The sequence below is a fragment of the Choristoneura fumiferana genome, chromosome 10 (assembly GCF_025370935.1).
Source record: "Choristoneura fumiferana chromosome 10, NRCan_CFum_1, whole genome shotgun sequence".
Classification (NCBI taxonomy): domain Eukaryota; kingdom Metazoa; phylum Arthropoda; class Insecta; order Lepidoptera; family Tortricidae; genus Choristoneura; species Choristoneura fumiferana.
The window spans coordinates 15178334-15250422 of record NC_133481.1 but is presented as its reverse complement, the minus strand read 5'-3'; the positions used below and the strand labels follow the sequence as shown (position 1 = coordinate 15250422).

General features: G+C 35.7%; 1 protein-coding gene across 1 annotated transcript; it reads left to right on the top strand.

Moving 5' to 3' along the window:
* The first annotated feature begins 55691 nt into the window (after positions 1 to 55691).
* On the top strand, positions 55692 to 59334 carry LOC141431635 (uncharacterized). Its single transcript, XM_074092813.1, has 2 exons — positions 55692 to 56150; positions 56268 to 59334. The coding sequence occupies exons 1-2, from the start codon at positions 55731 to 55733 to the stop codon at positions 56421 to 56423; spliced, it is 576 nt and encodes a 191-aa protein (XP_073948914.1). The 5' UTR covers positions 55692 to 55730; the 3' UTR covers positions 56424 to 59334.
* The last annotated feature ends 12755 nt before the right edge of the window (positions 59335 to 72089 follow it).

Genomic DNA, 72089 nt, shown 5'->3' with positions numbered 1-72089 from the left:
AGAATACTCATAGAATACCTACCAACAAACACATTTTTTTATTTTTCCGAGAAGCGATATCACGGTAAGAAGCTGTCAAACCAGCAAGCGGGTCACCTGATGGTAAGTGATCAACGCCGCTCATGGACACCTACAGCATTATTAGGACTGCGGATGCGTTCACTCAATCTACAAAATACTAAGACCTTAAAGTAAAATCCAATTGCGGCGCGGAATCAATCTCATTATTCCCCATTCCATTGTAGAGGAGCGTCAAAAGCTTATAATGAGAATAGGGGCAAGTACCTAAAATTTTAATACGACATCCGTTCCTTAGAAACCTGAAGTCTAAAAGAATTTAGGCATACAATGCACACGCGATTACTTATTCTGCCGTCCACACCTCTCCGCAGACACGATACGTCTTAAATCGCTAAAATTACTCACTCTAAAGTCAATCGTGTTCGCACTGCTTAAGAACGAAGTTCCTGTAAGTGCCCCACTAAGTGGGACACTTTATTTTTAAATTGTGACAAAACGCCGACGATGCCTCCCCCACGAGACTGCGATGGCCGAACGAAGTTTTTTTAAAAATCTTGCCATCGTTGGATGCCCGTTATGAATTTATAATACTAATGCTGTCATCGTATATTTCAGGCCAGCACGTAATTACCACGGTTATAAAATGGTTAATTCTACGTCAGAATGTTCTAATGTATCATCCATCCCTGGCTTATACCCGTCCCATTCCTGGGTGTAGACCTCGTCTCAGAATAATAAGTCTTGCGCCCTTCCTACACGAATCTTCCTCTCCACACGAATTCCACTCGAACTTGCCCGATTTCCATACATATAAGACCAAGCCAGAGCTACCTACGGTGCAAAAATGACAACTATCAAAAATGAGAAAAGTTCATTATTGACTTCATCATCATCATCATCATCCCAGCCTATATACGTCCCACTGCAGGGCACAGGCCTTCCCTCAGAATGAGAGGGCTTGGGCCATAGTTCCCACGCGGGCCCAGTGCGGATTGGGAACTTCACACACACCATTGATTTGCTTCGCAGGTTTGTGCAGGTTTCCTCACGATGTTTTCCTTCACCGCAAAGCTCGTGGTAAATTTCAAATGTAACTCCGCACATGAATTTCGAAAAACTCAGAGGTGCGAGCCGGGGTTTGAACCCACGACCCTCTGCTTGAGAGGCGATGGGTCAAACCACTAGGCCACCGCGGCTTTATACCAAATTGAGTCATCAAGGTCCAAACGGCGGCCAGATTCAGAGCCTCAAAGTCCTACGAATGCGTGATATTGTATCAACAAATCTGATGGATTCTTTGTGCTTATTGCATTCTTGTACTCTACTTCAACGAACAATTCTCTCGTTTTCGCCAGATCGTAAAGACCTGGGGTTGGGTTTGGCCGTCGAGAAGCTGCAAATATTTACAACAGTCAAGATTTGTATATGTTTGTATATGTTTAGGTGGTAGAACTTTGTGCAATATCCGCCCGGATTGCTACCACCATCTTTCTCGCTAATCCTGCCGTGAAGCAGCAGTGCTTGCACTATTGTGTTTCGGCGTGGAGAGTAAGACAGCCAGTGAAATTACTGGCACTTGAGGTATCCCATCAGGCTTCTAGGTTGGCAACGCATCTGCAATACCCCTGGTGTTGCAGATGTTTATGGTTGGTGGTGGTCTCTTACCATCAGGAGACACACTTGCTCGTTTTCCATCAGTCGAATAAAAAAAATGTGTCTGAACGGTAAAAGACTTTAATTCATCCCTATCGTACCATGAACGTAATAATAACGTGTCAGGCTAATAGTACATTGTGTCTTTAGGGCGGTAAATAAGAAATTACAAACGAGAGTCTATTTAATGAGCAGCGCGCGCATGGAGCAGCAGCACGCCACGCAGTAACAAACTCATTTACCGACCTTGGGCTTCATGACAAGAAAATTATTACGGGCAATGACTCATTTACCGACCACGGGTTTGATGACAAGCACATTAAGGTCGAGGGTTTTATTTGGGGGGTTGCAACCAAGGTAGCCTGCATGTTACGACACTGTTTACGAGCAAGTGTGATGAAAAATATATTCTTTGTATTGAAAAGTATGAGGCTATGTCCACTAGCACGTTTCCTAACCAACCGTCGCCGTCGCGTGTCATGTATGCGCCTATACGAGTAGATGTGAAACTGGTTACTAATAGTACATTGTGTCTTAAGGGCGGTAAATAAGGAATTACGAATGAGAGTCTATTAGAAGCCCGAAGTCGAAGACTGAGGGCTTTAATGAGTCGATGTTCGTAATTCTAGTACCGCCCGTGCGACATACAATGTTTTTCATCACATTTTCGAGTAAAATTTTATATTTGTAAAAGAAAAAATATAATTGTTCCAAATATTGGCGATACCTTAGGCTGCGCTCTTGGCAGCGCCGCCCTCCCCCTACCTCAGCATGTGCCTGAGCCGCGTGTGCATGTGGTCCTGCAGCAGCGCGCGCAGCAGCATCAGTACGGACATTTACTCATTTACCGACCTTGGGCTTCATGACAAGAAAATTTGTACGCGCAATGACTCATTTACCGACCACGGGTTTCATGACAAGCACATTAAGGTCGAGGGTTTTATTTGGGGCGTTGCAATCAAGGTAGCCTTCATGTTTTGACACTGTTTACGAACAAGTGTGATGAAAAATTTCTAGCCTAGAGGCTATAAACGGCTGCTTACATTTTATTGATGTATTCACATGATTTAGTTTTTTGTTTTTGTTGTTTTTCTTTTGATTTATATACTAAAGAATACATTTAACATAAATAGACATAAACAATGACATTTGTATGAGATACAGATGAATACAGATGTATTAATTACACAGCAGTGGAATAGTACTATTTTAATAATTTATTGTGAGTGATGTTTTAGAAATAGGTATTTAACCATGAAATTAGTGTGGACAGATTCCTTGGAATAGTATCATTTTAGCGTTTAGTTGTATTTCTTTAATGAACCAAAAGCCTGTGCGCCTGATTTACCGCGACGCTTAGGTATTCTTATAATTTTCATACACCACCACCTAAACACAAACGATGATTCATAGTTTCCTGTTCGTCTCTGAATTGAGTAAATTAAACGTCATAGTGACATCACATTAATTAACAAGGAAAACCGTAATGACTTTTTCTTTGAAAATATTGCACGGTAGCTCATGACATGAATTAAAGTCTTTGACCGTACCTATGTCTGGCGGAAGTATCTATGTAGAAAATTTTCACGTGTGTGTGTGTGTGTGTGTGTGTGTGTGTGCGCGTGTGCGCGTGCGTGTGCGTGTGCGTGTGCGTGTGCGTGTGTGTGTGTGTGTGTGTGCGTGCGTGTGCGTGTTTGTTTAGTTTTAAATGGGTCCCGATGAAAAATTGCGTTACGACTTGTCACAAAATTATGCTAAGGAGGCCCAAATATATGCTTATGTATTTTTTCTTGTGTATCGGATATATGTAACAAAGTACCTCTCTCTCTCTCTCTGTCTCTACCCATGATATTTCAGTAAAATTCCAGAACCTTTACTACTTGACTGTTCATACAAGTAAAGCCGCTTATAAAAGCTAGTTCATAACACAGCGACAAGTTGAGTTATTTTTTTTTATTTTTTTTTTATTATTTTAGGGGTACTTTCAGCACAATAACACTTAATAGTAGTATAAACATATAACAGGTGGCTATTAACAAGTTCCCACTAGTAGTTATTTTCGAAACATTACCCAAAAATCACACCGCTACGCAAACAAAGTTCATATCCCTAAGAGAAATCACCGTAATAATTTAGGAAACTCAATCAATTACGTGAGACAAAGACAATCTCGAGATATCCCATTTGGGTTGCTAGCCACCTTGCCACGATATTGTGCGTTGCCTCAACAGTATTATCCCTCAAGACACGATGAATAATGTAGCGGAAAAATAATGAGGTTACTCGTACCTATTTCAAGTAGACAGCTGTCTCAGAGGATGAAATTGGTGCGTTAATGGATGAAGCAAGTACCCGCTAAGGATTAGTCAGTCTAAATTAATTCGGTCAATTTACAGCGCTTCGTGCTTGTAGTGTTGGATTTGATGATTAAAATCACAATCTGTCGCACTATTGTCAAGGAGCACAACTATCTTGATTGATTTTAGAAAAATTGGCGTAGGTTCTTCTTCAGCGCTGTTTTACTTTTGTTGAAATGAATTTATTTAATGAAATTAACTAAAAGAGTTTCTGTGCTCAACCGCGACCTTACGATAGCTAAGTTTATGCAAGATATGCGTATTCATGCAGATCCTCCACCTCCACACTTTAAAAACACACAAATCACAGAAACCCATCTATCACCACCACCACACTACACTGCCGCGTTTCCAACTCAACCAGAGCTCATCTTCAGAGCAACACAACCGTACACCCTGCTACCAGATGTTAGACCACTATTAGACAAACAAACCACAACAAACATTTTAATTTGTCACTGTAACTTAGGGAAGTACCCACCTATATTTTTTCTCAAATAAAACAAAACGACCCACAAAATATTAATAAATCTTAATCGTCATGTAAAACTACCTTGAATTTTTATTAAGGCGTGTTTTATTAACCATTATTGCTGAAATTAGACCCAAGCCGTAGCTTAGCGTAGGGTGATGATACTAAATTTAACTGTTCATTAATAATATGATAATAGACCCCATACTCTTGTACCTATCTAATTATTACCATGCATTCCAGAACATCGAGACGAAACCCTTTGCCGCAATAATGTAACACTTAATATCAATCCAAGTCTAATAAAGAATGATTCGACTCAAACAGATGTTTGGCTGCTCATTCCTTTATGTCGAAACATGCTCTATAAATTTAGCATTAAAATTGCGACCTGTCTGACCTACAATTATATATTATTACAGTCATTACAAGTAAGTTTGCATACACCCGATCTAGTTCTTTTATCCACCTTATCTTTGTGGTTACAAAGCCCAGAGTACAAAGAGTTGTTAGTCTTAAAGGCAACATTAACATTGTTTGACTTTAAAATATCATAGTAAATCCAATCAGACAAACCGCCAACGTAAGAAATGCTTGATTTATATTTGTTAGTACCTAGACTGAGAAGGCAACGTGGCGTAAAGCATGCTATTCACTATTCGTGCTTGCTTCTCTTGAACCAAACTATTTACCATTGATTTAGTATAACCATTTTCGACATCGCTATCTGATAAATAGTATTTAACTCTAAATAAAAATGCTCCTTAGAAAGAGGTACAGTTAACAATCTATGTACATAACAGTGAAAAGCAGCTAATTTATGCTGCCACGGGTGAGTAGAAGATGCTGGTATTAAAGCATCTGTGTACGTGGGCTTACGGTAAATTTTGAATTGTTTATTATTATTAACATGTAATTGTCAAATCCAAAAAGTTTTACGAGTAATTTAACACATACACACACACACACACACACACACACACATACATTAATAAAATTTAAATAGAAGAAAATTATTCGTTGAACTTTTTGGATTTCACAATTACAAGAGTTAATATTAAACACTAATTCTAAATTTACCGTAAGCCCACGTACACAGACTGTAATACCGGCATCTTCTAAACATCCGTGGCAGCATAAATTAGCTGCTTTAAAGTCAAACAATGCTTTAAGACTAACAACTCTTTGTACTCAAGGCTTTGTAACCGCAAAAACAAGGTAGAAAAATACCAAAACATAATGACATACAAATAAACGAAAAAATAAACTTCAATCTTTTCAACCAAAAACAGAAAAACGAAATCTCGAAGCCTCCCCTGTTTATTACAAACAGAAATTCAAAAGACGTTTTAATTAAATGAAAACGTTTGTCAACATTGTCGTTCGCGAGAGCAAACACATGCTTAATTAATAGCAATTTATCAAACGGGACCTTTTATCTTTAAACACCGCGAAATATTTATAGAGTCTCTATAATACATAATGTTTTGTGTAATGAGAACACGAGTTAAGTTTCAAGCCAACACGGTTGATTGAAAGTGTGTTGATTTAGAAAGAAAGACAGGGATTAAATTTTGATTCCATCAGTAGGTACCACCATCTGACACTAATAAGACTAAAACACAAACTAACAATAAAACTAAGTTACGTGGTGAAATGACAGGACACCAAAAAGGGCCTTTACTCAGCATGTGTGTTGCCATACGTGTATGGCACCGTACAAACCGACCAACTTACCGTTAAAATTGGATTTTTGCTTTTTTTAACCAAAATAAACTGTATCGATCTCTTATAATATAAAGCGTCTTATCGGTACATATCCTTATGTTCAAAATAAAACAGACCACATCAAAATGTGTGTTTTTATTTCTGTAACATTTATCTTACACCTCAAATAATTACCCACGTTATGTGCGGCAACGCTGATTTTCTGTGGAGCCAAAAAAATTAAATGTCCATATTTATTTTGTAGTGCTTGAAGAAGTAATGGTTGTTAAAGTTAATTGTCTCTTAAGTGGCCATTAAGTAACCCTTTATGACGTCACAGTATGAATGGGGCCTTCTACAAGTTGAGAATGGTGAGAGTCGCAGGAGTCCGATGAATGCAGGCGGCGTAGGCTCGGTCAATATTCATATTATAGGTTTCTTTGAGCCTATCCGCAACAGTGAATGTAGTTCAGCTGAGACGATGATGATGAAATTAAACTAATCTAACTTGTCCTCATTTTGATACAAGTTTTGTACAATTAAACTGTGGCCGTATTGTCCAATGTACAACCGCATTCACCATCTCTTTCCGCTCTCATCATATACCGTATGACAGGAAAAAGAGGTGAAAACGATTGTGATTCCGAGTGCTTCATACAATAAGGCCTCTGGTTTGCTAATGTCGGAACTCGAAACAGAAAATTGATTTTCCTTTTGATTGACAACTGGGAGTACTCTATAGGTTTTCAGTGCACGGCAATTTGTATGGAATCACGTTGTTTAATGACTGTAACTTTTGATTGCGTTGACTCAAAAGTGTTTTTTTCAAGGCTTCAAGGGACCGCAGATATGAGTATTCGATATCAATTTCAGCTTGATACCTCCACGCGTTCTTGAGAAAAAAGGTCTTGACAGACGGACGGACGGACGGACAACAAAGTGATCCTATAAGGGATCCGTTTTTTCCTTTCGAGGTACGGAACCCTAAAAATACGCTGAGTAGAATACAGAAGGACACTGCGACAGACAGTTGACTCGCTATTTTCATTGTCGTATTTTGCTAGCGCTTCTCACTCTTCTAAATTACGAATTGTACAGGAAAAGTGTCTCTTTGAGAAAATACAAGCGTGCCAACCATTTCAAATTTTTACTTTAAATCTAGTGTTCGTACGTTGCTAAGTAAATGGTGGTCGAAAAATTCAGTTTAATTACACGGTAGATACCCTTTGGTTGTGTGCCAAGCGGCTTGTGTTCCTCTTTGTACCAAAGATTAATTATTATAAATACCTATCAATAAATATGTTTATTTCTTTTTCTTCTTATAAATTCTATTAAGGAGTTTCAATATTTTTTCAAACATCTCATTGTCACATTGCGCAGTCGAAATGAACCAGCAAATATAAATTTTAACTGTTTATTTCTCTGAAAACTACCTAATAAAAATATAAATACTATCTAACATCCAAGACTAAAACTATTTATAAACTAAACTATGTTACAAAATAAAAACGTCATCCAAATTTTCTGCCCCAGGCATTGACCCCAAGACACTGGCAGCATTACCTCTCTGAACTGTTATTCCTAGCAAATATTATTCAGTAGAAAATTTCATTAGAAATGACGTGACGCTTTTGGCACGTTACACTTTGACATAATATGTTCCTCAATTAAATCTGTGCTATTAAGGAAAAACGAGATGAATCAAAAAATAATTTATTGACTCATCTCCTTATTGCTGTGACACATAATAATGTTTATAACCGATGAGTGCAAAAAAACTATTTTTTTTACTCATCTCCTTTTTCCTTAATACCACAGAAATATTCTTGAAAAACTTTAACAGTTTTGAAATAATTTTTATGATACCTATACCTTGTATTAAGGAATTTAAATTATTATAAGCACCAAGAATCTTGGTAGTTTTTTGTCATAAAACATATTCACACAAACGAGATTACGGCAATAGAGATTAGATTATTAATTATTTGCAGGCGTTACATTCGTTACGTCAAATGTTTTATTGATAGAGTGATCTCGAAACGCAAGCGAAGCGTCTCCGTTTCTGCTTGAACAAAAATGCTTTCGTATGGTTGTACAGATATCGGGTCGTCTGGGTGTTCTAGGTTGCCTTTTTCAACCAATTTTCGTAGAATTTTGAGAGCAGGCGTCCGATAGTTTAATGGATTTTTGGTTAATGCAGTTGTACAAAAATTTTCGAAATGGCCATGAAATCGCAAAAGATAGACTTGTGAGTTCTACAGCTCACAGGGCCACTAGTAATAACTATATGGATCTGAAATAAAAGAAAAGTTCTCTTGTCATTTTTTCTAATATTTTACAGTAGGTACTGTCGTAGCCCAAGCAGCACGCAAGCGTTGCCGACATCAAATATACAGCACTATTAGAACTTAGAGTTCTACTGGTGATCCATAAAGGTGTCAAGAAAAGATTATTTACTTATAAAAGTGATTAAACCGTTATTATACAGCTAAAGCTGTACTAAGTTTTTATAAAATACTCCGTGTAAACTTAAAGCTTTAAAACAGAATATTTGAACTCCACTTTAAAACCCTATGCATTTTTTGACACTTCAATCTAATGTTATCCTTCAAGCTGCATAGAGGCTGTATTTTGCATGTGATCACTTACTTACTACAGCTATAAGTTATAAAATGGTATCACTTTATACTTGTTTCTGTATAATGGTATATTAAAACTACTTTCTAAAGCTTATTATTAATGCGTAACTGTACACTCTTGTCAGTGTAATAGTTTCATAACTTCTGTCAAATATGATTTTATAGAACTATAATAATAAATGAATTCTGTAATACAGCTTTAATCTGTATTACTGACATGCTGTATAATTTATTTGCTGAAAACTGATGTACAGCCTATATAATAAAAATATTATATTATAACGGCTATTAAAGGGTAAAAGCTGTGGGTAAAGCGTAAATGGAATCCAGAAAGTGCGTAGTAAAAGCACGGAATCTATAATACTCTCCAGATATCTTTTACGCTGTATAAAATCTGTCGCCATTTTCGAACAAATAACAATAAAAGAAAATATGACTTCTTACATTATTTTGAGTATTGCTGAAGTTATAGTTATGATTTTCAGATAAATAAACCATAAGTGATACCTGTTGTACAGTATTATTTATCAATCTTATGATTCTAACCTCAAAACCATAAACTTACTTACTTGTTTTGGTAATATTCCTCGTGAATTCTTCAGTATTTCGCGGGCGCGTGAATATTTTTCCACAAAACTATGCACTATTTCCCAGTAAAAATAAATCGGCACGTTGAATCTACAATTATCACTACCTAAAGTCCAACATTTATTCTTGACTTATAACTTCACAGTAAATTGGCGGCCCACCATTATCATAACTAAAAAGAATAAGCGGTTGTTATTTCATAAATTTCACATTGTAATTCTCATAAAAAACCAATGAAGAACTATTATCTTTTTAAGAAACTTATAAGAGAATAACTATATGCCTATGGTTTTCTTCAACATCATACTACAGCTCTTCTACAGCTATAGTACAGCCTATTTTTTAGCTATACAGCAACTATACAGCTATAATAACGCATAAGGCTGTATAACAAGGGGCCCAATTTTTACTTATAGAGGTTGTATAAGCGCTTATACAGCCCTTGTACAGCCTCACTATATAGCCTGTGGAATACAATAAAACTAAAATACAGCTTCTATACAGCCTGTCGTGCTGCTTGGGAGTCTATCAAGTTAACGAAAATACTTTCAAATCCTCTATACTAAACCCGAACTAAAACACGACCAACAAGTTTGAGCACTGTAAAAAACGAATCAGATTTTAAAGAGGAGTTATAGGTATATGGGGCAAACTCAAATAAAACTATTGCTATCAAATATTATGGTACCAAGTAGAACAAACTTCTTACTGCGCTTGGTAGCTATAATATAGCTACATATTATGTACCTTCAAAGGCTGCGGCCAACCTACCCAACGTGCTTTGCTGAGTAAAGGGGAGTATACATTGTTAATGTAAAGTCACGTCTTCACTTTGATGCAGGTGTCAGATTCCTAAAATTATCTTAAAGGTTATTGCATAATTTCATGTTTTATGCACGTGAGACATAAAATTATGCGCGGGTGTTCTTTATACAACATAAATGAAGACCGCGGTGTACTTTTTGGAAATTACCATAGGAGTTTAGTAAAATCCCGGAGTTTACATTTAATCGCCAGATATTTATTTATTTATTCATTTAATTCATAAAAAACATATAAATATTATATAAATCGTTTTTTTGTCTCTGGGTCAATCAATCTTTAAGTGAATTTTATTCTGTCCCGTAACTAAGGAAACATCAGTGATGATACACTTTCTTAGAAAATTTTTTGCAATGCTATTTGCATGCTTAGGAGATGAGCCATGAAGGACTTGCCTTAAAACTGTCACAACTCCTAACTTTTAGTGGATATGTATCCCATAAAATAGCCATAAAATCAAACTTTTAATGCGTAGCTCGGGAGACATTCCCATGGCTACAAGCCACGCTAAAAACTTGATTGAGCCCTCTCTTGAAAATTTGCTAAACTGCACGTAGCGGAATCGAAAATTTCACCGATAATGTGCAAAGAATTATTCGTATGAAAGTATCACTCATCGCATCGCACCTCCAACGTAATTGAGCGCCTGTATCAATCAATTATTTCAACGTTAAAGAATCAAACTTTTCGTACACTAAATAATTTTACCTTCAAAACAATACGGTCTACAGTCCCTGAGAGATGGCGCCCACATTTGTAGGAAAACCATGAGAAAACGTTGTGGTGGTAACCCGGGTCAGCAACTAATAGCTCCTGACCTACGTACTGATTGTGTGGTCACCCTTGTGAGAACTCGGGTGATAAAGGATACAGGCCGCTTGTATAGGGTGAATTTTTAAACGACCTGTTGATTATGCTTCAAAGGATGAAGAATGTATTTAATACGATTCGGATAATATTTGGTTAAAAGTTAAGTCTTTTTTTAAGTCAAGTTTATTAAATTATTTTTGAAAATTGTAGTATCTGTGCTGTTAAACTCGCTAGTAAAATAATTTACCTGCTTGGTAAAAGATGGAGTCACCAACATTTTGACATTCAAATAAAAATATCTAACTAAATTTTTTTTGGAATGCATCATTGCATTGATAGATAGATTTCTAAACCAACATTAGCTTTAACCCTAGATTTTTCTCGAATCACTAACGTTTCTTTTGAGTAAGGAGGCGATAAGGTCGCCTATTGCTAACGGGCGTTTTCAAAGGAAAGGGTGTGTACATTTTTTCAAACTATCGGAATCGATTGTGCTCTTGATTCTGAGTAGGATAAACCATATTTTTCCAAAAAAAAAGAATGGGAACACTTGTTTTGAAAACGCCCTAACCTTGAAAATTTTTCATGTGCCTCTGTATTTTATACCTACTGCTTACAATAATTGTAATGTAAAATAAAGAGTCATTTCATTGTATTTTATACCTAGACACAATAAATACTTATACAGTGTCTCTGACCATTTGCCTTTAAATTCAAGGTTCGGTTCTACTCACAAAACTAAGCTACTTTAGTTTTCCGTTTTCAAAAACTTGAATTTAGATAATTTATTGATCCTCAAAGATTAATTATTAAATCAGTCTATCGGACATAGCGTTGTTATCGTGTTCTCTTGGTACGGAGGCCTTGACATCTCCAAGACAAAAATTTATCAATGTGCCGTCAATATCGTATTATATAGCATACATTGAAAATAACATTTAATTTGTATGAAAAAAATAGCAGAACAAAAATAGCTCTGTTATGCGAGTAGCATCGATCCCTGGATTTAAAGTCCCATGGTCAGGGACTCCGTGTATTGCTCCTACTGCAACTTGCCTCAATACGTGTAAATCTTAGAACTGTCATCGCTACATCTTCTACATTTTTAAGTTGTTAGTCGTTGTTTAATTTGAAGACGCGTGAATCTTTAAGATCTTTTTTAAGGAAACCCTGCCGTCACTTTATGTTTTTAAATAATCATGTATGTTAGGAAGAACATATATGTGATTTTCCCACTAACGTCGATAAGCCAAAGGCTACTAGAAACACAGGGAAGCTTAAAGTACCATCTTACATACATGCTAAAACCAAAAAGCCGTTTCTGGGAAATTGCATACGTTTTTCTAAAAAAAAAATTACAAAAAATATTACAAATGAAACAGATACAAAATTCAGATCTATTGTCAAGAAGATATTAATATCTAAGGCGTATTATAAAGTTAATGATTATATTATTATCATGGACAGGGATATTTGTAAATAATTCCGATCCGCATTGGCGATCCCTTCAAATAGCGAACCTACTGTGTCAAAAATAAAGTTGTGTTATATACTTGTGATGTATAGATATCATTTAATAATCTGTTTAAAAAAAATATACTTCGTTGAGTTTCTTGCCGGATTTTTCTCAACAAAGGTTATTTCGAACCGCTGGTAGATTTTTAACAAGGTAATTGCTTGTTATAGCCTAAATTGAATAAAGATATTTTGACTTTGACTTTGAGAAGAATCGAACCCTGGATTTAAAGCCCCATATGGTCAGAGACTCCCCGTATTGCTCCTACTAACTTGCCTCAATACGTGTAAATCTTAGAACTGTAAACATCGCTATATCTTGCTTTAAAAAAACTACCTACATTTTCAGATAAAAGAGCGAGCACTTCAATACATCACTGCCATTTTTGCACAGTGCTTATACTTTGAAAGCAACAAGCTTTCTGCTCAAGTTAACCTCAGCGTGAAAAGTAGATTTTACGTCCGACCCCCATTAGTAACGAAATCTAGTTAAAGCAAGAAAGACGGAACACTAGCGCAGCTTTGAAATACAGCTATTTCACTTCGACAGACAGCCCACAATAGAGATACAGAACAGATTGCAGTAAGAGTAAGTAATTGATTGAATTAAAGGTCGATTCGATACCCAGGCAAATTAATGCGTGAGTGCTGCTGTCCAAGGTCCTTTATTCTGAGAAGAAGGCCGTGGTCAGAATTATTTCGTAACATACAGTCGAAGCATTTGATTTCTGACCCACCGTAGAACGTTCTCACATTAAGTAATAATAATAATAAATCTTTATTGTTCAAAACACATGTATAATTACAATATGAACCCTGGAGACTGTGTTAGTGTGTCCAGTAGATACCATTATCATGAACACAGATTATTAAGAACAGACTATCAATTCGGAAAAAAAAGAGAAAGTTACATAAAAAAGACCATTAGGTTAAAATAACCACCACCACCACTTGTAGGTACGTACATCATATTGTGTGCGTGTGCGCGCGCGCGCGCGTGTGTGTGTGTGTGTGTGTGTGTGTGTGTGTGTGAGTGTGAAGTGTCATAATATTTTTTCTTTTCAAGCAATGTAATGTCACTATAACTTTTGCTACGAAAAGGTTCCACAGTGGGTCACGATTCAGTTAGTTCGATAGTACAATACTAGCCTATGTTACATACACTAGTAGAGACGACTAATCCCACTAATATTGTAAATGTGAAAGTTTGTAAGCGTGTTCGTTTCACCGTTGAACCAATTTAGATGAATTCGGTATACTTACAGATAGCTTGAGTCCATAGCATAATTCCCGTGAGATAGCGATAAATAAATTCTACGCGGACGGAGTCGTGGGCAACAGCTAGTGGAAACACATATTCTTAAATATGTTATTAAGTAACTCATATTCGTTTTAAGGGTTCCGTACCTCAAAAGGAAAAACGGAACCCTTATAGGATCACTTTTTGTCCGTCAGTCTGTCTGTCTGTCTGTCAAGACCCTTTTTCTCGGGAACGCGTGGAGGTATCAAGCTGAAATTTATATCAAATACTGAGGTCTACTGTCCCTTGGAGCTGTGAAAAATCAAACTTCTAAGCCAATGCAATCAAAAGATGCAGCCGTTTATGCTGCAAATTTCCGCAAATTTTCGAAACTCACAAGGGAATCAAAACCTACAGGGTACTTCCCTTGAACTCAGAATTTCGAAATTTGGTATGAAGGTAGCTATTATAACACAACCAACTAGAAAAGTATCAAAATCTTGATTTTTTGTCTCTATGTAACCAATATAATCTGACCCCTACACTGCGTACTTTTTGCTTAAGAGTAGGGCTCTGCATACACTGGATGTATTAAATCACTCTGAAAAAGCGAAAAATATCTTCTTTCGATTTACGTTTACTTACATACCTATAAATGTGCACGGAACCCTCGGTGCGCGAGTCCGACTCGCACTTGCCCGGTTTTTTTTGCACAAATATCTGTCCCAAATGGGAATCAAACACGGGACCTCAAGCCTAATTAGGTTCTATAACGACCTGGCTATCTGGTCGTCAAATGCAAACGGCACAGATGAAGCAACATAAAAATACTCAACAAGCAACTCTTGTCTAATACCTAAGAATATAGTAGTTAAGTTAAAAATGAAGACGAAGAACTAGCTTTATTACTTTAAGCTTTAATAATCGTTCTTACTAAAGAAACGACACGAAATATACTGGCAGTAAATAAATTAAGTTTATCACATAAAGCTAGGAAAGACTGTCGGACCATTTTTATGGTCAATTAGAGTAACCTTTTTAAGGTTGAGTGCGAAAAAGGACCCATAGGAACTCTATTACTAAGCTTCTATTATCTATGTGTTAGTCTGTCTGTCTAGGTTCCTAGAAAAAATATTTTCAATGTTTTTGCAGTCGGTTCTATTTTTTGTTAATTATTTCTAGTTTTTGGTACAACTTCTATTCTGATGATGATGAAAGTTTTATGATCGTCTTTCATACTTAAGCTGTGGTTTGGTTTAAAAACTATGACCAGTTTTTCGTAAAGTTTAGGTACTATATCTCACAGTACCCTACTAGTAAAACTGGGCTGGGTGGCCCAGTTGCCCCTCTTGGAGCTATTCATCTTCCATCCCTTTGTGCCACAGTCTAATGTGTTCCTAATACACCGTGACTTGCAACGCCGCAGTTTATCCTCGTAGATTCTTATTTTATGTCGTGACATAAAAATTTCAAAGAGATTGGAATGCGGTTAGTGTGTAACCTTTTAGGATTACACGTAAAGATTTCAATATAGTTAAACATGGGCATGGGTAACTAGCACATCTGATTATGGATAGTTTATGCCCGAACAGGTGGACTGATTTATTTCTAATGTTTAAACAGCCCCAGGCCTTAGCACACAAAGGTATATCACCAACATAAAGCATTCACCCACTACCTGCATATTGACTAGAAAAGGATACATCTCGCCTATGCGACAAAATATAGAGTGCTAATTTTAAATTGGTATCGTACCGCCCCTCTCACTCTGCTAGTAAATAATATAAGTGCAAGCGAGACGGCACCATACGAAGTTCGGATTTCAAACTTCGTAGTATAAAGCCAGTTCACAGAACCCATTCATCACGTTAAACACGCAAAAAGTTACGGTTATTACGCCCACGGGGCAGAGAGTCAGCACAGCACATTCCAGTGAAATAATAGATAGGTAGCTCTAGCTCATAGTTTCGTGTAGACCCTGGTACTACAAGCTGGCCAATACTAGCCGGATTCACTCGCAAGGTATTTCGTACAGTTACCAACACCAATATCTGACACAACAAAGCGTTCATAAATTATATCTGACAGGACTGTATTTCCAAGGCCGGTAGGACGTCTCAGATATTTTTGCACGGTCCGCTGTGACAGTTATTAATGCAGGTGACTCTACGAGGGTTGGGTTTAAGTTGTGTCGTTTGAAAAAACTAAAGACAATTTAAGAGTTAAATGGTATTTATTGTTTTTCAAAGTAATCACCGTGATACGAGTATGTACACTTTTTCATTCGATCGATCCAGTTTTAGAAACATATATTCTAGTCCGAAGTCGGGGTCTCCAAAATGGCCGTTTTGTATGCTTTGACGTTTTGCTCTTTTAAAAACGCAATTGTCTTTGCGCAAACGTCTTAGGTTATTTTTTCTGAACTCGCCGATAACTTGAGGTAAACAAACAGTGGTATACCAGTCACATTAACTGTTTTACGGTCTTCGAGCACGATGGTGGCAACATGGCCATTTCTTGCTACAAACGTGGCAACCATTTTTTTCGAAGTGCTCCGTGAGCGTATTACGTTGGTCGGTTTTGACTCATCTTGGAACACCCAAACAATCGACTGCTGTTTAGAATCCGGATCGTACGCATATATCCAAGATTCGTCACCACTGATAATGTCACAAACGTGTTTAGAGTCTCCTCGGTTGAGTTGCCGCAGTTTTGCGACACCATCTAACGCGAGCCATTTTTTGGTCTTCGCTAAGTAAATGTGGTATCCAGCGTGAGATCAATTTTTTTACGCCTAAGTGATCATGCAAAATATTTTGAACACTGGTCCCTGAAATGCTTAAGGAAGAAGAAAGAAAGAAAGAAAGAAAGAAAGAAGACATTTATTCACTTACACAGAAGACACACATATACAGCAAAATTAACACAAATAAAATAAAAAATTACAGAAAAACACATGAAAACATTAAATACAATATACACAATGTTGAAGCTTACGCAATGCATACGCAATGTTGTTGTTGTGGAAGCTTCTATCTCACGGTATGTTGCATGGCGATCTTCAAGGATCAGTTGCCGTAGAGCATCAATGTTCTCCTGGGTTACGGCTGTTTCTGGTCGGCCTTCACGGTGCCTATCACTAAGACTAGAGCAACCACGTAGAAATTCTAAATACCAGCGTTCCACAGTACGGATGGTGCTTTATTATTAAAAACCGTAGTCAGCTCTTCAAAGCACTGAAGACGCGTTAAACCCCTTTTGAAGTTGTAAAAAATAATCGCACGTAAATTTTCTTTCGTAATTTCCATTTTCACAACTGACTCGTCAACTTTGAACCGACGCTGTACTAAAACAGTTCGGTCGATCTCGAGTCATTCTTTTGTTTTCGAATTCTAAATTCAAATATTTTAAGACCATACTAGTTTTTTTTTTAATAATCACGGGAGGTTTGCAAATGACAGAACTTAAAAGGCAACCCTCGTACCACAATGTCCAATATTTTATGATTATACAAAAAATGAACAAAAATGGTTGTTAAAAAATAATGAAGAGGCGTTCAAGTATGAATTAGGTAAACACCAAAGAGGAGTGGACATCTCTACATAGGTATGCTTTGCTTATTTATGGCATGGGGGAGGGTCTAATTGGTGGCTAAATCAGAAGTGTTTTCCTGTTCAAAAATTAAACTAACCTTGGTTACTTTCGATGGCAATAGAGTCAAAAATAACCAAAAAAATAATCTTAGCGGCTCCATAGTCTTTATGAACGTTAACAAAAATTACCTACTTGCTGTCTCATCGGACTCAATACGGAGGAACGGTTGGATTCAGAATCAGTTGATCAGATGTTTTTGACAACCCATATAACTCCAACGATCAATCTAAGTTTTAAAATATTTGAACATGATTGGCAATACGGTTCAGATTTTTATGAGAACTGAGACAACTCCGATGCGTAGGTACCTACTTTTTATCGTGACTACATTTTACTAATATTGTAAATGCGTGTAGGTATATGTGTTTTTGTTACTCATTCACGTTATAACGGTTAGACGGATGAGATTTTTTTTATTTTGAGAGCTAAGCCTCTGGAATAATAATAATAATATATGCTATTTATACCTCGATATTTCCACGGAATTTTCTTATTTAAAATCCCCAGAAAACGTAACTGCTGTCTTAATTTTCTTTAGAGGAATTTCTAGAAGTTTATGTAGTTAGTTGTAGTGACAGTTTAAAATGAATTCAAGTTAATTCATTTCGCGTTCTCAGTCCCCCAATCGTTCCTCATTTGTTCGGACTCACGCGTCCGTGACATGCTGTTACACTTCCCGGTACAGCGCCTTAGTACCAGAGCATGGCACCTTTCCAAACCGACACCCAAAGCTCCTAAAGGCAGGATAATGCGCGTCGGAATTATGCAAAAGTCTCACGTATTTCGTATACTAGTGCCGGCTTAGCATTTTATGGAGTACTACGTAAATACTTGGAGGGAAAAATACTTGCTTGTTGTTAGCGTGTTTGCGCTTGCTGATTTTTGTCTGCAAAATTTTATTCTCTTTAAGGGTGAGTTTACGAAGTGGATATACGAATAAAAAGGTTTGAACAGCGGAGGATCCGCGGCGATAACTCCTATAATTATGCACCTTCAGATAAGTGATGAGTACCTAATAATAATATTGCGAGAAAATACTATTACCTAGGTATTTATTATTAAAATACATTCACACAATATAGTTACATGTAGCCACGCACCGCGAATCAAAAGAAAACGTACATACCTAAGGTTAGTCGGGGCAAGCGCGCCAGCAGGGGGTAAGCGCGCCTACCATTAAAATATCGAAGGTCTTAGGTCAGGTCTTAGGTGCGTGATTGTAAGATGTCGTTATTAGTGCTTATGATACTTTTTAATATTTTAATGATGGGCGCGTTTACCCCCTGCTGGCGCGCTTGCCCGACCTACCTTATTCATGAAAAAAAACATTTAGCACAGCGTTATAGAAACTGATAAAAATTTATGCATTTACTGGGCATATTTCATTTGTCGTAATTTTCTAGTCTAATAATTCAAGTCGAATTTCACCCACTTCTGGTCGGTTGAATTGTTATTTTTTTTTCATTCAAGATTTATTTTTCGAATCTTACTCTTAAGATACCTACTTAAACAACCACAAAAAGAAAATAATCAGTCTGAATGGTGTATTAGCAACCCTATCACGATGTCATTTAATAATATTGTAAATCTGTTTTACAAAATATATATATACCTCGTTGAGTTTCTTGCCGGATTCTTCTCAGCAGAGGTTTTTCCGAACCGGTGGTAGATTTTTTCTGACATTCATAAGTGCTTGTTATAGCCTAAATTGAAAAAAGATATTTTGACTTTGACTTTGACTTTGACTTTGTAGGTTCAATCACCTTAACGAGCTTCATTTTTCTGTGTTCACAAATAAAAAAATGCAACAAAATAACGTAATATTTCCAACCTAGTATTTAAACAGGTTCGTCGGAGCCAAGATACAAGTCGGAATCCCTAATTTCGCTTACTTCAGCAAAGTGAGCAGCCTCACTTAAACGACGTTCATATTTTTAAAGGTGACGCCCTCTCCCTGATCGCATTGCTCTGAAAGAGGCATTTTTCATATCGCACTCGGGTGTGAACTATAGGGGCAACCCAGTTGTGACATAAATTGTTATGACGTTACATTATAGTGGGTTTTGAGCGATTTTCCCTTAGTTTTTTATTCGAAGCTAGTTTGTTACCCGAGAACACGGCTTTTGGTTTATGTTACATGTAAATAGTTAACCTTTACGTAGTCGGGTAGTTAATACTGAGCTTATTTAGAGGTTTTTGTGTATTTGTTTGAAGACTTAGCTACTGAATTTATTAAAAAACTAGTGTTTACCCGCGGCTTCGCACACGTAAATCAATAGGTCCAGCAGCTGATTGAAATTTCGGGATTTTTAAAAATCCCCGTGGGAATTCCCAAAAATTAAATCGTGATTTTCATTGACGTAACATAAAAAAAAATCATGTCTAATTTCATGAGTCTAAGCCCAGCGGTTGTTATTTCGAGATTTTTATCCCTATGCCGTGGGAATATCGGAATCAAAAGTAGCATATGTTTTATTCTAGATATCCAGCTTAGGATATATAACTGATAGAAAGGTTTATTGATATTAACTAACAAAGCCTATTTTTTATTTAGTGGCAATGAGCAGGCCATATAGCACGGCCCTCACAAACCCTCTAATATTAATAAATGCGAAAGATTGTAAGTCTGTTTGTTTGTTTGTTCTCTTATCACGTCAAAACGGCTGAACCGATATAGATGAAATTCAGTATACAGATAGTTTTAGTCCCGGATAAGGACATAGAATAGTTTTTATTCCGGAAAATCGCATAATTCCCGCGGGATAGTGAAACAAATTCTACGTGGGCAAAAGGCTATTAAAACAATAAAATACATAAAATCACCCCGCATTCTTAATAACGTGAACTCTGGACCAGTGCTGTAAAATCGGACATGCACAGAAAGAGAAAGTTGTTGGTGCTGCCACTCATCCTATTCATGGCCGACGCTATTCAGTTGCGCAAGATGGCACCAAAACCTGTCTGCACATCATCATCATCATCAGCCTTTAGCAGTCCACTGTTGGACAAAGGAATACCCCAATGAGCGCCATTGCGCCCTGTCCTCGGCTCGACGCATCCAGCTTCTACCAGCAGCCTTTACTGTCTGTGTATTCGCCTCGGAAAACGGAGGGGTTTTAAAGGTAGGGTAGATGTGGTTTTAAGGATTTGAGGTTTTAGTACATTTACCTAGTATTCAAAGTGCAACGTGTTAATCTTGAATGAAAAATACAAAGGGAAATAGTTTGCAGGTGTATGGATTTGGACTTGCTGAACTAAACAAAATATTTACGACATTATCTGTGGTACCTTGCAGTGAATTTTCATGATAAAGCAGAGGATTGTACTTCAATTCTTCATCATCATCATGTCAGCCGAAAGACGTCCACTGCTGGACATAGGCCTCCCCCAAGGCTCTCCACTCAGACCGGTCTTGTGCTTTCCGCATCCACCGCGATCCCGCGATCTTAACCAAGTCGTCGCTCCATCTCCATCTCCATCTTCTTCTTGTCTTTTCGTCCAAATTACCGCAGTGTTTAAAGTCAAAAGTCTTTGACCAGTGTGTGTTGCCAGTGATGACATACGGATCTGAGACGTGGGCGCTAACGATGGGCCTCATGAGAAAACTCAAAGTCACTCAAGAGGGCTATGGAGAGGGCTATGCTCGGGGTTTCTCTGCGGGATAGAATTAGAAATGATGATATCCGCAGTAGAACTAAGGTTACCGACATAGCCCGAAGAATTGCGAAACTAAAGTGGCAGTGGGCGGGGCACATTGCTCGCAGGACTGATGGCCGATGGGGTCAGAAGGTTCTCGAATGGCGTCCGCGGACCGGGAGACGAGCTGTCGGTAGGCCTCCAACAAGATGGAGCGACGACTTCAATTCTTAATATCAATTAAATCCTGCGAATAAAGCAGAAGATTTAAATAAATAATATGTGCACTAGACATTTCAGCTTGGAATGGCATCTAGGGTATTTTCGGCACTTCATATTGGTTTTCGTCTCCCGGCGGGATTTGGAACGTGACGTCTGAGAATACAGAAAATCTCGTTTACATATAAAAGAAACATTTCATTTTCTTTCAGTGTCTTTTACTATTCGTATTTCAAGGTCAGCGATTACGTTTTTAATGATTGGCTGGAGTGAATATTAAAGGATTAACGTGATAGCTGGCTGGTATTCACGACCGTCCAATTTTCTCGATCAACATTTTACAATGTACCAAATCCTAGTATTACTATGCATGTGTGCTTACGTGTGTGCGTGTTTGTATCTCTGGTGATGCTTATATGTATAAGCGTGCCAAAAATGAAAATTTCTTCATCTACTTAAATACGGTGGTGAACAAATTGTGTTTATCTACTGAGTTTTTAGAATTACACTATATTTTCAACCGACGAAAAAAACCGGAGGAGGTTCTCAAATCGACGCGTTTATTTTACTTTTAAAGCTTAAATTACTCACTTAGTATATGAAACAGAGATAGCTAAAATGTACTTCAAAGACTTCCCCAAATAAGCCGGTCGAGACCGTTTCAACTTCTAAATTCACTCGCTTATTGAATCGGACACTAAATTAGATTCATCGAGGCAATTAGGCAGAAGCGATGAGTTCTTTTGTTACAACGAGAATCCAGAATGTTCTACTGTGATTTGTTTTGAGTTAATTGTGAATTCGGATGTAAATGAAGCCATCTATTATGTGGTGGAAGAACTCGAGCAAGTTCAAGGTACCCGTACTATACAAAAATAATATCTTCATCATGAACTTGTCATCTGGTCGTTTAGTTTTCTTTCCAAAATTGAAAGCATTTATTAGTTTTTTAGGTTTTGCATTTCAAAGAGAAAATAATAAAATAATGGTTTTAATAGACCTATCCAACGATACCCCACACTACAAAGTTGGATGAGAAAAAAAATCACCCCCACTTTACGTCTATGGGAGGTACTCTTAAAAAAAATTTGTATTTTTTTATTGTACCATTTTGTCGGCATAGTTTACATATATATTCGTGCAAACTTATAGCTTACTAGCATTGATAGTCCCTGAGCAACGCGGACGGACAGACAGAGAAACAGACATGGCGAAACTATAAGGGTTCCGTTTTTGCCATTTTGGCTAGGGAACCCTGAAAATCAATGAACCAATTAAAGCTGATGTCCGACTCAACAGCTATCGTAGACCCAAGTTTCTTTATAATTTTAGTTTCAAAGTTTTAAGTGCTCCAAATTTCAATTGATCTTGCCGACCTCAAATTTACTTAGGTAACTCTACCGAAGTGCCAAGTAAGACAACACAGAAAAGTTTATTTTAGCCTCTGATGCTGGAAAACCTAGATTTACAGGCAAACCAATAGGTATAAAACAGGGCGTGAAAGTCAATTTTTTCCATAATCTAACTGACGGACTAAATAGAATGATATATATTTTTAACCCAGTCGTCATCCCTATACAAATACTGATACGAGCACATATTTAATAAATTATTGCCTACTAGTCAGTAAATTTTTCGCATCATTGTCACAATAGTAGATTATACAACGAGAGCATTAAACGAGCCATTTTACCTGAGCCGTTCATATAGCCGACATAGATATAGACCTTCAGATAGACACGTCGAGGGGGAAATGGGTTTAATACTCGAGTTTTATGTCGCCAAGATCCACCATGAATACCAACTTTACGACCATGAGAAGTGAAAAAGTATTTTTACAAAAAGCGAAAAATTTTAAACCGTATATATTATTATAGCAATATCTAACCCAACAAAGCGTGCATAAATATCAAATACGACTCTATTTCTAGGTCTAGTCGGCCATGTCAGATATTTTCCCACGCTCCGCTGTGGCAGATATTAATGCAGATGACTTTACTTTCATGTGATAAACCTCACAAAAATAATTATTTAGAAGCATACAAAAATAACAGCCAGAAAGGAATATAATTTGCACTTATACCCGCAATCTTGTCAATACTTTTCCAGGGTATAACTACAGCCGACGTATTTACAGCCTCGCAAAAAGAAAACAATTTGACATTCCCTTCCTTCTTTATGTCTCGAACAAACAAACATTTGAGTGCTCACATGTTTCCCAAAGCTGGAATAAAACCCTTTAGGTGGCTCGTGAACACGGAGAGCTGTACTTTGTACCGTTTCGAATAGGTTGAGTTACGTGACTCGAATGGAGCGATGGGGATGTGTTTGAGTCACTGGAAGAGATCGTTTTGATTTCGATTTTCATACTCTGTACCATGGCCTACCTATCCCTACAAGCTATATTTAATACAAAAAAACAGCAATAGATGGCACTACTATTAACATTTGTAAATTATAAAATGTGAATAAGCCGAATTAAGCAGAAATATTGAGATTAAAATAAAGACTAGCATATTTTATAAACACAACTTTACATCAACCTTATATAACTCAACTTCATTCCAAGGGATGAAAATATTTTTTTACCAGTCTGAAGTCGGTGCCTCAGCACGAACCAGCAGTAGTGGACCTATAGTCGTCTACCTCACCTACATACTACATACATACATAGGGCTTCAATCACTCCTGCTGGCTCGTGCTGGGACACCGACTTCAGACTGGTAAAAAAATATTTTCATGGTTTTTTGTACTCGTTTCAATTTTTTGTAATATTTTTTTTCACCCTTTTTGGTGTAAATTATCTAAGATACAATAGTTTAATGTTAACTGCACGTTACCATTTACGAATTTGCTTTTCCCGATGCAGAGACGTTCGTTATTGAGAAATTCTGGTGCTTCATTCACTACCCGTTCCATTTCACCATAGACTTTACGAGGAACATAAATTGCTTAGCAATGTGTTAAAGTAATTAAAATTCAACCGTGAAGTACTGTTATTGAGTAGTAGCTCCGGTGGTCAAATGTGGTCTTCATAATCTGGGATCTAATTGAAAGCATTCCTAGACGAACGAAAATTTTTTTTTGAAATGGTTCATAAATGACGGAGTTCTGAGGTAACAAACATAAAAAAAATACAACCGAATTGATAATCTCCTCCTTTTTTGAAGTCAGTTGAAAAATCGACGGGTTTTTTTTATCTTCAAATGAAACACAATTTCTTCACCATGTCCACCATTTTTACTTAAATAAAATATCCCGTAGCGTATCAATAAATTATATAACCAAGTTTCATATTTCTTTAATGGCGAAGTCCTGATGTACACTTAGCCAATTTGATTCCTAGGCCATCGCAGAACCGTGTCGCAATGACATTTAATGTCATTTGGTGAACATTGTTATAGACAAATAAAATTATTCACAATGATAAGGTTCCATGGTGGCCCAGAAATCAAATTCGTTCTTCATGGTTTTTACGCGTGATGTGAAGTACTCTAGCTTATACTTGTGTCTACGTTTTTGTTGCAGAACTCCTTATTCTGTAGAAATTTTGCAAAATACTTCTTTAGCTATCGCTTAAATACGTGATAAAGTGAAGCCCGTGCAAAACTATAATACCCCAATAGTAGGATAAGCTTAAGTTTATGTCAACAGAATGATTCTTTCATGTAACTTGTTCTTTAAACAAGGTGTCTTCAAAACCAACGCTACAATTGAGAAGGTTGATGAACTGCTGTTTATAAACAAGGTGTCATCAATTACTCTGATATTTCAGCAGATGGTTAAGTTAGTTTGACTGAACACCCCTATAAATGTTTTACAGGATAGGCATCGTCCTCGAAGAATTTCAGATTTATGGTGTGGTTCTTCATCTCTTTCATCCAATAAAGCATTAAGAGGATTCCATGCCCCAATGACCTTCGATCTGAATTCCTTAGTTTTCTGATGTTTTTTGTAGCTTATTATATTAACAACAACAGTTTTAAGCAATATGGTATCCCATATTTACTTCAAAGTTCATTGTCTTCGAGATATTTGGCATCAAATTTGAACAACTTTAGGCCAAAAAACTGGTTTTCTGGCCATAACTTTTGTATTAATTAGTTTCAAATGAAAACTCTCCATACGTTTTTAGAGATGTCAAAGACGAACCCAAATATGTAAATTTCGTTATATGTTAGATCTTTCACGTCAATAGAGATACGAATTAAGTGTTTTTTTAGACAATGTTTAAAAAAATCATACAAAATTAAGGATTTTTTTTTTTTTCAAAATCTGGTAGACAAAAATGGAGATCAAAGATTAAAGAACCGGTAACCGTTTGACTCTATCTGTAGTGCAAAAGTAGGAGATACGATTCAAAACTTGTCAAAAATCAATGAAAACCTCGGGTAGCCCCATAAACTAAGCAATGGCTCACATGAAAGTACTAAAAAACTTTCACCCCTATTTCATCCTTTTAGAGGTTGATTTTGAATTGCTGATACACTTAATTCTTTTTTTTACTCGCGATCACGATACTGTTACAAAAAAAAAAAATTATACCTAATAGAAGTACTTAAATTGCCACATAGGTAGTATTTGGTAAAATTTTACGGCTCCATTTTACAACTTTATATCCGTGGCTAATAAAATCCGACACACTGTGTTTTAGTCGCCAAGCTAGTAAATTCACTAAATACTGCTTTGATGTACTCTCCTGAAAGAACAGTTTGTTAATCACAGAAAAATAAGTTCAACGTAAACAGAATATTTTATAACAATATTACAAACGAAATATGACTCTAATACTTTGAAAAGTTACCGTCAGAACAAGTTGGAAACAATGCTGAGTTTCTAAGTTCTAAATTTGAGAACATTCAAAATATTCAAATGCTTGAGCCAAATTGAGCTGGGCATTCCTGAAATGAAGCCAAATAAAACAGATCACTTCGAATTCGTTGAAGTTAGCATACGTGCGGGAACGGACTCTCTTCGATTTTCAAGTTATGTGCTGCCGCAATGAAGTACTAAGAGGGATGTTGAAGTCTAAACTACTTTATTCGATACTTTTATTCAGACGCGTTTTTGGATAAACATTCTTATATCAAAAAAGCCATCCCAGTGCGAGTGGGACTCGCGCACTGAGGATGCTGTACAAAAATGTAGGTGTCTATAAATATCCATTATTAGCAAAGCCCCAAAGCAGTAGTTTTAGATGGTTACTGATACAGTTAAAAATACATAAGTAAAAAAAATAGATTTTCAGATTGTTTGTATTATAAGAGCTTACCTTTACACCAATTTTCTAGTTTCTAGGAGAACTGGGCAACACCACCCTATATTTCTATATTATCCCATTATATTATTTTAAATGGGAAAGCTTGTAAGTCTGTTTGTTTTTTGTTGGTTATATACCTTATTACGTCAAGCCGCTAGAAGCAATTTAGATAAAATTCGATATACAGATAGTTTGAATCCCGGGGAAGGACATAGGATAGTTTTTATCCCGCAAAATTGTACAGCTCCCGCGGGATAGTGATAAACGAATTCTAAGCGGTCGGAGTCGCCGCAACAACTACAAAAAAACCGTAACAGGATTCACCAATCTCAGCTTCACCCACATGTCACAATACCTATGCTTTATTCCTGCCCGCCACTTACGTCAGCGTCATAAATAAGTGATCAGATCACTTTTGTACTTTGTCACTTTAAAGTCATGTTTGAAAAGCCATACGAAATTGTGTAACGACTGAAAGCGACAAGGTACAGAAATGATCACTTATTTACGACGTTGACTGTACCTTCTCCAAATATTCCATAGATTATCCGTGGCATACGAACAGATACCGTTTGCGATATTTCACAAATAGCATTTTATCTCGAAATATTCGCTCGCCAATAGAATTTATCTGATTCCCGACAAATAAGCATGTACGTTATTTTCCCGAGCGTCGGTGCAATCGGGGCGAAATCTTTTATTTATTTCGTAGTCGTTTAGCTGCCTTGCTGCCGTCTTGGTACAGTCACCAGCATTAACATCTGCCACAGCGGAGCGTGCAAAAATATCTGACACGTCCTTCCGGCCCTGGAAATAGAGTCGTATCAGATATTTATGCACGCTTGTTGTGTCAGATATTGGTGCTGTTGACTGTACTGAAGGTTTTCCAGAAATTCTATAACCCGGACAAGGTGGAAAACGTTTACTACATTTGAAAATAATTAATACTTAGTATGGATTCATTTTATTTTACAATTAAACTAAATGCATTAATTTTCTCAGGATAAAAATATTTAAAAACTTATTATCCTTGATACTTGTATTATTTATGTATTGTATTATATTATGGTGGCATCATTCTACACTTCCGCTGAACGTAAACATAGTTAGTTAAGATGTTTAGTTTTAGTTTTGTAACTAAGGGACGCCGTACAACTCTGTAATTTTTTTCTTTAATTATATATAATAGTATATATACTGCAGTTTATATGTATTTTATTTGTAATTATTTTTTTTATAAAAAACTGTCAAGTTTATTGCGGCACATTCTTATAGATTCTTAGTTAATTCTTAAATGAACCCATTGCGGCCGATTTACAAAATAAACCATTTGAACTTGAATATTGATTTATGTAATAATGTTTATTTATTTTATATTAAGTTACATGTATATTAATGTTTCATATAATTGTACTTAAACTAGGTGTTAATTAAATAACTGAAAACCAGAAAGTAGTTTGCTCAGAATCGAGAGTAGAATCCATTATACCTAGTATCATCCACGAAAGCGCTTGATTTTGTCAAAATTACCCATTAATGACATTGTAATATGAACCACGGCACGAGTCATCGTGAATGACTCTACCTATACACTATGTTTAAAGTTAGGTTGTGTTTGTATTTTTAAATCACGTTTTTATTGTGCCCAGTCTAAAAGTCACGAGCACATAACAGGCGCCAATTAAATATTTTAGCGAGGTTGCATACCTACTATTTCGATAATTTAATACTGGCCGTTTTGCTGTCAATGTGTGATTTTCGGTTGTACGTTGTTTCGCAGACAGTATTTGAATAGAATTACGTTTAACAGATTTTTTTTTCTCGTATTATTGTTTCAATAGAATAATCAATACATGGAACACTTACTTTGAAGAAATTTGTATAATTGATTTTTGTTACAAATAAATTCATATTTAGTTGATATAAATTAATTACTTACAAACAAAAACATTTCATGTGGTGGTAGTTTTATACGTTTTAATTCATATCTGCGACAAAATGCATACCCTCCTATAACGGTATCGATTCACTTTCTGGTGTGATCACAGTTCTCACCTAACCTAACCTTCTTTTCTGATAGCGATTCGCTTAATAGTGAGGTCACAGCTCTAATCTAACCAAATCTAACCTACATAAAATTACTTTATTAAAATGTGTTAATTTTTATTAAATTATGGACAACATAACGTCTATTACACCGAATAAAAAATATCCTTTAAAAAATAATTCTATGGTTTGACACAATTGTTAAATAAAACAATTTCACTATAAAATTTATTGAATTATTTTTCTATTTAATATGTTTAATTCAAGTAATTAGTATTTGAAACAATATTATTCGAAGTAAAAATACAAGGACCAAATATTACATGAAACATTTTCTGCGAAACGAAATTCTGTGAAATTTTCTTCTAAAAACGTCAATGCGCAACTGACAAATACTAATTATGAGTGTAGATTTAGAAATCAAGTAGAATTACTGACTTGGCAAAACACACGAATAACTTTTGAAATAAGTTTGAAATAATGAAGGTATTCAAAAATAAAAGCAATCAACTAATTTAAAATGAAAAAATATTTTTGGGGTATCTGAGGTTTTCAGTTATTTAATTAGCACCTTGTATATATTTAGGTATTTAGGGTTTACATATGTACATAATAATATATTTATTTAAATGTTTTGGCCTATTTGCTTTTTTTCCTATTTGCAGAGTATACTCGTACACAAACAATTATGAGAAAAACCAAAAAGAGATAACCTAAGATCGTCATCATCATATTAGCCGTAGGACGTCCACTTTTTGACATCGGTTTCCCCTCATGAGCCTCCACTTGCTTCGGCTGGAAGCGGCCTGCATCCACCGTGAACCCGCGGCTTTAAGCGGCTCTAACCAGGTCATTTATCCATCTTGTTGGTGGACGTCTCACGCTGCACTTGCCGCTCCGCGATCTCCATTTGAGAAATTTTCGACCCCAACGCCCATCAATATGCCCTGCCCATTGCCACAAACGAGCTAATTCGCTTGGCTATATTAATGACCCTCGTTACTCCCTCACGCAATAGGCGTAGATGAGTCAGAGTCAGTCAGCCATTTTATTTTTTTTGTAATTTATTACTCTCATCAATCTATTCCCATTGATCAAACTAAAATTTAACTGCCAATACATTCAATCGACAGAACAGAATTAAAAATCGATCGGACAACAGAAGCGGCTAAAATTTCAGTTACTAAATTATTTGACCCACACAGCAAGGTGACCCAATGAAACCATTGAAAATCGATATATTTTAACGTATACTCTATTTGGTTGAGTGACAACATAATTATTATTAAACCGTTAAGGAGCAAACTATTACCGTCGTTTATTTGAAAAGGCAAAATTTTCTCTTTTGCGTCATAATCCTCTTAAAACACAAGTGGCACTTTGTCATCAACGTTTTTCTCCGCTCGGCCACAAATTGATAGAAAAATTTCTAACAGTAACTCGCAACGCTCCAAAAATTTTCCACTGGCGAGCTGCGGCGGGGGTAAAAGTTTTATAAGCTTTTAAGCGCATGATTGCTTTCATGAGCTTTGTAAATAAGAACTGAATTTTCTCATTTTAAAATATAACGGTAATAGGAAAAAAAATTATACCTGGATTGGGTTGGACAATGGACGGGAATCACCGATGGACGAGAATGGACGGTGAACGATGGACAATGGACCAGAATGGACGATGGACGAAGGACGATGGAGAACGATGGACGGTGGACGAATGACGATGGACGAAGATGGACGATGGACGAGAATGGACAATGTACGAGAATAAACGCTTTACGAGAATGGACGATGGATGATTAACAAGGAAGTACGATGGGCGATGGACGGTGAACGATGGACGAGAATGGATGATGGAGAAGAATGGACGATGGACGATGAACGATGGATAAGGATAGGTGATGGACGATGGACGAGAATGGACGATGGGCGATGGGCTAGAATGGACAATGGACGAGGAAGGGCGAAAGACAATGGATGAGGATGGACGACGGACGGTAGACTATGGACAAGGATCTACAATGGACGATGAAGTGGGGACGATGGGCGAGAATAAACTCTGGACGAGAATGGACGATGGACGATGAACGATGGAGGATGGACAAAAATGGACAATGAACGATGGACGAGAATGGACGATGGACTATGGACGATGGGCGAGAACGGAGGACTATTGACGAGGAAGGACGAAAGACAGACGATAGACGGTAGACGATGGACAAGGGTGGACGATAGACGATGATAGTAAATGGATGATGGACGAGAATGGACGATGAACGTTGGACGATAGACAGTAGACTATGGAAGATGGACTAGAATGGTCGATAGACGATGGACGACGGACAAGGATAGACGATGGACGATGGACGATGAACGAGATTGGACGATAGATGATGGACGATGGATGATGAAAGATGGACTAGAATGGATGATGGACGATGGATGATAGACAAGGATGGACGACGGACGAGAATGGACGATGGACGATGGAAGATGGACTAGAATGGATAATGAAAGATGGACAAGGATGGACGATGGACGAGAATGGACGATGGACGATGGACAAGGATGGACGATGGACGAGAATGACGATGGACGATGGACAAGGATGGACGATGGACAATGAACGATGAACAAGGATGGATGATGAACGAGGGACGAGAATGGACGATGCATGGACAACGGACGATAGACGATAGACGATGGACGAGGATGGAAGATGAACGTTGGACGATGAACGAATGACGATGGATGAAGATAGACGATGGCCGAGGATGGACGATGAATGATGAACGATGGACGATGGGCAAGAATGGACAATAGACAAGGATGTACGATGGACGATGGACGAATGACGATGGACGAAGATGGCCGATGGCTGAGGATGGACGATGGATGATGAACGATGGAAGATGGGCGAGAATGGACAATAGACAAGGATGGATGATGGGCGATGGATGATGGACGAGAATGGACGATGGACGATGGACGATGAATGATAGACGATGGAAGATGGAAGATAGACGATGGATGATGAACGAGAATGGATGATGGACGAGGATGTATATACGATGGACGAGGATGAACGATGGACGAGAATGGACGATAGACGTTGCACGATGAACAATGGACATGGATAGGCGATGAACGGTAGATGATGGACAATGATGGACGTGGATGGACGATGGGCGATAATAAATAATGAGGACGTACCTACAAGAAGTAGTGCCCGTAAAGAAAAAAGAAGGACTGCCTACAAAAAGTGATGAGATCCCATCAAAAACATTACATTTAAAAAGCTGCAAGTCGCGCAACGCAGTTCTTATATTACTAAAAAGTTTTGAGATGCAACTTTATACTAAGTCGGTTACATTTGTCAGTACCGGGGGATGTCCGTAGAACTCGATTCTCACCAGCTTGCTTCTTTTAAAACCGTGGAAAATATATTTTATAGTTCTCAAATAAAGATTAAGCAAAATTTTTGTTAATACACATACTGACTTGCATCGCACTTAACGCTTAGGCACTCATACCTACTCACTCATAATTCATAATGTGTATCGCTCGCTCGCACATGGCATTAGGGCTGGCGGTATGTTCAATTAGAATTACTTTAAATAGTTGTCATTGACGATTATTCTTATATTATATCTTGATTATATCATTATGCGATGGCTGTTGGTACGGCGCAACCTCTATGGTTGTAACAGAGCTGTTCGTTCTTCTGTCAAGCTTGTCTTGTCACGAATTTACTAAAGGAAATACGTTATTATAATTCATGTTATGTTTTAAATAAAAGGCATTGTATTGCAAATGGTATATTTATATCCCACGCCCAACAATGGCCAAGTCAGTATGTGTATTAGAAAAAATTTTGCTTACTCTTTATTTGAGAACTATAAAATGTATTTTCCACGGTTTAAAAGGAGCAAGCTGGTGAAAATCGAGTTCTATGGACATCCCCCGGTACTGACAAAAATAACCGACTTGGTATAAAGTTGCATCTTAAAACTTTTTAACAACATAGTTAAGAACTGCGTTGCGCGACTTGCAGCGTTTTACATACCTAACCTTCTTCAACATTGATAGAAAAAGTGAGAATGAGAGAAAGGAAGCGAGAGAGAGAGAAAGACACACACATATTCGATACAAATAGATGAAAACAAGTTTTGAAGATACCATGAAAAAAAAATAACTCTTTGAACAAAAAAGCTGCCGCATTTTTTTAAACGACTGTTTTGCAGCATCTTTGCTCGACCAGCATTAACACCGACATTTTTAATAAATCTTAGCAACCAAATCAAAGTAAGTACTTAACTCACAAAAAAAATTAGATAAGTATATTTTTATGCGCCACACGTTTAAAACGTGTAACAATGCCCATGACCATGGGTTGAATTTTACTGAAATTTTAAAGTGTAAATGACTATTTAACAATTTTTTCAATGTCAACAATTTTTTGTAACGTCGACAATATACATAATTACAAAATAATTGCTTGTTTGCAGGCGAACACGAACTTGCACATTTTCCATTTATAACTCGAGCCAACCAAATGGATTACATACTTAAACTTTCATTTCTGCAGTACTTTTTTGAATTGTGTGTAAGCAGCCAGCGATACAAAACAACTTTGACGGACCTTAAAGATTGCCGGACGCCCGACTTACCTTACGCAGCATATTCACCATTTGAAGTCCATTTTGACCTGTATAACAGCACCAAAAGAAATAACTTGCTAAGAGGCAACCTGACAATCAAGGAAAATATAAACCAAGGCGATAAAAACGCCAAGTTCAAATGTGGAATAGAAACAACTGACGGTCTGAGATGGAGATTCATTACCAAAGATCTTGGGTGTAAGAATTTCATAGTTAAAGCCGTCTTCGGTGCGTTCGGTATACCATATGTATCCAGCTGCTCGATCAAGAAGGGCGTGTATTATCTAAGTGATATTGACGTTGCTGCAATGGACCAGGCTTTGCAAGTTCTTACCAGAACTTCTGGCAACTGGCTTTGTGTGTTTGCCATTTATAATTCTAAGCATACTCTGGGCTGCTGGGACGCTTACATTAGAGTCGTGCCGCGAAAAACCCCAAAGTAGTTATTTTGTTTTTTCATGCTTTATGTAATTTTAAATTTCAATCAGAGTTTATGCTCAAAGCTACACTATGCTTGGCACTATAATCTATTCATCCTTCCCTGTCTTATCATGTAAACAAACGTGACGTCACAGGTGATAATAGACAATGACTAGTGATTGGAAAAGTCGATAAAATATACATAAAACGTGACCGATTATTTTGCTATTAACATAAATAAATCCGTAAACAAGCCAAGTCGTCAGAAATATCGCAAAAAGAACACACGTAACGTACGACATCAAGCGAAGTAGCGAAACGAATGACATTTCTAGATTCAACTCTTTTTATTTTATTTAATATTATTTCCTCTAGTGGAAAAGGCAAAGGTTGAACACCATTACAGCCAAGTTTTCATTATATATTTTTTTCTTTTTTTAAATTCAACTTAATATGAAATGACGTTTAGCGTAATCATAGACACATACGCACTGTCCGTGTCCCGTCCTGGTTTAAAATAAATATTGAAATCAACCACAACAATTCCGAGTAATTATTATGATTGATTTCAATGCATATTCCGAAATCTCTACATTAAGTATTAGTTGCCCCATTTATCCATATCGATAAGTTGTCGTTTCCCATCAATACTGCAATTCGTTCCAATAGACAAGACATTGCAATGTCAGACATTTTTTAGGTTATTCATTCATACATTCGATTATTGTTCAATAATCGAAGACAATCTTATTAGAAATTATGATAAATTATATTTTTCAGTGGTTACTTGGTTGTTTTCATTACTTTGTGAGTTTCTTTATGTATAAAGGAACATTTTAAGTGATGGTTATTGTGTAATCCAAGAGAAAAGTGTGACTGATGTGTCTTCGAGTAGTGTTTGTTTACATGATAAGACACAGAAGGATGAATCGACCGGTACAAACAAAACTAATGACGTGAAATGAGTCATAAATAAAATAATTACACCAACGAAATGTTTTTATTGCACACCAAATCCATACTTTTATTTTTTTATATTATAAATGCGAAAGTTACTCTGTCTGTCTGTCTGTTACGCTTTCACGCCTAAACCGCTGAAGCGATTTTGATGAAATTCAGTACAGAGATAGAATAGACCTTGAGAAAGAACATAGGTTATCTTTTATCGCGAAAAAGAGGCTTTAAGGGGTTGAAATAGGGGATAAAAATGTATATGGTGGAAGTTCGTCGCTGTCGAAGATAAAACCATGAAACTTGCCATTTCGGCACGTGATAAGAGATAAATAGATATTTGTTTGTGCGTTTTTTTATTCTCCCTGTGAGGGGGTGAAATAGGGGGTGAAAGATATGGAAGATCGTCATTGTCGAGAATAAATCGATGGTTCTTTATGAAACTTGGCATTTGGGCACTTATCCATACTTCCATACTTATCCTATATATATACTATCCATACTAATATTATAAATGCGAAAGTGTGTGTGTTTGTATATTTGTGTATATGTTTGTTCGTTTTTCACGCCATAACGGAGCGACGGATCGATGTGATTTTTTGCATAGAGATTATTTATGGGCCCGAGAGTGACATAGGCTACTTTTTACTTTTTATCCCGGAAAAATGCACAGTTCCCGAGGGAACAGCGCGCAATAACCGAATACCACGCGGGCGGAGCCGCGGGCATAAGCTAGTAAGAAATAAATTACTTATTTAAGCGTTTTTGAAAATTTTACCTGCTAGAGGATGAAATAGGGGATGAAAGTTTTTATAGAACGTCCCCATTATCACAGATAAATCGATGAATCCTATGAAACTCGGCATTTAGGCACTTAATGTGAAATAAATAAATATTTATATGAGCGATTTATTTACTTCTACCAGTGACAGGATCAAATAGGAGGTGAAAGTTTATAGGAGGTAAGAGAAAAGTGTGACTGATGTGTCTTCGACCATCCGTAGTAGTTTATATAGAAAATAATCGATGGCGCTGTCAGTTATTGACATTCATGATGTGTGTGAAGAACACCTCACTCGCCTAGTTTGTAACATTTGCATTTTTTAAGCGTTGCTCCCTGCCCATACCCCCTGGGAGGGGGGTAGGACGTCTTAATTTTAAAAGGACTCAAGCAGATCCTTATTTCTAGTGCCAAGGTATAAAGTTATAAACAAAGTTTCATTGATGTACATATTTTGCCGCCAAAATGTTATATTTTTCATGTGCTGGACGGGATTACTTTATCGAATGAATAATTATGTGTGTAAAGAAGGTAATTTCAAAGCGTAGATGACTATTTAACAATGTTATCAATTTTAATGATTGTAAACGTCATAAATGTAGATAATCGGAAAATAATCGCTCGCTTGCTAGCAAAAACTAACGTGGACATTTTACAGCTTGATTTCAAGCTAACCAAATGGATCAGATTGCAATACTTATATTTTTACTATACTTTTTCCGACTATGCAGCGCCGATCAGCGATACAAAACAATTTTGACGGATCTTAAGGAGTGCCGGACACCTGACTTACCTTACGCAGAATATTCACCATTTGAAGTCCATTTCGAGTTGTATAACAGCACACGGGGAACTAATTTGATAAGAGGCAACCTGACGATCAAGGAAAATATAAACCAAGGCGACCAGAAAGCCAGGTTCAGATGCGGAATCAAAACAACTGACGGTCTGAAGTGGAGATTCATTACCAAAAATCTTGGGTGTAAAAATTTCATAGTTAGAGCTGTCTTCGGTGCCTACGGTATACCATTAGTGGCGAAAAGCTGCTCGATCAAGAAGGGCGTCTATTATCTAAGTGATATCGACATAGCTGCAGCAGACAAGGCGTTTCAATTTCCTGCCAGAACTTTTGGTAACTGGCTATGCGTGTTTGCTATCTATGATTCTAAACATACACTGGGCTGTTGGGACACTTATATGAAAATCATATCTAGTAAAAAGGCACCAAAATAGTAATTTTACATTTCATTCATGCAATTAATAATTGGGCTTTTAGTGCTGTAAAGTCTACAGACAACTTACTTTATGTTTGGAAGTACACTCATCTGTTAGAGAAAACTATGGTGGAGTAAGAATGTATTCTGAATAAAAATTATTTTTTTCGCACCCCAAATGAAGCTACCTGTTTAATGGAAAGGAGTTAGTTAAAATAATATTTGATATTCCTCCCAATGTCAACCAATTTTATAGATATATAGATTAATTTTCTCTTATGTTAATGTAAATAAACTATTGTACTGAATAATTGATAATTGATATTTATTATTGGACAGAATTAAACCTCCACTATGATCGATCACTCAAGGGGTTGACTGATACAAATCCCTTAAAGGTAAAATTTCACGTTTGTACGTACTTATTATAATTTCTCAACGTTTGTCAATTGGTTTTATTTTTCTTTTTGTACAATAACGGATTTAATGCATGTATACAGGGTGTCCCACGGCGGCCACGTGCAGGACAATTATATTAAATATTGTAGAAAAGACAACATTTTAATTTTAAAAACAATATGAACTCCATTCAAAGTTTTTTTTTATATTTATTTGATACCCTGTCTGAACCGGAAATCGATCCAACTAAATAGTAAAAAAACCGTAATTTTACGATACCAATCAAAAGGCTGAATCATACAGGATTTTTTTCGATTTAGTTATATTCCATTAGTACTAAGTGTGCTGTTTCTTTGACTTAGTCCTTAGAAGCATCTAAGAACTTATTGAAAAAAATCTTATCATTAAAAATATCTGAAGTTTTTAAAAACAAAATGATGTCTTGTTTCAGTAAAATTTTCTATGTAGGTACCTACCTACCTACATATGTTACAATATTTAAGATTCCATGTATAACAATATATTCCATTTCCATGTGAAATAACCGTGGCACAATATCGTCTCGTATCGTGATATCGAATTCAATGATGTATCATTGTTCATATTCATGATGTGTGCGAAGTATGCAATTCGCAATGGACCCGCGTGGGAACTACAGCTCAGCTCATGCCCTCTCATCTGGAGGCCTGTGCACTGCAATGGGATGCATATGGGCTGAGATGAAGATGATTGAAAGCAGCATGTTTAATTACGCAAATCGGAAACTTTAGTTCTATGCGAAGAAAAAATTATCAATTAGGTAGTTTCCTGCGTAAAAGAGTATATTTTAATTTATTAAATATGAGACATACACATCTACATATTACATGACATTTTTCTATTAGACATATGAGAATTGAGGTAATTGTGCTACATTTCTCGTGTTTGTTTTATATTCTTTTTGTACATACACATGTACCTCAAACAATTATTTAGATATTGACGTCCAAAAATCGTCATTTTTATCACTGACTCACCTATACTCGTAGATCAAAACTCTATCCCAGTTCCAGGTGACCTAGAAAATTTAAATTTGGCATCCAGATAGGTAAAAGTTTTAGATGTGTGAATACTACAAGGAATAAATCAGAAACTAGTAAATTTTTATCATTTCTTTATAAGATTTCAATTTATAATATAATAAGTTTAAAAAAAATATATACAAATATATATACTTATAAGTTACTTATATTTATTATAGTGCTTGTATTTTATTATTTTTAGTACCTACTGTTGGGGGCGTGAACTGTAGATTATATTGATAATTGATGGTTCTCCACAAGAAAAGTCAGTACACTGGGATGAAGACTTATTATAAAACACCAACACTTACACTGTTAATGAAAGAGTAAAAATGGAACGCGAGTTTGTCTTATCTTACTAGACCCAGTGTTATGGCCGATGGGCGATCAAATGAGAAGGAGAAAAAAATTATGCCAACCTTAAGGGCGCCCCCTATCTGAATGACCTTACACGTTCAGACTTCCTCGATCCCCTCCTTCATAGCTCACCTTACAACTTTACGTATTTACGCGCTTGCAGCGCCATCTAGTAAGTATCAGGTAAACTACGACGTACATATAAAATCACTTCTGACATCTAAAACACGCAGTCATTAGGTACGCAATTTTATAAATTTGAAAATTTCAAGTGTCTAACTATTACGGATTAAGAGATAGAGCCCTGTGACAGACGGACGGACAGACAGATAGCGGAGTCTAGGTAATAGGGTTCCGTTGGCACCCTTTGGGTACGGAACCCTAAAAACTATTAAAATTCGTTTCAGCTAATAATACTCAACCTCATAAAAATGAAACTAAAAACCACATATTGTTTCGTCCTCATTGCAATGATTTAACGACGGGATGAGTTTATCGAATGAATAATTATGTGAAGAAGGAAATTTCAAAGCGTAAATGACTATTTAACAATGTTATCAATGTTAATGATTGTAAATATCATAAATGTAGATAATCGAAATATAATGGCTCGTTTACAAGCAAAAACTAACGTAGACATTTTGCAGCTAGATTTCAAACTAACCAAATGGATCAGATTGCAAAACTTACATTTTTACTATACTTTTTTCAACTATGTAAAGCCGATCCGCGATACAAAACTACTTTAACGGACCTTAAGGAGTGCCGGACACCTGACTTGCCTTACGCAGAATATTCACCATTTGAAGTTCATTTCGAGTTGTACAACAGCACACGGGGAACTAATTTGCTAAGAGGCAACCTGACGATCAAGGAAAATATTATAAACCAAGATGACAAGAAGTACGGGTTCAGATGCGGAATCGAAACATCTGACGGTCTGAAGTGGAGATTCGTTACCAAAAATCTTGGGTGTAAAAACTTCATAGTTAAAACTGTCTTTGGTGCCTTTGGTATACCATTAATGACGACAAGGTGCTCGCTCAAGAAGGGCATGTATTATCTCAGTGATATCGACGTGGCTGCAGCAAAGCAAGCGTATCAATTTCCTTCCGTAACTTTTGGTAACTGGGTATGCGTGTTTGCTATCTATGATTCGAAGCATACACTAGGCTGCTGGGAAGCTTATATGAAAGTCGAGTCTAGTAAAAAGGCGCCAAAATAGTAATTTTATATTTCATGCAATTTTCATGGAATAAGAATGTAATCTGAATAAAAGTTTGTTCCGTAACATTTTTTTTTTCTCTCAAATGAAGCTACCTGTTCAGCGAAAAGGAGTTATTACACGTCAAGTAATGTCAATAGTGTTTACAATACAAATTAATATTTGAAATTCCTCCAAATGTCAACCAATTTTATAGATGAATCAAATTTTCTCTTATGTAAGGTATTATAGATGCCAATGGACGGCGGTGCTAGTTTTCCATGTGACGACTTGCCACCTCCTTTCCTCTCTTCCCTTTTGATTCTACGCATCCCTCTTTTTAGGGTTCCGGAGCCAAAATGGCAAAAACGGAACCCTTATAGTTTCGCCATGTCTGTCTGTCCGTCCGTCCGCTGCTTTGCTCAGGGACTATCAATGCTAGAAAGCTGTTATTTTGCACGAATATATATGTAAACTATGCCGACAAAATGGTACAATAAAAAAATCTAAAAAAAAAAATATTAGGGTACCTCCCATAGACGTAAAGGGGGGGTAATTTTTTTTTTCTCATGCAACCCTATAGTGCGGGGTATCGTTGGATAAGTCTTTTAAAATCATTAGGGGGTTGCTAAAACGATTTTTCGATTCAGTGATATGTTTGCAAAATATTCAACTTTAAATTGCAAATTTTCATTGAAATCGAGCGTCCTGCCCCTCTAAAATCTAAACCGGTGGGTGGAAAAATTTGAAAAAATCCAGAATGGTAGTAAGAGTACCTAAGTATATCAAACTTTCAAGGAAAACTATAACGGCTAAGTTTTCTTGAGAATTATTAGTAGTTTAAGAGTAAATAGCAGCCTAAGGTATAAAATATACCTAAACTTGGAAGATTCCGTATAAAATACGAAATCCTTAGAAAAATATTACTTATTTTTTTCGTAATAGCTACGGAACCCTATTTTGGGCGTGTCCGACACGCTCTTGGCCGGTTTTTGATTCATCAAAAGACGTCCCTAACAAGACTCATCTAACTTACCAACAAATTCAGCAATAAAGAAGATTCTTGCGCCAGGAGCAACAATTTGTTTGAACTATACAATATCAGAAGAAATCATAAGCTATAACGATGCAAACGAAAGCTTGCAACTAACATGTCTGTTGTTCCTCGAGGGTAAAATCTTAGACAAATAATATAATGTTTATCACGGATCATCATATCATAAAGCAAGCAGTTCTAGTTTCGATTAAAAGAGAAAAAGGTCTAATTAGAGGAAGTAGTAAAGTTTTAATCAACTTCCCAGTGTGGTTTTTAGGACTATTTAACAATTAACGGTACAGTCAGATTTAATAATAATAATAATAATTCTTTATTTCTTTAGACAATATCTAATTTTGCTATTTCTGTTTCTTTGGCTAGTTGAAGTATAATTTTGATAGTATTTTATGCGGCGATTAACCTTAACATTGAACAGTGATCACAAAATTCTATATTGCTCTCGTGTCTGACATTTTTTAATGCACAAATTGTCTCCACGTGGTTTCTGGAATTTTACTATCAAGTTGCAAAAACTAAAACCACCGTACAACGTCCCTCTCAAAGAGAGCTTACTTTGACACTGGCGAAATTGTCCTATTAATTAGGACAGAAAAACCATATTTTAAAAGAGAAGAAGAATTCTTTATTTCCATAAAAAGGTACAAGTGTCTTAGACTAATATATGTAGTAACTAAACAAAATCGCAAATAAAGTGGGCCACAGCTGCCAAACTAGGTATAAACCTGTATTTCAGCATACATATATATCGGTTTTAAGCATTAAGTACACAGAAAGCAAACAACCCTGATCTGTATTCCACTAAAGAATAGTTTGTAATATTTATTTCTTGTGTCTCATAATTTTATAAACTACCTAAACTAGTTAAAAAAAAACAAGGCCCACTTGAGTTTCATAGATAAATAAAATCAAAAATACGATGGTTTTTAACTGGATACATTTAATGGAATGAAAGTATTTGTATTGTGTTGTGTTGTATTATTAAAACCGTTTTTCGGAAAAGGAATGTTAGAAGGAATTTATTTATTAATATTTTCGCTTACTAACTTAAGGTTTGTCAAAGAGCGATAGAGCACGCATAACCGACGTTGGGAAAAAGACTGCTAAGCTAAAATGGGACTGGGCTGGACACGTCTGTCGGATGCACCCACAAAGGTGGGCTCGCACAGTTACTTGGTGGGTGCCGGAGAACGGCCAGCTACATCGAGGCAGTCCGAGAAGGAGATGGCGGGACGATCTGGACACGTACGCAAAGGACTGGCCTGACATTGCGTCAGAACGGGTGTTATGGAGGTCAAGCGGGGAGGCCTTTGCCCAACAGTCGGACGCTATACAGGCTACTTAAGAAAAAAAAAATATATTTTTTCGCTTTACTTATAATAAAACTCGGTAGCCCCCATTTCCTTTTGGGTAGGTTGCGTTTCAATTTTTTTGTAGACGTCACGTTGAATGTTATCTATCATCCAGCTAGCTAGTGTATTCGTTTTAGTATGAGTCTTGCTTGACACCCATACACCGTTGTTTCTAACCATCGAACCTTAAATTGTATGCTAAGCTTTATTTTTAATCAAAATTAATAATTTGATAATAGTAACCTTTCTTAATCGTGCAATTTCGGACATACTATAATTTAAAAGCCTTGAAGCTGGCGTTAGCAAATTACACTATAACGGTTCAAATTTTTAATCCGATAGGTACACCTAATCGGTTCCATTTGGAATCTCAAAGCCATCAGAAAAACTCTTTTGTCTCCTTCGTAAATATTTGTTTAATATAACTAGTACATCTAACCATGACGCCAATATGGCTGTACAGTAGTTGTTATGTTCCAATTTGGTTGGCACATATTTCGAATATGGAGGAACCGGGCCGACACAATCAGCTAAATCGAGCAGATGCGTTTTGTATTCCTCTGATGTATTCAAAATGGATAAACAGGAAAATATTAAAAATATTTACTATAAATATAATTGTAGACGAATAGTAGCAGTTTCAAACTTCAGCACTACTTCAAGCAGTGTATCGAAATTTAAAACTTTATTCAAATTGCTGGAACTTAATCCGGCTTAAATGAACAATAAACTTTCTAGAATTGTGCTTAAAAAGCAATTCAAAGGCCATTAGCGATTTTTAGTAAATCCGCTCAAATTACGCTTATGACTCATCACTGATTATGTTGATAGTAATATTATTTCTGTAATAAACCTCAGTAAGAACTGAAGTATTTGAATGATTATTTTCATAAATTGCAAGCCTAATGTTTCTTAAGATAATATAAGGAGCCGGGTTCGAGACCCCGCCCCAGCTTTACTTTTCTGTTTTTTAGGGTTTCATGCCTAAGTTGCCAAAAAAGAAACCCTTGCAATGATTACTTTGTAGTCCGTCTGTATGTCTGTTATATATCCGTCCGCCCATCTATCAAGACCCTTTTTTTAAAACGCTTCGAGATATCGAGCTGAAATTAATATCAAAATTACTCAGGTCAGCTAACCCTTGGAGCAATTATAAAATCAAACTTCTGAGTCAACTCAATCTAAATCATGATTGATTTTTTGGAGTCTTTTTGTATTTTTTATTTCAACTCCAAATTTGTTACTTTTACGGGTATCCCGTGAAACCATATCGTAAATACAAACTGAGACATGGATGCACAGAAAAACCAGAAAAAGAGACCAGCACTTGACTGGGAATCGAACCCAGGTCCTAAGCATTCCGTGCTGCGTGCTATAACCCCTACACCACTGCTGGACAGGAATCTAGACACGAATTTTTCCTATGCATACATATCTCAGGTTGCTTATTTCTACTATGCTACTTAAGCAGCAGCACTAGCGACATCTATGTTGCGTCGACAGACGTCACATTCTTTCGGAACTAACCGCTTACTTTTTTGGAGTCTTTTTGTATTTTTTATTCCAACTCCAAATTTGTTACTTTTACAATCTAAATCGTTATTGAAAAGGTGTTTCCACACTAATTTCTGGGGATTAAAATCTTAAGCCTTTGGGGATATAGCAAATAGGGACCTGTTTGCAAAATATTAAACTTTAGAATGCGAATTTTTGATATTCAAGTTTATTTTGTTCCTTACTACGAGTATTGCGTCTAAACTCTTTTATACAAATTGCCAGACCAGGTTTTGTACCTACAGCCTTACAGTAAGGCAATCTTCAGGACAGTAACTATATGCTAGATTTCACCCGTGCCGTCGCAAGTGCTCCCAAAAATAACATCGTGAGTTTCATTCCAACGTTAAAGCCGAATATCATGTCTTTAACCCTAACTGTTGATGTTGCATTTTAATCTGATCCGTTTTATTTTGGCCGTTTCATCCAGTCGTTTTTAACATGAAATAGTAAAAAAAACCGGGCAAGTGCGGGTCGGACTCGCGCACCGAGGGTCCCGTACACATTTATAGGTATGTAAGTAAACGGGAATCGTGTCTTGAGGATATTTCTCGCTTTTTCCGGTAATTTAATGAATCCATTGTATGCAGAGCCCTACGTCGCGGCCGCGGGTGAGCAAAGAAATTCTTTTAGTTCATTGATATGGACCTCCGCATAGTAACACCTGATTTAATAAATTATTTCGAGTGAAATAATAAATTGCACCTCCAGCGATAAAATTTATTTTAAAAATCTCGTCAAATGCTGCTTGGTCGGTGGCATTACACTGAAGCTGAAAATCCAGCAATACAAAGTATGCGTACTAGTATAAAGCATTAATCTTGTTTGATAATTACCAAATTGTCTTCTCATGTCACGGTGAAGCGTATAAATAAATAAATAAATATCACGGGACAATTCACACCAATTGACCTAGTCCCAAAGTAAGCTTAGCAAAGCTTGTGTTATGGGTACTAAGCAACGGATAAATATAATTATATAGATATAGATACATACTTAAATACATATAAACACCCAAGACCCGAGAACAAACATTCGTATTTTTCATACAAATATCTGCCCCGACACGGGAATCGAACCCGGGACCTCAAGCTTCGTAGTCAGGTTCTCTAACCACTAGGCCATCTGGTCGTCTAAACGTGCGTATGATCTACTTTATTAACATTAATACATTTTAAACCGTACTGTCCTTTTTTCACCTTACAATCTTCAGTTATTGGGCCTTTCAGAATAGTATTAATGGTTCTGGCTGGTTGACTGTGACAATCGAGGTCGTCCAGCTCGTATAGCCAATTCGTTTTACCTTCCTTCACAATACCGACAGCGATTCCTCCTCTTATATCTTTCCCGTCAAAATCGTCCTTCGCTGTAAAATTTCCAACTACCGTAAGCGCTCCTGTAATGTTCCTCAATTCCAAAACTGTTTTAAATGGTACAATCTTCGCATAGGGTTTAATTGGTTTGATACAGGTTCTCATGTCTTTTAACTTTGAAATATATTTTGTCTCTGCATTTACATCTTCGAATATCAGAAGTGCTATAATAAATAAATTTACAGTGAACATGGCTTAACTGTAACAGTTGCTCGTAACGTGAATCTGCTCATCAAATGATCAATCAATTGTAACTGAAAAAAAAACTGAAGATTAATTTATTGTTGGTAACACTCATCATTATGTTGATTATCTGTTGAACACTTTGCTAAACACGAGAAAAATATATGTTATTAAGTATATTGTTTAAAATGCGTCAGGCTGCAAAAAGTAGGTACATGTTAATGTAATAAAATGAATACAAATAAATATTAAGTTTACTCGTAATAGTTTATCAGGATAATATTAAAGAAAATAAAAATTCGAAAAAGCACAGAAATCAAGACTTTCAATGGCCTGTCAGCAAGACAAGGGGGGTGTCACTAGGCCATTCCGCCGCCGAGCTACAAGTACATAACGTTGAGGCGATTCAGTGCGACTCAACGCGTGCGAGTGAACACGAGTTATACGATAGACAGAGAAGCATAAAGTAGGCACGATTCTTATGCCTAAACGTCACTTTTGTACGGCAGTGAAACTTCTGTACTTGTACTATTACTTATTCTGTGGCAAGACTTCCAATCAATCGATTTGACAGTTGTCATTGAGGTCATACTACGTGGTACTACCCGCAATTTATTAGATACACTAAATCACTGCACTCCTTTTTTTAGGTAGTCGGATAAAAAGTAGCCTATAATGTTAATTCCGGATGTCAGCTACCTCTTTACAAAATTTTATCAAAATCTGTCCGTTCTTGAGAATGGTGTAACTAACACGACTTTGTTTTATTTTATAGACGTAATTTTCATTTTTTTTGTTTATCTCTCTCGCTTTTGATCACCCATGGAAATTATAAAGTCATCAAAACCTCGCAATATATTTAATCATTGATGTCAACGGCTTTTTTCATTTCCGTGCCAATAGTTTGTTTGTTTAATGTCCAATGCGTTATCGCAATTGTGGAATCTGGCTTGAAATGAATCAATTTAATGATGTATTCCATGAAACTAGTAAAATAGTCTAGTTTTAAGTTTTAGCTGATTACTACGAGTTAAAAATTTCATCCCAGCCTATGTCCCAGTGCTGGGAAAGACTGCCCCTCAGCTTCAAAGGGCTTGGGCCGTATTTTCCACACGGGCCATTGTGGATTGGGAACTACACACGCACATCATTAAACTGCTTCGCAGGTTTCCTCACGATGTTTTCCTTCCCCGTAAACTTCGAGCTAAATAAGTAAGACTCTGAAACTTTACAAAGATATATCGAAGAGGTTAGTAGACGTCACAGGGGGCCGAAGAGCTGGCAGCTTGGACAAAGAATTACCCTAGGAATTCAAAGAGGGAACGCTGCTAGCATCTTCGGAACCTTGCCTAAGGGGTCTGATTTAAATAATTTGTTTTAGTTTTCATTATTATTATTATTTGTCTTTTTTGTATGTATTTTAAGTAGGTATCTAGGTACTTTAAGTTTAGGTTAGTTTTATTTTAATTGATATGTACCTATTCTTTTCTTTTCAAGTTTGAATATAAAAAAAATCGCACATGAACTTCGAAAAACTCCGAGATGAACCCATATTCCTCTGCCTGAGAGGCCTTCGGTCAAACCATCAAGGCCAACACGGCTTTCAAAAGAATGGTAGATTATACAACAAGTTCATAAAACGTGTCTTTTTACCCGAGGTGCATATTTCCACCTGAGCTGTGTAGGCGAGTGTTGACAGTTAAGTCGAGCGTGAAATGAGTTTTATGCACAAGCTTATATACTCTGTTTTCCACTTTAATTATGGGGAAATTAAACTGCAACGACGCAAATAAATGTTACTTTAATAACTTTTATTTCTCATGGATTGCTACCTTTACACATAAGATTTTTCTAGTTTTGGTAATGTATTAACATACACTTACTTTTCGTCGCTGCTGGCGCCTTATGATACGAAAATTTTCCTTTATGCACTAGAGCATAAACTTTTTTATGTCACCTTCATTCAGGATGAATATAATAGTATATTACTGCAGAGGGCGCGAAAAACCACTTCGCGGATGAGTATGGTTTTGAAAATCCTTCAATAGATACGAATCCACGAAATGACATTCCTGCCGAGGCCTGCTTTTCTCCAAATATGCGAGGAAATAAAACTAAAACATTATATTCATTCGACACAATACTTTAAAAAATACTTAAAACATATTTACTTTAGTTTCCTGTTAACCTTAGCGGTCCCCCGACACCGTCGGCGCTTAGATAAAAAAAAATATTACTAGGTACTTGTACTAAATTAACTTAGGCTAATTTTGCGGGAAATCAGCATAGTCCCCGCGGGACTGGGATAAGCGAATTCTTCGCACATGAAGTCGCGGGCAACAGCAAGGTAGTGCATAATTATTAATATATACTTTTTAGTTGCCTTTTTTGGCGACGTTTTTTTTTATTTTTGCTGGCGTTGTTTTGTGTCGGGGTTTTTTTTATTTTCGTAAAAATAACACGACAGAAAATCTTTGAGAAAATGAAATTTACGTTTCCGCCTCAATTTCGATATTAAACTTTTGGGTCCGAATCATATATTTGGTTCCACATAAAATATAGTAATCAAAATAACGAAATAAAACCGGTACCGGTGGTAGATTTTTTTTTGACATTCATAAGTGCTTGTGATAGCCTAAATTGAATAAAGATATTTTGACTTTGACTTTGAAAAATATAAATATAAATATTATACATTTTTACTTTTAGTTAAAGCGACAATTCCTAAACGCACAATAGAAAAAAAAACATACCTTTGTTAAAAAATATTTAGCAGTGCGAGAAGTCTAAATACACCGTATTATGATTTGGACACAAACATTATTGCCATTAGCTAAACGCAGAAAACAAAGTTTTTGTTAATCTCGGTTTTTGTACGTGACTATTAGACAATTGTCTAGCTTGTGAGTGAATCTATTTTCGGTCTTGGATGAAATTAAAAGTAAAAAACCTGTACAATAATAAACACTTCCTGGACATGTCCGGGTGCCACTTTTTTAAAATTTATTATCGCATCAACGCATATAACGATAGACTTCCCGGTTGATTTTTCCAACATTTATGAGAACATTTCCGAGCAAGTTGGAGAAAAGTACTTTATCTAATTAATTGCTTTTTTATCATTAATTCAATTTCAATTTCAATTTATTTATTTTCAGACAACTTGGCCGATACAATAAAAACCTTACAGACTAACATACATAATCAAAAGTCACAAGATAGATGACAATAAATAAATAAAAATTACAACTAAATTATAAAAATTAAAATCAAATCAAAATTACAATTAAGTATCAAAGTTAAATTAAATCATTTATTTATTCGATACACATAAAAATACATAATAGCAATAACATAATCATATACAAAAATAAAACATTAATCATAATTATAGTAAATTAAATTATAGTTAAAATATCTATATCTAGGTACTTCGGTACAATTAATTTATAAAATAAACCTGCCCAGCGTTTAAAGCAAAGTATTTTTTTTATAATATAATCGTTTTATGGTATTCACATTCTAATGAGTAAAATGTAAGCAAAACAATAATATTTCAAGACAAGGTTCTTTAAAAAGTTGCACTATTTCCTTTGAAGTGAAGTTAATATTAACATTAACGTTATAAAATTAATGATTGCTATTTTTAATCGGCGATTTGTTCAAACTGAAAATCGTACAAAACAGTGTCTGAGTTTTTGTATAGAACATTAGTTTAACACAAAAATTTCCAAATTGCCTTACCATTCCTCGGTGAACAGCGTGATCAAGTTTATTAACATTTATATTTTTGAAATAGTATGTCCCTTTTTTTACAACACATTTGTCATTTACTGCGTTTTTCATCATGGCGTTGATTAGTTGAGCGAACTGGTTGTCACAATCTAAGTCTTTTAGCTCGTACATCCAATTAATTCCTTGTTGTGTCTCGACTCCATTCGCCAAATACCATTTTAAATCACGAGCTGGAAAATCTTCTTTAAGGGTAACATTCCCCACTACTGCTGGTACACCCATAATGTTCTTAATTTCTAAAATAATTTTGATTGGAGGATTATCCGCATAAGGCTTAGCTGGATTCGTACATTGTTCTATATTCATAATCTTTGTTACATATTTGTCCTCGGAATTGACAAAATTGAACAATGGTAGCACTATAATAAAGATTTTCATAGTGACCAAAATTATGGCGCGGTAATACGAATCTCAGTCTCATTCAGTAGAATTGAAAACATGCACCTAAATAAAATGTTGTTAGTCATCATCATTAAGTAAATATAAATTTATCAGATAGCAATCAGAATAATGAAACAGAGACGATGTCACTAATATTGTATACATTTTATACTTGGTTTGGGTAGGTATTTAACTAAATGTAAACATAACCTAACCAACAAAAGGTTGGAAAACCCCCGACTATGTCACTTCAAAGTTCAATATCTCAAAAACGGTTAAACCGGTTTTGATGAAACATGTCTAAAAACCATCGCTAGAAATCCTGCTTTCAAATAAAAAACCGCATTCAAATCAACCCACCCGTTTAAGAGCTACGGTGCCACAGACAAACAGATAGACAAACAGACAGACAGACACACATAGCGGTCAAATTTATAATACCCGTCTTTTTGCGCCGGGGGTTAAAAACAACGTCAACTAATGTCTTAAATATTGAAATTCCCCCATTAAAGTATTTTAACATTTACATTTCTGTATTCAAATACACTATTGTATTTTTCACTGATGAGTTCTGTGACACTTAAAAAAATTTCGAATTACGCATACTATGTTCGCAAAAAACTTTTTAAAAATAATTTATATTTTGAAGCAAAATAATCAATAATAAAATTTCAAAATGTACTTTTTAAAAATATATAGCAATATCATTAAATAGACTCCATCGAATACGATAGCAAAATATTTATTTTTTAAATGACGCAATGTGTGAAACGGAACAGAATAGTGACGTGACACAACATTATCGGCTATTGCCGCAGTTGATTATTAGATAACAGTGAAAAATTTTTAAACAAAACTTGCAAGAATCTGTAAACACGGCAACAACATTTCGCCACGATTTACGGCTTCAAAAGTGTTGAAGTTGCTACAGGATACGTGCCAACATGTAACTGGCAAAAACTGGCCGAAAGTGGTTAAAAAAAAAAATATTATAGGGTAAACCCTCCAGTGAATGAACCCCCCCCCCCCCCAGTGAATGAACAAAATCACGTTTTTTGCCTAAAATAAGCAATATAGCCATTTCCACCAACTGTCGTATTTTTTTTCTTACCGGCAACTCGATTTCCTATGCAATGGCAAAAATCGGTAAATTTATTTTCGACCAATTTCAACATGGCAGGCGTTTGAAGTTCACGTATTTCTGCTTTTGATGTTTTGTATGGAAAAATTAGATCCCAAGTAAGAACAGTGCATGTTTGGAGTAACATTTGAACTGCTTATTTCATGTATACCACTATAAAGTTTAGCTATTGGTTAGATTAAGTGTTAAATCTTCTATAATTGTACTCTTTAGTGGCTTATTTTGCGGTTAAGTTGATATTTTTAGGTGTTCCATTACTGGCTTATCAAATGTTCTAAAACCAGTAAATGAACAGTCTGTTCATTTACTGGTGTCGGCTCAATATAGTTTTTTTCCTAAAATTAAATGTTAACGTAATCGTATTAAGGTTGTGTTTTCAGATTCTGCATAGAAAACGATTCTGTTTCTTTGAACTAGTATTTGGACACTACGTGTTCATTCATAGGAATGAAAAATTTAGTAAATGGACTATAGAAATTTGGCTTTGTTCATTTACTAGATACCTACTAACCCTATGTATGAACAACGTAGGTAACGATGGACGTGATCGAAATGCACGATAGTTTTACTTCCTAAATTGGACTTCTTAATAATATTAGATTGTACAACAAGAGCATAAAACAAGTCATTTTACCCAAGACGTTCATAATATAGTCACCCGAGCCGGTACAACGAGGGTGGATAGACACGTCGAGGAGAAAATGGGGATTGCGAGGAAAGGAAATAGGAACAGTTAAAACAATTGTTCAGTTAATGTGTACCTTTTATTTGTCATGAATTACTATATAATTATATATTTTTTTGTTTTATTTTGATCGATTTTTATTTTTATATAAATTAAAAATGATTAAAAAATGATGTAGAGTTTGCTTGTAGTAAGTTGCTTATTGTTATTAGCCACAATCTATAATTAAAAATTGGGTTGTTAAGATTTTTTTGTCCCAAATGATGATACTTTTAACTAATTAGAGACTGATTACAGACTGATTAGAATACGAGTATCAATAGAGTTTAATGTTTGTTATTTATTAAGTTTTATTATAAAGCTCGGATTATCGTCACTGAAAAAATCTCGTACTTATCTAAAATCAATATGTCAACAAAATTGAACCTTGATATAACGTCTATAAAGTTCACTCGGAAAAATTATCTATTTTGAGCTACGAGTTTTAAAAAAAAAGTAAATTAATCAAGATATTAAGGTGCTTAATTTGTACCTACTTTAATAGAATTATATATGTATTTTTGTAATACAGAAACATAATTGGAATACTGAAGGTGTTGTACCTACCTCAAGATTTTATATAATAATAACTGAAGAAGAAGACTTCGTTTTATGTTAATTGATTTTTCAAAGTAGAAAAGTTTCTTAAGTGTTCATTCACTGGAGGTTTTACCCTACTACAGGCCTGTGAGCGTTTCGTTCGGATCTAGACAGGTTGCAAGATGAAGTGATCATCAATGTCGCCGATGATTCAGATACCACAGATTCTGACAATAGTAATGAGGGTGCAATTTCTTCTGAAACTGGTGAATAAAGAAATATTTGTATTTTTTATTTTATTTAAACATTGATTAGCACATACAATTCTTTCTATTCTATAGGTATTATGCTAGGTAGGTTTGTATTTTATTTGTTTGCCGACCATACTTTGCTATGAAAACTGCATCTCTATTAGCTGATGTAACCAGACTTTACATGTTCCACGCAAATGAAGCCGTGGGCGGAAACTGGAAAAATATTTTTTCTTAAAATATAATACAACTTCTCGAGAAATAGGCACTAAATCGATATTAGACAAATCGATATTCACTCGATAAATTGTACATCTCTTAAACTGTCAAACTTGAAACGTCCAGAACTCATCGTAGGTGAAAAATACAATCGTTTAGTTTGTATTACAATGATAGATAAGTAAAATCTTTAAAATCCTTGAATGTACCAAATCTGACAGCTAAAGTTTGTTTGCAATTAGTTAAATACCTATCCAAATCAAGTATAGATATATTGAATGGTGGAACATGAACAAAATAATATCTGGTACTTTTTAGTCGTCGGAAATGTGACTGACAATTAAAATTATATTTATTAAGCACCCTGACCATTCTTTGATACTGTGGTGTATGTTTATATTTTTTATTTCTTTTCCTTTTCTTTTTGTTTGTTGTCTACACTTAGACTCTTTGGTGACACCTGATCGGGAACTGGCTACAGAGCCTCGAACGCCGTCGTAGAGTTGCTTGTCTGTCTGTTTTTACTGGATACATTTTGGTGAGTGTTCGCAGGAATTACATGATCTTATTCCTCCATCTCTAGTTTTAACAACGGACTTCCAGGCGGGGGGAGCGTTTTCACCCTTATGTAGTTAGTGTTCCGTTAGTCCACACGAAGCGGTTGCTCATCTTTCATAATGCGGACTACTAAGGAATGGAATTCGCTCCCGTCGTCTGTATTTCTGGATAAATATAATCTAGGGCTCTTCAAGGCTATAGTGAATAGGCTGTTACTGTACCGGTAAGATCTATACACCTTTGGGCTAGAATATAACATTAATGGATCTTACGATACTAACGCTATCTAGCAATATTCCACCTGTATTCTTTAAATCCCGCAAATGGAACAATTTCGAATTTTGATGCGTAAACTGAAGGAAACTGTATTAGAAACGGACGCGGTTAAAGTAGCTAACGAGTTTAATACCTACTTCTCTAAAATTCCCATCGAAACGACAAAATGTCTCGCGTCTTCCTCACAGTTAGCTGAATCGCTCTTAAAACAAAATGTATCTATTCCAAACTTAAGTAATTTTAAATTCACGCATGTCTCTCCCTGTGACATCATTAAGACTTAGATTATTGAAAGTAAAAAAAACGGAAGACTTGTGGGGCATCTCAGTTAAGGTTCTACATTCCATTTTAGATGTCGTTGCTCCAACTTTAGCATTTATTTTTAATAGCTGTATAGATGAAGGCGTATTTCCAGATTTGATGAAATATAGTAAAGTAGTTCCTATTTTTAAATCAGGTGATAAAGATAATTCCTCTGATTATCGTCCTGTGTCCATCCTATCAGCGTTTAGCAAAATATTCGAAAAAAAAATGCTGACGCAAATGATCTCGCATTTTAATACCCATAAAATCATGCATCCACAGCAGTTCGGATTCACAAAAGGCAGGTCTACTACAGACGCGGGTCATAGTTTAGTTAAATTCATATTGCAAGCTTGGGAGGAATCACATGACGCTATAGGTGTATTCTGCGACCTTTCGAAAGCTTTTGATTGTGTGGATCATGATACTTTAATTTGTAAGTTAAATTTTTATGGCATTCGTGGCCTCGCTTTAGAACTCATTAAATCTTACCTCACACAAAGAAAGCAAAAGGTAGCGATTAACGGAACGATATCGGAGGGATCTGTGGTCGAAATGGGAGTGCCTCAAGGATCCATCCATTCTGTATCGTAAATGATAAATGGTCATCTAGCTCGAACTGTTCAGAATATAAGCAGTATAAATTGGTCAATAATCGCTTATCTGAATCATTGAGTAAAATCATGGTTTGCTGCAATAAGTAAGGAATAAATTCATCTAGCTCGAATTCAGTTTCTAATATAAAGTTAAATGGTCAAACTATTGAATTTGTAAAATCAGCACGCTCGATTCTAAACTACAGTGGGACCTCACGTCACAGCAATCGCGGGTAGATTGAGCTCTGCTGCTTTTGCAGTTTGGAAAATACGGCAGCTAACCGATGTGGCGACGGCACGGTTGGTGTATTTTGCTTACTTTAATAGCATTATTTCGTACGGCCTTATTTTATGGGGATCTGCTGCAGACATTGAGTCAATTTTTATCTTACAAAAGAGAGCAATTAGAGCAATTTATAATTTGAAGACGCGTGAATCTTTAAGATCTTTTTTTAAGGAAACAGATATCCTAACCCTGCCGTCGCTTTATGTTTTTGAAATAATCATGTATGTTAGGAACGTCGATAAGCCAAAGGCTACTAGAAACACAGGGAAGCTTAAAGTTCTATCTTACAGACTGGCTAAAACCAAAAAGTCTTTTCTGGGAAATTGCATACATTTTTATAATAAAATTCCAAAAAATATTATAAATGAAACGGTTACAAAATTCAGATCTATTGTCAAGAAGACATTAATATCAAAGGCATATTATAAAGTTAATGATTATATCATGGACAGGGATATTTGGAAATAATTCCGATCTGCATTAGCGATCTCTTCAAATAGCGAACCTACTGTGTTAAAAATAAAGTTGTGTTAAATAATTTATTGAATCAGGCGTTACTTTGCGGAGGTCCATATCAATGAACTAAAATAATTTCCTTGCTCACCCGCGACCTTACGATAGCTAAGCTTATGCAAAATATGGGTGTTCATGCAGTTCCTCCACCTCCACACTGTAAGAACACATACAAATCACACAAACCCATCTATCACCACCACCACACTACACTGACGCATTTCGAACTCAACCAGAGCTCATCTTCAGAGTGACACAATCGTACACCATGCTACCAGTTGTTAGACTAACGAACCACAACCACCGTTTTAACTTGTCACTGTAACTCCCCAAGTATTATTATTAACTCCCCAAGTACCCACATACGTTTTATGAAACAAAACTACCCACAAATTATTAATAAATTTTCTAACCGTCCTTCAAAACTACCTTTATTTTTATTTATTTACTGTCAAGGCATGTTTTATTAACTACCATTGCTGAAATTAGATCCAAGCCGTAGCAAGGGAGATGAAACTAAATTTTCTCAATAATGTCCGTAAAAGTTGTCATTATTCTTTACTTACCAGAAGGTAAAGTGCATAGTTTATGGTCAGCGAAAAATTAAAAAGTTAAAACACATTGCAGGCTCACTAGCTCGACAATAATGTCGCATACAAATTCCATTATTGTCGAGTCGCAAACTTTTTAAAAAGTTAAAATGGCCATGGTAATGAGTTGGCACAAGTCGTATACAGCCAACTTAAATGGCCGGTATCAATTATTTGATGGAACCCCGGACTTTTTTTATTGTGTCTAAAACAGCTTGTGGTGTTTTCGGTCGAAAAATACACCTCAATTTTTTTTTCTATGAAAAAAGGCGGGAAACCATTAAAAAAATATATTTTCAAGTAAAGGTGAACTGAACTGTTTATAAAATATATCGTTATATAATATAAATTCAAGAAAATGAGTTCAAGTTCAAGCTATGTTGAATGTACACCACCAGAGTTACAAGACGCAGCTAATGTGGCAATAAATCATTTGTTTCCGGCAAAATCCAAAGAAAAGTATTTAAAAGCATACGAAAACTTCATGAAGTGGCGAAATGAAAACAAAGTTAAAACATTTTCAGAAAATATATTTTTGGCATATTTCAGTGAATTAGCCAAAAGTAGAATGCCATCATCATTGTGGGCAATATATTCTATGGTAAAATTTACAGTCAATGTAAAACATAACGTCAACATCAAAAATTTCTCAAACTTGACTGCTTTCCTGAAAAGACAATCGGATGGATTTAAGAGTAAAAAATCCAACGTGTTAACTTCAGAAAATATTACACAGTTTTTAAATGAAGCCCCGGACAACCGATACTTAGCTACAAAGGTAATCGTCTAGTTATTGTTCAAATGTGATCATATTGTGATTTTCATTAGTAAGGTAGGTACTCATATGCTCCCTTTTAGAAGCTATTTTACGAGTATTTAGTACTTTCTGTTGCAGATTGCTCTTATTTTAGGTGTGAACGGTGCTTGCCGTAGTACAGAACTGTACAATCTAACAAAAAATGACGTAACATATCACGACGACGTCATTTTGGTAAAATTGAGAGATACAAAGACCAAAATTGATAGGATGTTCGTCATTAAGAACGAATAAATCTCATTCGTTAGAGCGTTACGGCCGGCTTCGGCGACATCAGACAAGTTCTTTTTGCAGTTTAGAAATGGAAAATGCTTCAATCAGGTTATTGGCAGACATAAAATATCTACGTTTCCCAAAGAAGTCGCCATATTCTTAAATTTGGCCAATACGAAAATGTACACTGGGCACTGCTTCCGACGAACGTCCGCAACCTTATTAGCTGATGCTGGGGCGAAGCGAATGTATTGACTATGAAACGCCATGGAGGCTGGAAATCTGAAAAAGTAGTAGAAGGATATATCGCGAAGTCCGTAACCAACAAGTCACATATTAACGACGCAATAAACAAGCGTATTAATTACAGCACGAATGTCGATCAACCTTCCACCTCCCGGCAAGAAAGCAATCCACAAGCTTCTTGTTCTTTAAGTTCGGAACAACCAGCTGCTGCATGGAACAAACCACAGACATCCACATTCAGCCCCACCTCCGTATCAAGTCAACCTGCCAATTCACCGTCGATAACCAATACACAGCACGAAATCCAGCAAACTAATATTAACCTTCCTGGGCAGTCAATAACTTTAACTTTTCAAAACTGCACAAATAATAATATGACATTTAATTTTAAATGATTTCTGAGTTTATTCTGATGTAGTTTTTTCCTTCACCATTTTTGAGAAAAGCTATATATTAGTCTCGGCCGGAATAGCAATTGCTGGCTTCGTATTAGTTAAACGGACTCGCAAGCTCGTCCATTTAATACTCATACTCAGCCAGCAATTGCCTACTTCCCGTCCACGACAATAATCTACTATTACCTGCTCATTAATAATAGACCCCATACTGTTGTATCTAATTATCTCCATGCATTCTAAAACATCGAGACGAAACCCCTTGCCACAATAATGTAACACTTCATACGAATCTGAGTCCGATAAAGAATGATTCAGTTCCAACAAATGTTTGGCAAAATTCGACTTATCCGGATGCTCATTCCTATATGCCGAAACATGCTCTTTAAATCTAGCATTAAAACTGCGTCCTGTCTGACCAACATATACTTTACTGCAGTCATTACAAGTGAGCTTATATACACCCGATCTAGTTCCTTTATCTACCTTCTCTTTGTGGTTACAAAGTTTAGAGTACAAAGAGTTGTTAGTCTTAAAGGCTACATATCATTTAATAATATTGTAAATCTGTTTTAAAAAATATATATATACCTCGTTGAGTTTCTTGCCGGATTCTTCTCAGCAGATGTTTTTCCGAACCGGTGGTAGATTTTTTTGACATTCATAAGTGCTTGTTATAGCCTAAATTGAAAAAAGATATTGACTTTGACTTTGACTTTGAAAAGTTGCACTTTGGTTCTTATAAATATCCTCTATTTACTTACAGAACACCCTGTTTAAGTATCCTACAATAGTAATGACCATGATGTTTAACTCTGTGCTTGTTGATGTAGTAAAAAGTTCTCTAAATTTAATTGCCCTTGTGGAAGTATTTTGCTGTTATTTTTATGTCATTACTGTCGAGTGTAATATTATTTTTATATCTTCCGATTATTTCCTTTGACGCTACACTAAAATTGAAATGAATTCTATTATCCTTCTGGTTTCGTTAATATACCTTGGATCGTCGAGTGCATACAAAGCTAGAATAGTTAATATAACTGCGTGTCCAAACCCTCTTCTACCGTCTGCAGCATACATGCCTTTTGTGTTTAATACAGAACTAATTTTTAACAAAAAAGCCGGAAGACCATTCATGATGGGAAATTTGACTGTCAAAGAAGACGTCTACGAAGGTGATAAAGAAGGTATTTTTCGCTACGGCCTAGTGCAAGCAGAGAGACAAAAACCTCTAAGTAATATTAAGTGGTTATTCAAAATGAATCATATTAAATGCCGAAGTGCTGTTGGTAAAGTTATATTAGGCGTTGTCGGAATCCCTTCCTTAAAATCCTGCTATGTCAAGAAAGGAATTTACAAATTTGAATTTGATACAGTGGTTTTTGAAAAGCTATTTCATGGAGTGGCAGTGAGGTCATACGGACTCTACGTATCTGAGATAGAAATTGATTCTGGAAATTTTGCTTTGTTATGTTGGAAAGCATTCGTTCGCGTTAGTTCGAATTAAATGTTTCATAACCTTGTATGTACATTTTATTGATATTCCAATTCCAATTAAGAAGAAAGCTTCAGATTTAACTTGATTATGATTGCAATCATAGTAATTATTTTCTTGTGATTACTATCCTCGTACTCGGAAAATGTTTATTGTGATCGCTGGTTAAATTCTATAATTAATAATAATATTGTAATAATAATAATAGCCTAGGCCTGCAAGTAAGCAATTGCAATTTCGACCGCAACGAGGTATTCGAGGTAATAAATATTCGATGAAATTAAAAATAAGGAAATGATGGCCTTTACCTGACATTCGATTAAAAATTTGTCGACATTTCAAGGGTAAACCAATTTCTTACTTTTTATGTAATAAATTCACGACATTATTTGAAAATAAATAATTCGTAAATTCAATGTACGCCATCCTGGACCCCAGCTGACGTCGCCTGTCACGCTACAAATATCAAACATTTTGCTTTACATTGCTTCTTCGAATAAACTCTAAAGTGTAATCAAAATTAAAATACTAATTATTTTTAAAAGTCGCTGAAGTTTGACGAGTACGATCCATGTTTTAATTACAGGCCCGTGTTACAGGCCACACCCGATATATAGTATGTACTAAATGTTCATGTTTATCAACACGGGAGATAAATCAGTATTTCTTGGTTCCGGAAGATGGTAAAAAAAATGTATTAGTGTTTTTCTTGAGCAAAAATGTTTGCAGTAAATTTATTCTCAGGACATGTTTGAATAATTCCGTTTTTAGACCCGCAAGCTGAATCCACCAATATATCTAACTGGAAATTAAAACAAAAAAAAAACACTTAAGTGATTTGTTTTACGTCCAATTTATATTAGGAAAAAAAATGTTTTTTTTTTAAGTCACATATTACCAAGAAATTGGATTTTAAATAATTATCATTTAAAATCCAACAATAGATATGATTGGAAGTTACGTATTTTGTTAAACCGATATAACATGAGCAGCAAAAATAAGTACAAATAGTCTCAAGGCACGTTAAAAAGACATACCTAAAGCTTAACGTATACTTAGCTTTTATGCCACTATCGTAATTAATTTTGAATTTAGAAAATATGAAGCCTTTTTTTAAGTTACTTTAAAAAAATAAAGTGGATTTTACGTGTTACAAAGAACATAAATAAACCGAGTAAACTATGAAGCAAATAGGTTTATAGCAATTTCGCCTGATTTTTACAGAATTATTAAAGATTTTTTTTTTATAAAATTTTACTGTCGCGGTGATAAATTTTGGTGGATTATTGAAGAATATATTTGCAAATTACCTGAGCTAATTTTTAATGCAAAAAAATGCTTATTTGAATTAATGTTGAATTTTACATAGAGCGAAGGTGTGAGGTGACTGGGGTATTCAAAAACCGAACCAATCCAATACATCATGAAAGATAAGAACACTATTCTATTTTTTGTGAGAATACAACAACAAGGAGGTTGTATAAAAGAACTAGTAACATTTTCTTTACAAAAACTGCGATGTGGTGCTGATTGGTAAATCAAATTTACAGCGCCTGCAGGCTCGGCCGGCAAAATGTCCGTCGTATGCTTGCTTTATACTTTTGTGGGATTATTTCAAGGCACTGAGGATTTCTGTTACAGGTTAGTTGGCGCTGATATCATGAGTCATGTTGGACAACTTTGACGTTTTTGTCACGTTTGTAATTGGTTGAATACCAGGGGAAAGACCATCCAAATGCAAACAGGTGCTTAAAACTGTATATCCATAGGTAACTGGTTCATATAAGGTTTGAAGGACTTTGTAGCGAGCTGGTGTTATTGCACTAATTTTAAAGACTGAATAAAATGCACTGATTCGAAGAAAACTGAACTTATTATCTTTAATACGAGAACATGTCTTGGCATAAAAAAAATGCAGTCCCAGAAGAGCGGAGCGCGGTAAAACGCAGGCCTTAAAAATACGTTCTGTTTGGTGTTGCCAACAAATGTAAATCTCGAAATGAAAAGTATAGTTCAAGTAACTCTCCATTTTGTAATTATTATGCAAAAGTTCACGCGACGAGTCGCGGGGAAAATCAGCGGGACTACTACGAAATTCGAAAATCGAAGTTCGTACCTATCATACCGTCCCTCTTGCTCTCGTATTAAATAATATTAGTGTTAGCGGGACTGCAAGATACGAAGTTCGAATTTCCCACTTCGTAATAGGGCAACGTTGTAAGCGTTCAGAGAAAGAAAATATTAAATTTATAGACAGTTGAAATCTGTTTTTTGAAATGAAAACTTTCACTAAAACAAAAAACAGATTTCAACTGTCTATAAAATTAATATTTTCTTTCTCTGAACGCTTACAACGTTGCCCTATTACGAAGTGGGAAATTGTGTGACTGACATAACTTTTAACCTTTAAAAAACACCCTTTACCCCTTTTTTAACCTTTTTAGTGATCTCGCCAACTATTGCATAAACCTGCTATAGGTTTTTAATAGTGGCTAAAAACGTAAAAGCATGTATATAAAAATAATAGTAATAAATAAATTAAAAAAAAAACATACAAACATATACCTATTGCAAGGTGAACCGAGAGAGAGAGTAGAGTATTGTATTGTGTTTTTGAAAATTCTAAAAATAACCATTAGAGGTACACTTAAGAATAGTGTGTCTGCTATATCCAAAACTGATACTTTACCTACAATACAATCTGTCAAATATCGAGTCTCTAGCGCCAGCGGCTTAGGCCATGCGTTGTCTGTCAATAAGCCATTCACCATTTTGCAAGTTAAAGTAGTTGTTGAAAATAGGTAAAATTAAATAAAAGAAGTCACTTCGCCAAAGTATAATTTGAAAACACATTCTTAAAACCATAAATAATGCCAAAACTAACTTTCATCAATTACTTCCACAGCAATGTGTTTAACCAAACCAAAACATATTCTAAAAACGAATAATAACTTCGTTATTTTACTGAAATAATTTATTTCCGTTCTGGCAACAATCTTCTAGTGGTGCCGCGCATTCTAACCCTAATTTTAATTCAATTACCTTTGTGTAATTAAAGTAATAACAATCAAAACATCTTCAACGCTCCAGGAAAGCCGAGAACATCTGGAATATTATGACACTCGCCTTCTTATGTTTTATCTTGAATATTTTAGGTTACAACCGGGTAGGCTATAGTAGGTTTAGGGATGGGGCAAAAGGGGGGGGGGGGGGGGTTAGGATAGTAGGCTAGGCGGTTAGGGTAGCAGGGTTCGAGAACCAGACGTCGAAATATTGCTTTCGATATTCCATAAAATGTAATTAATGCAAAAATATTAACATTGTGCTCTCGGATCTTAGATTTTAGTGTATCTATAATTGTATTTATCGGTCATCTGGCAGCCACAGCATAGCACAGAACTACAAGTATTTAATATAAAATTGAAATACTTTTAATTAAATACTTTGGATGTCATGAAATAATTTTGAACTCGGTTATTTTTTTTAATTAATTATATTCTTTGATTTCAGTTGAAATTGAAACAAATTATAATAGATAATTTGGTTCGAGTGCCTTTATTCAATTATTTCTTTGTCTTTTATGTGTATGCCATGACTAATAATTAACTAGCACATTTACTAACTCTCAGCCTGCGGCTCCACTGAGGCGAAGACAAGCGGAGCGGAGAGGAGACGTGTAGGTATCGACCAATCATATTAGTTGAATCCACATCTCATCACACATATCATCAGAGTGTAGGGATTGGTCGATACCTACACGTCTCCTCTCCGCTCCGCTCGTCTCCGCCTCAGTGAAGCCGCAACCTCTATCTCAAAAACTACTGTTTGAACCAATTTTGATGCATTGTTCTCTAAATTGGACTAACAGCAAATAATATTTGCAATCTGACTTATAATTTTTGAAATAGGCATGGTTAAACGTACAAATATACAAACATACTACATTCATATATAAATTTGGCACATATGTTTAAAAACTACAGCATATACAAAAACAAAACAAATACGTAAACTGTGTAATTCTGACAATATAACACTCATAATACAGGTCGAATTCCAAACATTTTTTCTGAAGTCAGCAAAAAATATTTTTAAATGTATATATTTAAACTTCTTCATTAAAAGCGTCATAAGGTTTTGACGACCAGATGGCCTGTGGTTCGAGAACCTGACTACGAAGCTTGAGGTCCCGGGTTCGATTCCCGTGTCGGGGCAGATATTTGTATGAAAAATACGAATGTTTGTTCTCGGGTCTTGGGTGTTTAATATGTATTTAAGTATGTATCTATATCTATATAATTATATTTATCCATTGCTTAGTACCCATAACACAAGCTTTGCTAAGCTTACTTTGGGACTAGGTCAATTGGTGTGAATTGTCCCGTGATATTTATTTATAAGTAGGTATGCTCTAAAAGCCACCACAACACGCGTTAAATCATCCTCTAATCATACGCGACCGCTGCAAACTAATTCCAACGAAGCCAAAAGTGATTCTTCAGCGGGCTTTTTCAACCTCGCCGGTCCCCGCGAGCCAATTTTCGAAATTGCTCCTCGCCCAAGCCGCAACAGCTATTTGTAACACCAAGTTATTGTGATTCTGGGATAAGAGAATTAACTATTACGGAATATTGTGTTAAGCCGGAAAATGTTGGCGTATAAATCGGTACAACGTAGGACTTTTCTCGCGATCTTACTTTTATATAATAGGGATCGAATCGACGTTGATTTCTATATCGACGCATGCCTAAAGTTTATTTAAAAGATTGTATGTCAATATCTACTGTTTAGCAACTAGCCACCAAACAAATAAAACAAAACAAACAATGCGGAAAGGGAACAAAGAAATTACATAAGAACTTTATCCAGTTTTAGGATGAAGGAAATTCAATGGTGTGCGTGAAATTGCCAATCTGCACTGGGCCCGTGTGGGAACTACGGCCAAAGCCCTCTCACTCTGAGAGGAGGCCTTTGCCCAGCAGTGTGATGTTAATAGGCTGGGATGTTACACCAGCATTTTACACCAAATAAAAAGATACTCGTATCGGAGATATTAACATCGAAAGGCAAAGTCTTTAAAGGTGTAGATAAAAACAAAAAGAAAGTCCGACACAATGATAATAAAACACGTCGGGATATCACTGGGTTGTAGTGATGCGCATATTTCCCTCGAGATACTACCCGCATGTAATTTACATAAAGTGCCTAATGCTGAATGTCCGTAACGTAAACCAACGTTTTTACGGGCGAACCTTGAAAACTCTGAAGACTGAGTGCGATTTGTGGATACATTTTTGGGTTCAGTTTTAAATAATTTGTAAATTTTCTAATACTTATCATTTGTTTTTTATTTACAAAACTTGGTTTTCATGTTACCGGATAGCACATCATTATTTCAGACACGCCACTATTATTGGTGTAAGCAAGCGATTCAAATTTTCGGTAGGTTGGTCGAATCATCTAGTGGTCTAGTTGATAGGACACCTCCGGCGCGCAGATCCACAGTAGGTTCGAATCGATCTGAAAACCTTTTCTATTTCAAAAAGTCTATAATTTAGGTACTATTTTCTCTCGCCTATGAGATAAAATAGTAGTCTGGAAACGAAAAATATTCATCAATTCAGTAGTTTCCTTCAAATAGTTCCTTAGAAACACTGTTTTCGTTGTTGTCTGTCAGCTACTTCCTTCTTAAGGCTTGTTTGCGCGTGTTTGTGTTGTAAAACTGTTTATACATATTATGAACAGCACATACTCATGTTTATTTAGACGTATGTACACAGTATTGTGCGGGCCAAGTTTATACGGGTGTGTTAATCACCTATCGATGTAATAACCTGAAAAACGGCATACAATGGCAACGCAGTTGATGAAACAGCTTACTCAGACACAGAAAAATTTCGTGCAACATTCAATTGCATTGATATTTAAAATTATATGATAATCCAATAGGAATTTGACGTTTATTAATATGAATAACTCATTTTAAGCAACGGAACCACAACTCCCAGAAAAAATGTGTAATTTTAAACATTTTTCTATATGAGAACTGTAAAAACTTTTTATGTCGAAGGGTGCGGAAAATGTTTTCAGTTAGCTCTTCATTTCCCTAAAATGTTCGACAATACCTAAAAGATAAGAAATATTACTGGGTGAAATGAGCATAGTAAAACTCTCGAACTGGAAGGGCCAACCTTTTTTTGACAATGGAGTTATTATTACTCTACAGATCTAAAGTAAGTAAATATATTATGATTTTCAAAAAAAATGTAAAGAAAAAACTAAACTAAGAGTACGCCTCAATAACAGGCCATAGACCACAGATGTCGATATGCACAATCTTTTAACGAAGACAAGCCTAAGCAACCACTTGTTCGACCCGAGCAGGAAAACAAATATAGAGAGCTCTTGAAAGGGTAATCACGGACTACATCCTGCAGCAAACATGACTAATCAATGAGTGTTAATATCCAAGAGATTTGAAAACGATCAGGTACACTGTTCGTACTCCATGTAATGTCCAGAACACGTTTACCAACTAAATCCAGATAAGTTCGCCTTTGTACATATATTTCATTGTTTGTCATCTGTGTTTGTTTACTTATTTTGTACAATAAAGAGTTTACATACATACATAAATCTGAAATAGTCATCCAAAGCCTTGTGTGCCATGCATTCCAATTAGCCATAAACGTTTATCGTTCGCATTTTGGTTCGCGTGTACTAATGGTTATTATAAGGTATTAACGCAAACGCGGAAGTTAAAGTAAAGATTGTTTAGGATTTTGCTATTTATTTTTGCGCGGGTCAATAATTAAGCAATTCGTTAGAAAGGTTATTACGAGTATGCTAATTAAATCTTACTCTGAAATCCATACTAATATTATAAATGAAAAGTGTGTGTGTTTGTTTGTTTGTTTGTCTTTCACGTCGAAACGGAGCGACGAATCGACGTGATTTTTAGCACAGAGATAGTTTATAGGACAGAGAGTAACATAGGCTACTTTTTATCCCGGAAAATGTACAGCTCCCGAGGGAACAGCGCGCGATAACCGAATTCCACACGGGCGAAGCCGCGGGCAAAAGCTAATATAAGTTTATATTTGAAGTTTTTTTTGATAAGAACCATCCCGGTTCGACTACGGGTGACCACTGGTGCGACGATCGTGTTCTGTGTTCATTGCGTGGCCGCCACGCTTTTCGCACAGTAGTTACCTAACTACTTTGCAAAAATTGTACAGTACATTAATCGCGATGAACAAGAGATTACCTACTGCGCTACCGGTCTCGCGTATTCGAGCGCATGGGGGGCTACTACGAAATTCGTCCCTTTCACTCTCTTATTATAATATTAGCGTCAGCGGGACGGCAAGATATGAAGTTCGAATTTAGCACTTCGTAGTAAAGGGCCTGGTCGTTCTGATCCGCAACCTATGGGGATAGCAGCCCGTCGCCAATAGCTTCTAAACGCTGTGCTCGTGCCGGGACTGGTGGGTCTCACCCGCCCGTGAAATGTCACTCGCAGATTTAATAAAATGACATGTATTAATGATATTACCAATAAAGGAGTATAATGTACTCCTACCACGGTATGAGTATGACAAGTCGTGTACATTCACGAGCACATTTAGACGCCATAGGTAATTCAGCCGCAGGAAACTTAATGAAATTTGATATGGACTAGTTTGAGACCCTATGGACACGATATTTTTATCCCAGAAAATTACATGTTACCATAATATATGAGTATGAACTACGAGTAGTCGTGAAAATTCACAAGTATTTAGACGCCATAGGTGTCAGGCTACTGCCGCAGTATATTTAATGAAATTTGGTATGGACTAGTTTGAAACCCTAAGGACACGATATTTTTATCCCATAAGATTACATGTAGGTACCTACCATCGTATGAGTATGACTAGTCATGAACATTCACGAGCATTTAGACGCCATAGGTGTCGGCTACTGCCACAGGATATTAAATGAAATTTGCTATGGATTGGTTTGAGACCCTAGAACACGATATTTTTATCCCATAAAATGTACCATAGTATGAGTATGACTAGTCGTGAACATTCACGAGCATTTAGACGCCTGGACTAGTTTGAGACCCTAAGGACACGATATTTTTATCCCATAAAATTACATGTACAATGGCCTGCATAAGTGGATGGACACCTTACGTTCTATAATCGTTTGAACACGAGAGGTGGCGATTTTGTTAGGTGTTCACAAGAAATGAACTAGATGGCGCTGTTAAACAATTTAAGTTAATAAATAGATTGTTTACAAAAATAAAATTACGACAGTAGTATTAATGACACTTTAACTTGCAATTGCGTAGTACTTTGTTGTATGTATAAAGATCAATTAGTATAACAACATTGAGTCCACGTTATTACGATTATGGTTAGCTTAATGCCCGGTATATTAAATTATGATATGATCGATATTTTATCCTCATCACAGTATGTGCCGATAGCTGAGTTGATCGGCTGCTTAGATAAATTCGTAAATGATCATGCATGAGTTCGTATCTTACATATCAGAATTGTTTTCTTGTTTTTTTTTTTTTTATTTATAAGTTTCTATTTTAATTTTGTAGATAACTGATATGGAAATGAAAAAAAATACTCTGAAAAAAGGATAACGTTGCAACAAAAATAATACACGTTTTGAAGTTTAAAACATGAAAAAATTATTCCTAAAACAATATTTATATTCATTAAATATTGACGCAGTTATTAATGTTAAACTATAAATTATTTAAATAACTGAAAACCAGAAAGTAGTTTGCTCAGAATCCAGAGTAGAATCGATTACACTGTGTTTTAAATCAGGTTGTGTTTGAGTTTTCAAATCCTTTTTTATTGTGCCCAGTCTAAATATTACGAATGCATACGTCAATTAAATGTTTTAGGGATGTTTCATACCCCTTAGATAATTTAATATTGGCCGTTTTGCTCAGTTTGGCTTTCTTCTAAATCTGGCATTAAAAATTACGACTGTACTGATTACACTATTATTTTAGGAAATAATGAAGTTATTCGAAAATGAACGTAAACAACTAACTTAAAATAAAATGAAAAATATTTTCTGAGTGTCCTGTGATGTTTTCAGTTATTTAATTAGCACCTGACCAAAAGTTGTATTTTAACATTTTATTGAGGTATTAGCTTAAGTATTCATTTCCTATTCTGGAAAGAGGATTGAAGCTGAACCACGATAAAAAAATAGTATTTGAAAGTATTATACCTGACACCGGGTTATCATAAGACTCGTACGCGTTATAAATTATAATAATTGAAGTTTTCCAGTTTTAAACATTTACTTATCAATAATTGATTGCGTAGATCCACTGTAGTGTGTTGTGTTTCTGACAGTTATAATAAGATTACAGTCATATTATATTGAACTTTCACACTTCTCACATGAGTAAACAAAACTATCAAGGCATAATTAAATGTTTTGTTTATAATAATAAAATAATTACTTTTCATAACAAAGTGATACCTACAGGATCAAAAATAAAGATAAATATTTTGATCTATATAAGTCATACAGTGTGCTAGAAAATCAGATGCTGATATTTTGAGGATCGATTATCGATTATTTTCATCGTCGTTAATTGGTTTCAATTAAATTTAATTAAACAAAATATAGTTAATGTTAATGCGAGGATGATTATTTTTAGACAGAATGGTATTTTTGTATGAAACAAAAAATATTACCACACAATACTTAAATAATTTATGTGTATAATTGATTCTTAACCTGTGGAGTGGCAGCGCCAAATTTAAAATTTACTGTCAAGCGGCGCGGCCATTTTGAAAAAATCTTTCTTGACTGCAGTGACACCTACGAATTAATTTCGCGAATTCGCGAATTTTATTAAAAATATCACCAAAAAAAAAAAAAAAAACTCTATTATTCATTATCAAATATCTGATAACCAAATTTTTCTCAGTCATGTATTAAATAACTATAATTACAAAATAAAACAATTACCTGTAGGAAACACTGATTTATTTCGTAAAATATTAATTTATTTACGAAACAAAGCCCTTTTATAGTCTTTCAATATCAAATAATAGTATAATACGAGGTTCCAAAATACCAGCGCACGGCAACGGCCACACAGTGAAAATTGAGTAAACGATAAGAACGAAATTTCTTCCGTAGTGTTGTCGCGGCCGTTAATAAATGCCATCCTTGTCTATTTATGATCGCATTCTGCAAGAATAATCAAGCGAGATATAGGTCTACCAGTTTATATTTGTTAGTGAAATACGTCACCCGCCAACGACCGGGAGCCGGTCGCTTGCCACTCAAGGGTTTTTGACAGCGTGCCGGGAGCCGGTCGCCTGCCAAACAAGGGTGTGCCGGGACCCGGACGCTTGCCACTCCAAGGGTTCATAATTGAGTTACTACGGCAGCGAAATATCAAATTTCTAACATGAATATAAAATATTTTTTTGAGATCTGCGCCAGCGCCATCTAGTGAGATCTTAGTAAACTAACTAAGTTAGTAAATAAGTAAATACCGCTAATACACTTCAACCACATAGATGGCGCCGTTTCTCGCGTCAGACGATTATGTTTTGGAATTGTCCATCGACTTTTGCTGGCAATAGTACCTACCTACCATAGTATGAGTATGACTAGTCGTGAACATTCACGAGCATTTAGACGCCATAGGTGTCAGGCTACTGCCAATGTCGCAGGATATTTAATGAAATTTGTTATGAACTGGTTTGAGACCCTAAGGACACGATATTTTTATCACATCAACTAATATGTACCATATACTATGAGTATGACCAGTCATAAACATTCACGAGAGTCGGGCTACTGCCGCAGGAAATTTGGTATGGACTAGTTTGAGACCCTAAGAAGGACACGATTTTTATCCCATACAATTGTAGTGTAACTGTAATTGTTGTGTGTATTGTTGTTGTTGTTGTGTTGGTGTGTTTTCTATACTGCTTACAATATGTTGGTGTTCAATAAAGAGTTATTGTATTGTATGATTCAGACAGGCGTTTGATAAACGAATTTTTCGCAGACGAAGTTACGGGCAAAAACTAGTAGTACGTATATGAAGTGAGCACAATAAAATACCTACAGTGGATCTTAGCCCATCGTCCACCAGCGTAGTATAATAGAAAGTGCCGTAGTAATGGAAATAGACTTGGAATTGTTTTAATTATTCAAGACTAAGATTATCTAAATTGAGCAACACATGCCATTCACACTTTAGATGTATGCATTTCTCGCGCAAGGTCCGTAGTGACGTATTAGTGAGAAGTCGTTGACATTGGTGTACCTAATAATCATAATATTTTTGTAGCGCTACTTTTACGAAATCTTTACTCCTAACTAATAAAACCTACAATAATTCATTTTCGGAATTAGATATATTCAACCTTTCTCTTAACAGGTTTAAAGCTGCCCTGTTAAGACATTAGTTTCGTTTTGTTCATCTAAATTATTGTTTAATAGGTCATTTATATTCTTTGTACGTGTTACTCTACTGTATAATTTAATAGTGGCATATTTGCTGGTCTATGTTTCGTTTAAGTCTTATTTTCTTAAGTTTTTTTTTCTATATTGTACCGTTTTTTGCCCTAATAAACATTAAACATTAAACATTAAACATTAATAATATTGTAAATGCGAAAGTAGATATGTCTATTCTGTCTATTACCTCTTCACGCATAAACCGCTGAACCATATTATGGAGAAAGCTTGAGATCCTGGAAAGGACATGGTTTTTATCTCAAAAATAACGGAAAGTGAAAAAAAAGTCTACTATCCTTAAAAATTTAATATAGACGATCCTAGAAAACTTAAGATTTTTCGTGATAAAGTCTATTCGTGATATAAACTATTCGTGATTAAGTTTTCGTGATAAAGTCGTTCGTGAAATAGTTTTCGTGATATGGTCTTTTCGTGATAAAGTCTATTCGTGATAAAGTTTTTTCGTGATAAAGTCATTTGTGAAAAAGTTTTCGTGAAAAAGTTTTTCGTTATTAAGTACTGACACAAAGCATTCGATCAATCCAAATGTCAGGCCATACTACGAAGTGCAAAATTCGAACTTCGTAACTTGCTATCCCGCTGACGCTTATACTCCATTTATTTTAACATTTGGAACTTAACGGTACAATTTGCACACTTTTTAAAATAAAACAACGGAACTATTTAAAATTGTGTGAACTTCTTTAGTAAAAACAATAAATAACGCTTATAAATGTACATGTAGGTATTTTTAGTCCATTTGTGTTCGAAAAATAGAGAAACGTGTGTTTTAAACGGAATTAAACGGAATATGAGTTTTTTAATACGAGAGTCAGAGGGACAATACGATAAGAACTTCGATTTTCGAATTTCGTGGTAGCTCCCCAGATGCCGAATGAAGTGACAATTGGAGATGTCATGGTGGCCCTGTGGCCGCCAGTTTACCATAGTTTTCCATATGTGATTTGTTGTCAATATTTTTAGGTGCATTATCAAAAATATTTATAAATAATACCTATTTACGCAAATTATGAGATAAAAATAGTATCCAAATGTTGTTTAAACCTGAAGTATTGCCACTGTAGTATAAACTTTTCTTCTACAAAACAGTTTTTTTTTATTCAACTGAATGGCAAACGAGCAAGTGGGTCTCCTGATGGTAAGAGATTACCACCGCTCATAAACATCTGCAACACCAGGGCTATTGCAGATGCGTTGCCAACCTAAAGGCCTAAGATGGGATACCTCGAGTGCCAGTAATTTCACCGGCTGTCTTAGTTTCAACCAAATATCTGTTGGTGAAATTCATATTTACATTAAATTATTTATTTACGCAGTTGCATTTAATTTTAGCTTTACAATTATATATAAATAAATTACGTATATACATTATTTAGAAAAGTTAAAACTTACCGATGCAAAACTTTTTCATTTTATTGGCAGCACATGAGTAGTTTTTTTGGAATCTATATACGACGTTGAGTATATTTATGTTATACAAATAAATCATTCATTCATTCATTCAGAATGAGTAGCGACCTTTATTTAAAGAGTCAGAAGCGAATCGAACCTTTGATTTAAGCCCCATAGTCATGCAAGCGTTTTAAGGGTACACTTGTGGCCTTCAATGCAGTAAATAGCTTAATTAAAGTCCATAAAAATGCTTAAATGCAGCTTACAGTGCTATTTATATGCTGTTTACCTTTAATAATACTGGCAACATTACAGTGTTGTCTCCGTGACGCATAATAGCGTTACTATACAGACGAAAGCGTAATTTTCAGCAATTGCAGTACAGATAGTTCAACTTAGTTGTGCGCGCGGCTCTATGTGTGGGTAAAGCGATAAGAACACGTCTTGCTCGGACGACGACTGCCGCGTCACGTGAAAGTTGTATATTTACAAGCGCACGCACACATAGGGCCGCGCCCACAACTGAGTTGAACTATCTGTAGGAGTGTATTCATTTCAATATTTAACACACCATTTTTTTTTTCATTTTTTTTTTTGGTGTTGCTGGTGTTCTATGGGCAG

Coding starts and splice junctions, on each gene's coding strand:
- LOC141431635 (XM_074092813.1), top strand. CDS start 55,731: ATGAGTTCAAGTTCAAGCTATGTTGAATGTACACCACCAGAGTTACAA. Junction 56,151..56,267: donor ACCGATACTTAGCTACAAAG/GTAATCGTCTAG, acceptor TTTCTGTTGCAG/ATTGCTCTTATTTTAGGTGT.